The following is a 72,089-nucleotide window of genomic DNA, read 5'->3' on the forward strand; positions in this document are numbered from 1 at the left end:
TTCAGGATATGTCTGTCGTTGTAATACATACATTGAAGCCTGCAGATGTGAAATATATTTCTGAAAACTATACATTAATGCAATAACACTCAAGGACTGAAACTCTGTGAAAAGAGTTTTAGTCCTTCTTTCCTGTCCAGATCATCGAACTGCTTCTTTTTCTCCTTCAAATTAAGTGGAAACGACACGGCAGATCTTCTCAGGTTCTCTGCATATTGTGCTATTGCATGGTAAATATGGCCTTAATGACTCGGCAGCGGGGGGCTCGGCTGTTTAATGGACAGGCTCTCCTGCTCCAACACCATCAAATAAGAGCCTGATTTGATTTCCCCCCTTGACCTCTATTCCTCTCAGCAAACAACAAAGTACAAAGTATTTTTTCAACGGGTTGTGCAGGAGTAGAGAAATTAAGAGTGAGAAAAAATCGGTGACAAAGAGTCAATAATGGTTTTGAAGATTTTGGTCATGAAGCTATAAAAAGTACATTATTCTCTCCTCCAACACAGACATGCAGCATATAAGGCACGCTTTTTGTGTGCATTCATACATGCACACACAAAAAAGTGTCACGTGCAAAATGTATTCATTAAAAGGAATAGTTTGACATTGTGTGAAATACCCTTATTTGCTTTGGCTGCGAATTAGATGAGAAGATTGACAGCACGGATGTGTGTTGGTGAAATATAAAGCCACCCCCAGCAGCCAGTTAGCTTACCTTAGCTTAGCACAATGACTGGAAACATTTGTCTGAGCAAAAATGACAGTTTGGCATATAACCCTCCCAACACTGTAAATTGTTCTGTCAAACTGATGTCAGAGGCGAGAAAGACTTCTGTTTTCCAACACGAGACATGAATCCTTAAACGTCCTGCTCCCCAGTGCTGAATTACACCAACATTTCATCTGCATTGGGTCCATATTGCTTCCTGTTGTTAAGTTTTTCGGTCCATAATTTCCTCTCTACATGATTTTTTGAATGAACCACTTAACTGTCACTCTTTGTCCATCTTACCCGTCGCCAAGATATCACACTGTATACTGTGAGATTGCATGTTGTTAGTTTATCTATCTGTATAAACGTTACTTTTTTCTCTTTGGAGGGAGTAAAATACATGCCGATTTTCTGTGGAAAATCCAGTATAAGTGAGGTCAAAGCTGGTGGCATTTTTTATTCTTCTTTATAGAATCCTCTCTGAACAACATGTCAACCAGCCCCAAACATTGTATATATTGTACTTTTGTGTCACCCCTCACAATGAAATCAGTTTTAATATAATAATGTTTAAGTAAAAAAAAAGTGTCCCGAAAAGGTCAGCTAAAAGTCAAGGCTATTTTCAGCATTGGTGTTTGTCACATCCCTAGTTGCATGCACATGTACCTGGCAGTGACATGACATGATTCACAGTCTCCTACTGTTGACGCTGAGTGGTTCCCCTGGAGCTGTTGGGGGCTAAGTGCCTCAAGGGAAACTCAAGAATAGTTGTTCAGCTCATAACTCATTCAACTTCACCACTCAGATTTCATTGACTTGTTTGGGAATCAAAGCAGATCCACCTGGCCACAAACTATTTCCTTACAATATTAAGCAATGAAACATTGAGACATTGTCATCTCTGCAGAGGGTATCAAAAACATTTGCTGTTTTAAATATGGAAATCCATATTCAGGAACTCTGGTTTGTTGGGTCGTAATTGTTTATTCGTGTACAGAAATTGTCGGAAGAATGACAATGACAACAACCACCAAACTTCAAAAGGTTTCATATGCCCTATTGCACATATGCACATGTGCTAAATGCAATCTACAGCTTTACCGTAAATCTAGAGCTTTTCTTTTATTTTTCTGAAAGTGGAGAGTGATCAGCACTTTTATAATACCTGAGGGAAATGTCTTTGAAAATTCCTTTATGCTGTGCATAATTACACAGGTTTTCCTCAGCTTTAAGGTAACGTGAAGATCTTGCAGAAATTGTTGTGCAGGGCTGCAAGACGAAATGCTTTCATGACACCTGCTGGTGTATCGTTCTGCTATCCAAACTCTGTTCCTCTCCTGCCCCATCATCCATCCATCAACCCAGCAGTAGATGCACAGAGCTCGCCACTCTCAGTCTTTCAGTGCCCATCAGAAGTGGTTACATTCTCATTACATGCCTGCTGCTGAGTACTGACCCTTTTGAAGACTGAAATAAACTCTGAGGGTGTTGCAAGAAAATACCACAAAGGATAAAATGTATCCTTTCTTCTGTGCAAGATAAGGAGGCAAAGAAAATAGGGATTACATCAACACTTTTCTTTGTTTCGTGCCTCACACCCAGCGGTGTGTTGTCTTTCATGTTGTGTAACGTGTCATGTCTTTATTCCAGTGACTGGAGAACTGTGGTGAAGAGACAACGATCAAAACCAACATGCTTTGGAAGACAGAAGGACATATGAGTGAAAAGGCAGAAAAGGTGAGGACGGTAACAGGAGCGAGGCAGTGAGCGATCCAGAGATGATCATTTATTTCTTAGCCTGTTAATGAGATACTGAAGGTCAAAATATGCAAACAGGATATATTAAAAAGTGATTCGTCTCCTGTAAGGTCATTTTCTTACCGGTTTGGTCCAAACACCCACTAGTGCTTCAATGAATGGGCAGCAAGTGGTAGAGGTTGGGTGAAGTCCAGCTTTTGGGACCATAGCCATGCTTCTATGTTACAGAGCTGAACAATGCATGGTTGATTTTAATATTTCTATTTTAGTTGCTTATTCCAGCAATCAATAAATCAATGTAGGATAATATGTTATATAAAAGAATAGTCCAAATGTCACTCCAAACACTCATGTATTTTTCATCATTTATTAAATTGCATCATACTTGGACACAAAGGACACTTTCCCTAATGGAGAGCACTTGGTCATGATCATGAGTAGTACCGGAACTCTATTGACATTCTGATTACTGACTTAAATTTAAAAAAGTCTAAAGGTGAGCAGGAAAGCGTGTGTGCACATACAGTATTATGAAAGAGACAAAGCAGACAATAAAGACAAATCCTTATCCAAGGATTATATAAAAACAATTCTAACAGCGTGTGTCCCTTCCAGGGACTTGTGAATGACAATTAAAAGTTAATTGTTGTTTGAAGATGAACATAATTGGTTTTGCAAACAGTGAACACTTTTAAAAACTTGCTCTTTCCCAAAAATCTCAAACTTGCGTCATTGATTGGATGGATTTTAAACATGTTTTACAGGAGGTGGCGGATAAAGAAATTGCAGCATTACCAAGAGACAAACTAGCGAAAATGAGTAAAACACTTTTGGAGAGCTTCTTTGCAAAGGGGAAACTAAGGAGACAGAAGAAGAGCCTACAACTTCCAAGGAAACGAAAGCTTCATCTAACAATATCAGGAGTCAAATTAAATATCAGGAGTAATTCTGACGCGCCAAGCCCGCTCTGCAGAATATGTGGCAACAGGAAGATCAGCTGCTGGAGATTGTAAATGACGATGGCCTTAAATGTATGTTTGAGACAACAACTCTGCTGGTGTTTTGGATTAAAATCAAGGCTGAATATCCTGAGATCGCCACAAAAGCACTGAAAACCCTGCTTCCATTTCCAACATCCTCTCTGTGAAGCGGGATGTTCTGCAGTGACAGCAATCAAAACAAAATTACGGAGTAGACTGTGAGTTGTAGGCGTCATTGTGAGTTGTATTTATTTATGCATTTGATATTTGTTTTCATGCGATCGTATCATTTTATTTCGTCGTGTTTTTCCCCAACACCTTGAAGGCCGGTCCGTGAAAATATTGTCTTACATGAAACCGGTCCGTGGTGCAAAAAAGGTTGGGGACCACTGAAAGATGATACTTTGCCAAAGGTCATGGATTATGTCAGATAGTCATAAAAAAGTCATAGTATACCATGTTGAATAAAGTCATAACAAAGTCAGTTTAGCATGTCGAAAAAAGTCATAGTAAAATGCAAATTGGGTTTCTTCCAACCAGAGCAGTGAAACGTGCTACGCAAACAACAAACAATTAGTAGAAAGACTTATTATTTGTCTTAATAACTATTATCCACCAAATAATTCAGTTCAAAACTGTTTTAAGGTCTTAAATCCATCAACTGACTAATTCCCAAACTCAGGTGCAGGTGAGATTTGGGTGTGGACATAGTTACCATACAGTACACGGGATGCAATATACAGTATTAGCATTAAATCTTTTAGGTGTGTTTTCTAGACTTACACTGCTTATAAAAAAAATTCGGAAAATAATCCTTGTGTTGATTTTGGAAGTTTGACCACGCTTCAAGATCTGAGAGACAATCATGATTTAAGAGTCTGCTTTTGAACAGCAACCTCCTGGCTTCCGTGTAGTATAACTCAAGCTATCCACAAACATGTAATTAAACGTTGGAATGCCTCACCTCTACTGCGATGAGTTCGGTGCCATTGTGCTGGGTGGTATGGGAAGTAAGGGTTGTCTGGGCCGGTACAAAGGACGTAGAGGACAATGATGATGTTGAAGGCAAACACTGCGACAGGCAAGTCCCAGCGGTCCAACACTGTGGAGAGACCACTGAACAGAAAGGCACTGGAGATGGGGACGGGGGGTGAGAGAGCGGGGGTGCTGATAATTTTTAATGAAATAGACTTGGTTTACAAGCGTTTTGCAGACACATGTTCACATTCACACTAAATGGCTTCACTGTGGCATCCATTTCTCTCATACTGTACGTTGTAAGTGGAGGCACTCTGATGGTGTGGTGAGGGCCTTTGGGGTATTTCATTATTAGCATTCAGACAAATTCAAAGTAAAGTATGTTGAACAAAGTCATAAAAGTCATAGTATAGCATATCAAATGAAATCATAAACAAGTCATAGTAAAACAAATTCAGTTTATAAGAAGGAACACAATTGAAATGTCGGCAACTTTGTATCTGAAATGCACATTTGCACTTCCTTAATGACTTTGACCCTTATCCATTAAAATGGCACCTTTGTGCAGCATTGGAGCCGGAGACACCAACAGACTTAACAAACTGGTTAAGAAGGCCGGCTCCATCATTGGCTGCAAACAAGACAATCTGGAAGAGGTGGTGGAGAGGAGGACACTGAAGAAACAATCATCCATATTGGATAACCCGGACCACCCTCTCCACCACCTCCTGCAGGGACAGCGGAGCACTTTCTCCAACAGACTGATCCAGCTCCGCTGTCACAAGGACAGATACAGGAGAACATTCCTGCCCTCTGCAATAACACTTTACAATAAAACAGCTCTGGCCAGATCATCCTCCACATAACTACACACTGCTTCACTGTTGTTTGCTGGGGTTGACTTTTGCACGACTGTTCTTCACCTAGTCAGATAATTCAATACTATTCTATTTCATTGTATATACTGTGCATTTGAGTTGTTTTATCTTATATATTCTACATTCTGATATTTTAATTTGTCCTACACTGTTATTCTATTGTGCATTTTGTAATACTTAATATTTTTGGTTCCTCTACTACTTTGCTAATTGGGGTGTCTTGCTGCTGTAACATACAAATTTCCCCCTGGGGATAAATAAAGTACATATCTATCTATCTCTATAGCTTTGTGGTCATTTTGGTTGCCATTTGCAGGCTATAAGTTTCAACTGTGGTGTTGTGGGAAATTATACTCTCCACCAGAAAGTATATAAGTGAAATATCTTTCAGCTGATGATTTGTAAACCATAAAAAAACAGCTGATGGTCATTGTGATCAATAGTTGACACAATACATATCATTACATTGTGCCGTTATTCTCCAATTCCAATATAACTTTTACAACTTGTATGAAACAAGACTGTTCTGTTTAATGCACCACGAAGGGAGCAAAGCAGCCAGTCAACAAGCAGCCGATGAATTCAACACACATTATATCCTTTATGATTAGTCACACTCACACAACCGTTTGGCATGCTTCGTCGATTCGTTAGTGCGTTCGTGTGGTCCGTAAAGCTCGTGAGTGATGACACACTGACACACTGAGAGTTCAGTCCAAGTATGTCAAACGTGTTGCCTCCTCTCCGTTGGTCTTTGTTCTGTCTGTTGGTTCAGAGTTTTGTTCACGTAGTCTGTTTTGTAACTAGCTGTGGCCTTGGAGACGGCCACACGGCGCTCGCTCCTCTCTCGGTCATTTCTTCGGACCCCTGCTCTCTCGCCTAGTCTAACCTGCGGCACACACTGTGCAGTGCTCGGAGAGAGCGAGAGTGCACAGCGCATCCCGGTCAGTCCTCCTCCTCGCTATCTACTCACGCACAAGGATGGCTCTACTCTCCTAGCAGAGCAGAAGTCTACTTCACCAGTTGGCAAGTTGAGTTATATTTGCAGAGTGAAACGGGAGCTGAAAGAAACGTCTTCTCCTGCAGACAATATTCTCCGCGCATCAACTCCGCTGTCGGAAACCTACATGATGACACCGACCGGGCTACCATCGCGCCTGATGCTCCTGCTGTGCTTCATCTCCACCGCAGCGTGCAATATGTTTGCATTCACCGAGGAGCCCTCTCAGAGAGCCGGGAAGGCAGACGGGTATTGCAGTCGGATATTACGGGCTCAGAGCAATAGGAAGGAGGGCAACAGCGAGTTTCGCCTCCGCGTTGAGGGAGACCCGGAGAGCTACCAGCCAGGAAGCACATACAGAGGTTGGTGTCTATCCGCGAGATTTACGCACACTGCGTTGGTTGGCACGATGTGCGTAATGTGAAATAAAAATGTATCCGCGGTCAGTCGGCGATGCAAACTTAAAACAAGTTTTACAGTCTACTTTTGATGCACCCTGAAACTAGCCTAATCTATATTTATTTCGTAAAGAGATGATCTTTTCTCCCACTCAAATATGCATTTGAACTGTTAAAAACCAAAGGTGATAGAATTGACTTTGCTTTTATTTGTATTATGTTGTTTTATATGATCATTTTAACTTACGTAAAGTATCTTTGAGTACCATGTGAAGTGCTTTATTAATAAAATGCATCATTTTTATTATTATTAGTATTAATAATTAACAAACCGAATATGGACAGCAATGAGTAAAGAGTAGGTTACGCATTAAAATCTCCTTCATAATCAAATATTAAAAAGGTTTGTTTAAAGCTCAGTCCCTCTGCGAACTCTTCCGTTTTGGTATTCTCTTTCAAGCAGATTTTTTAAATGCCAGAATGTCCCTGATGTCATAGCTTTTGTCTAAAGTGGAAGTTATTGGAAGCTGTTAATGGGCATGTGCCATCTGCTCTGTGAATCTCTAAGGCTCATGCTGTTCTGGACTCATATGTTGCATTGTGGTTAGTCAGCTTTTTTGGTTTTCTAAATAGTTTTATATCATCCAAAGCCAATAGCTGAATTAGTGGAGAGTTAGTAATCACATATTTGCACTCACTTATACTAGAAATTAGTAATTTTGAAGTATAAAAATCATATCATTAAGAAGCTGATAAAGCTGTTCCCTGCAAAAAAGAAAGACAATTTTTTAAAATGTTCTGCTGGATTGCAAAATGTATGAAAACACTATCTTGAACATCTTCTGGACATACTGCCAGGCAGAGATTGGACCATTATATTGACTGTTATCTGAGTTACATCCTCAAAAACAGGTGAAACATTTGCTTGTGGATACAATCAGGCGGGTAGTTAATCAAGCCCACTTCATGGCAGTGAGGATTGTAGCTCAGCTGCTTTCTCGGTCAAGTGATGCTTGTCTCTCTTGTTTGATTACATCCAGTGACTGTGATTGCATCCATCCCCTCCTACTTCAGAGGGTTCACCCTCATTGCCCTGAGGGAGGGCGCAGAAGGAGACAGGGACGAGGACTACGCTGGCAATTTCCAGGTAAGGTTGCAGCTGAATACATGACTGCATGTAACAATCGGAAAAGAAGACCAGTATGTGTGTTATCTCTATTATCACAGTGCAGTTACATGGCAATTAATTAAACCATATTAGTCCACCACACCTGTAGGTAAACCATGCTACTTTATGTCTATCCTTCCTCTGGACTCCAGGACAAGCACTGTGCATGAACTGTGTGAAGAAAGGAAAAAAGGCAGATCTCACTGTAGATTGGGGGGATGGGGGTTTTGACAAATTTTCTTTGCACAGCCTTCCTGTCTTCACATGTCAATGTGTGATTATTCTCACCTCACCTCCTCTAATGGGCTTGATATAGCATATGAAAAGAGCATGCTCTCAGCTCCAGGGGGTGAAAGTACTGTGCACGTGTGTGGAATTTAGGAGTTGTGTGCCCACAAGCAGACATACAGTTCATGCATGTAGGAAGTGTACAATTGATGCAGTTGAAAGGCTAATATGCATTTCACATGCAGGCAGACCAAGCTGGAGCACTGTAGAAATGCAAGAGAGTTACACGCATGTGATAATGACCACATATGTGAGGCCTTTGTAATTTTAACACAGTGTGAGGAGTTGAGTCATCGAGAGAAGCAGCAGAGTGGTTGATGGGTTATATGTATGTGGGTGAGTTTGAACGAGGAAGCATAATAATCATGTAATACAACAATAAACTCAAGACATTTATTTTATTTCTTGAACGCTACAAAGCAATATACATGCTATAAATAGAGCAGCATGTAATGTGCGTAGATGCTATTGCAGCACATTCACAGTGTAGAACCACACAGCAAGTTGATGTGACATTACATTGATAACCTTTGAATTCATTCCACTTCACTGGTTCTTGTTGTTCTCTCATGCATTTAGTTCACTTTGTCATACGTCATCCAAGTCTAGGCTGCCGTTTCAAGAAATGAATAAAGTTTACAGTGCACAGGATGCCATCCATCCTGTTTTTAAAGGATTCAAAACAAAACTGAGCAACCGATTTTTTTTAGCCAAATCAAGTACCCAAAATGTTAGAGAAATACTTGAGTGTAGTTTAAAACTGTAAAACCAGTATACCATGATGCAGTGCATTTTTTTAATAAGAAAATGCAAGGCATACATAAAGTACATGAAACCAAATTCCCAGTTCTGCTGAGAACTTCAAATGATATGTCTTCTTAGGGCAGACCTTGTACAGAAGCAGCCTTTTAATGGGTTTAACTGCATGTGTGGGGTTCTCTTTTTTAAGACTTTTGTGAACCTGTCGGCTTCAGTCACTTCCCACATAAAACCCTATTATTTTATTGAACCTGTAGTAGAATACATGGGGAGGTGTGCACAGCAGCCCACAGGCTGCTCAGATCACAGCTACTGCCATGCTGTGACCTGAGCCTTGAATATGGGAGGACATACAAAACAGGAACATTCTACTTTTGTTCTGTCTTGTAAGATTTTTGTCCTTGCAATTGATTTCATGCTGTTGTCATTTAGTGCCAGCCTTGAGCGTGCTCTTCGGCAGTATGGCAGAGGGTGGCGTGGTGTGACAGGGCGCTAATCTCCAGGAGCAAAGAGGGGAAACACCACATCATTTCGTCATGTTCAGTCACTTTGCTCTCCACACATGGATGAGACTGAGTGTGGAGTGCACAGCGAATGAAAGATAGATGTGTGACCATAGTCTTTAAATGTTGGCATCTAAAGTAAAAATAATGGATACGTCTTCTAGGTTTTAAGAAGTTGAAGGTCTCTTTCACAGCTGCAGATGATCACCTGTTTTGTTCCAAGCACCATGTGACATCGCAGTAAAAATAAACTGCCGTCCAAAGAGATATCCCTCTATCATCACCTGCTCAGTTAGTCTTTCATCTTTTATGTCTTTTATGTCAAAAAACACAGACACACACACACACACACACATATCCAGACGCACACACACCATTCCTCCATTCTGAAAGGGTCCTGGGTGGGCCGGCCTCCAGGCATTGAGAGAAGAGGAAAAAAAGAAGCAGCAACAGAAGACGTCAGGCTTTATTTATCATACAGCTCATTTGAAATCTGTTGGTGTGCCCCATCTCAGCCGTCTCAGGACAGCTCCCGACTTGATGAAAAGCACTTTTATTGAGCTCTCTGGGAAGGTCAGATGCCACTGTGTGTATGTGTGTTTACTTCCCAGCAGGGTGAGATGATAGAACAAGAAATGGCAAATGTGGCTTTGCAAAGGGTGAAATCATTGCCACTTTCAGTGCAACATGACATCGTCGTTGAAGACATAACGGAGATTGTGGGTGCATCGTCTTTACGTCACATTTCCACAAAGATGATCAGATATAAGGGCAACAAAGATGTTTGACACGTAACCCTTGTGAAAATTGTTTATTTTAGATCAACGTTATTGTTTTGGTCTGACCAGCAGCTGTAGAGCTAAGCACTTATACTTTGATGCACACATTTGTGTATAAATCATGAAACACAACTCAGTTTTTTCAATGATGTGTCACATTTTTCTCTCTTCCCAACACTCAAAGTCTGTCGCTTTTGAAAATGTTCTAGAAGATACAAGTCATAGGTCATTTAGCAGAAAATTGGTTACTTCTGTTTGCAGATGGTGTTCAATGCATTCCCTACGACTTCACTGGTTTCAGAATGTGTTGTAGTCCAGTCAGGCCACCTCAGGATGCCTGTTAGAAACCATGGGAACATGGAGGGGGGGGCGGGGGGGGGGCTGTATAATCCGCCAGACTGCATACACATGCACCGCACGTGTAACCACACACACACACACACACACACACACACACACACACACACACACACACACACACACACACACACACACACACACACACACACACACACACACACACACAAAGCTCCCAGGCTCCCCTTCTGACTCCATCTCTCTTACACTCTCTAACTCACACACACACGCACGCACGCACGCACGCACGCACACTCACACACATACACACACACACACACACACAGACACACACACACACACACACACACACACACACACACACACACACACACACACACACACACAGAGGCATGCACATCCACACACAATCCACTTTAAGAGGGAACTCATTCATAACATGGTATGACAAAGGAAATTCTCTGCTGACAGCTTCATGGAGTGAGAAAGTTCCTCTTTTTTACTGCCCTGATGTCACTTCCTATCAAACAGATCCTTAGTCTCTGGGCAGTGAATATTAGCTCGCTGGCTGTGCGCCCTCATGCAACCCTCTCTACTAATTTCCTGTCCAGTTAAAATCAATGAGATGCTCAGTGTCTCAGTTGTGCACCCGAGTAGAGGGCATCATGGATTTGGACTCTTCAGTTTGACCCAAAGAGTCTGGGGACTTTTGTCATGCCTATAGTGATGGAGTCATGATTGGGCATTTGGGTGTGAACTCTCTGATTGATCGAGCACCGATGACTTCACTTCAATTTACTTTATTTCACCAGTATAATTCCCTCAGTATTAATACTTATGCCCACGAGGCTGACATACGATAGGGAAACTGAAAGAAGTGTCACACATTCACGACACTGGATTGATTACTTTGCTGTTTGGTGTCAAATGCCTTAACCAGCTTTGTGTCCTTGTCCTCAACAAACAAACGAAATGGAATGAGGAAGATCAACCGGCCTCTCTGTCTTATTCTGACAAAGTGATTTTACGTTACGATACTTTAAAAAGGACCAGTATCTATACTTCTTGTTAAACGTTATATGTTGTGTCCCGTAGCTCAAGAAAAACCCCGTAAAGATTAGAGAACAACATATATCACTTCTGTTTTATGTGGCAGAACGTTTTTGCTTCTCGCTTCTCTTGTTAATGATATCAAATATTCAACAATCAACAATCATATTGATCATGGGGCCAATAGGAGGAATCCTGAACCTCAACAAATACGCACTCGTGTTTGAACCAGTGCATGTGGGAAGATTCTGTTCATTTCAGCGTATTGCTGCTAAAGTCAGATGTGTTTGTTGTACCAACAACTCATGTTGTGTAATTTGGATTTAATCCCCTGAGGGGGTGTACACATATGAAATGAATGTCAGTTTCAGCTTCTACTTGTATTCATAGGCACTTGAGCTAACAGTAGCAGAGGAAATGAATGTGGAATTGTCCAACGCATAATGTATAAAATCACATGCAGATGTTTCAAGGGCTTTTGATGAAAGACTTGTCTGAGGACATTTTTATTCATCACTAATCTGTGTGTGTGTGTGTGTGTGTGTGTGTGTGTGTGTGCTTGCTTTACAGATAATTGACGAGGAGGAAACACAGTTTATGACCAACTGCCCCCCTGCAGTGACGGAGAGCACTCCGCGCAGACGCACCAGCATCCAGGTGTTTTGGACTGCGCCCCCCAGTGGCTCCGGCTGTGTCGCCATTAAGTACGTATACTGATGCTGAGCCTGATGAGGAGAGGCGAGTCCTCAGCTCAAATGCTTAGAGATACGCTACACACTAATGATGGAGGATTCACTTTCAGCTAAACACGTCCTTGTACTTGGTGAACGGTAATTCATTCTGTTCTATGAGGTCTGGTAATGTAGTGAGTAAGGCTGCCCCTTTCTAAGTTGAAATATCGTCGTTTTTCTCCCTGCATTAATGCTCACGGATCACTGGAGAATATGAGATGGACGTCTCAAGGATAGATTTGATTTGTGGTGCAAAGTAAATCTGTTCTATGACATGCCTTCCCCCAAGCTTAAATACTGAACATCTTGTCAAATTTTCATTTCCCTGGGCTTTATAAACTATTCATTACTTTTAATAATGATATGGCTGATTGTCACCGATCAGTTCTGCTTTTGTGTTTCCTTCGGTCTCGCTTGGAAGGTAAGTAATGTTCACCTGAATCAAGACAGATCATGGTCTAAACTAAATACAATTGTTACTCCAGTACTGTGGGGAAATAATGTGAGTACAGGAGGTGGAAAGATAGGGACTGTGACTCACAAAGCCCTGTGATCAATGCATTATTTAACTGTGTTTGTACCCAGTGGGTTGCTGCCTGGGCTACATCTCTGCTGTTCCTATGTACAAAGGTTACATTTTTTAGTAACGCATGTTTTCATGTGACTGATACAGAATGTGATGAGCTTTGCTTTTCTATGTCTCTGTGCTTTCCATTCCCCGTGTGCTTGTCTTTCTGGAGTATCTTCATGACCTGGCCTCTCAGGCTTTCCTATGTTCTCTCTCACTCCTCGCTGTCTCGTCCTCTTTAAAAAAAACCTGTTGTCCTCTTAGTTTTCATCTTCACTGTGGTGTTTTCTCACAGCAGGTTGTGTCATACGGAGCCTCTGTGCTCTTCATAGAGACCAATGGGATGATGGCAGGATTGTACTTGGATAAGCTCATGGATAGAGCGTAGAGTGACAGAGCGTACAGCCTAGAAAGGAATACTTGAAAGTGCAGAGGTGTGGATGTAGTAATACCAGGGCACAGGCTGTAGGGCAAGGGATAGAGTGAGAAGTTCACAAGAGATGCCTCTGAAAATCATGAACACAGGTTTAAAGTGGATATTTGCTACTGTTCTTCCCCCTAACTGGCACTGATAAAGATGAGAAGGATGTTGTATGCCTTTGTGCTGCAACAGAACACAAGTCTTAAATAAGTCTTATTGATTGAGGAGGTTCAACTCCTGTAACTGACTGATTTTTATATGTAAACATGTTCAAAGGGAGAGACATTCTTGTACAATACGGCTGTGTAGGCTACTATGTATCATACTGCACACAGCAGTAGAGAAACAAGGGAACATAAACAAGAACATACTGTGGAGTCAACACATATACATAGAAAGATACAACATAACGTGAAATGATTGCTCATAGATACGCGTAGAGAGGACATTTTCATTACCACCACATGGCAGAGCAAATGTTTCTTTTTCCAATTTGTATCCCAAGAGAGCTCGGTCAGTCAGCCTGCCTTTAAAATATGGTAATTTAATTAAAAAAACATCTGGCCATAAAATGAGGTGTGTGTGTGTGTGTGTGTGTTTGTGTGTGTTCCATATATGTTTCTGTTAGAAAGCTCCTGTGACTCAAATGTTGTTCCAGAACTGTTTCACCTCTCGAGTGGTTTGTTGCAGTATAATTGACAGTCAGCTGATTTGGATTTTAGATGGAAAGACTGAGCTTGGTGGTTTGGTTTGGTCTATGCTTGGTCTGTGATGATAGGGTCAGGCAAGGAAGCTCATTCAAACTCCTGAACTCAGAGCACAGACTTTGAAAATACTACCATCAAAGAATGACATTCAATCAGGCCAAGGTTTCTGTCACTGCATCCCAGCTGCTGGTCTTTTGTTTTGGTGGGCTGTGTACTCACCCCTGCACCCCTGCACCCAGTGAAAGGGTTGTTTTTCAGTGTGTTGATCCAAATCATTACCTCTGACCATTCGACTTTTTTCCAAATCAAATGTTTAGCTTCATGTCTAATTGGATTAAAAATAATTGGCTTCCATTTTGCTCATCGGGGGCACTTACCGTAATGATAACATCGAACATGACCTGTGGTTGACCGATCAGGAGCTATTCTGTCACAGGGGAATCCTTGTGGCTGAAGCCAGAGTAAGTCACATCAAAATATAGTCCATATATTGCAGACGCCCTTGAAGTTGCTGCAATCTTTTATGTTTCCCTTTGTCTGTAGGAAGCAATACATTTGTCATCCCTCTCTGGCACTGTGCAATGTGGGCGCAGTGCGATATATTCTGATGGGCTGTTTATTCTTTTTAATATTTTCCTCTTTTTCTCTTTTTATTAAGCTCTTAAACTTGCATACATCCATCCCCCCACACACATTAAATCAGTGCACTGTCGGGGTGATTAGGATCGGCGCGGTGGTGTGGATACGGCAAAGTGAGATAGAATTTAAATTGGATGTTAAATAAGCATTACTCCGCTTGATTGTCTGGCCAGCCTGGGAGAGTGGGCAAGCAGTGAGGCAGAGGGTGCTCCTCTCTCTCAGGGAGATATGTGAAATTGGGGTGAGATTGAATTAAAGCGTGAACAATTAGAGATGTGCTGGTTCAGTCACTTACCTTGAATCCTTTCATCCATGTTATTTTTTGAGGCCCTTTTCATACTTGCTTTTGCACACATTATCATAATCACATGTACACCAATATACCCTCGAGGGGAAATTTATATATATTTGTATGAGAGAGAATAATGGTGTGTATCACTGAAATTATAAAGGCAGAGAGAAATGATAAAGTGAGAGAGAATAGCAGTGTGTGTGAATTTGTATAATGTGTGTGAGACGGAGTGAGTGCACTGACGGTGTACTGAAGTATAATATAATCGTATAACTGTGTGAATGTTTCTGTGATTTTCTGTTAGAAGGAATGGCAATGCATGTGGTATGCATTGTTAGTATGTAGGAGAGAGTTACAAAGGTCATTTGACTGAAAAGGAAGGCTGTGTACAGCCTTGAAATCAATACCTGAATCCGATCAGTGGCACTGCTGATGGCGTTGAAAGACTAAATAGAGGAGCATTTACCTGAAGGAGAAGAAGAAACAGTTTACACATACACAACATTTGACTACTGCATTTGACCCATCCCTATATATAGGGAGCAGTGGGCTGCCATTGATTGGCGCCCGGGGAGCAGAGGGGTTCAGTGTGTTGCTCAGGTACACTGCGACACGTCCCAGTCGGGGATTGAACCGTTGACCTTCCGGTTCCCAGACGAACCTCTTAACCCAGGGAGCCACGGAAGATCGTGTGTTTTAAGACAAATTCAAATCCTTACGTTTTGTTAGAATGATACAAATATTTTCTGATTGTTTTTATTTTCATCTTTTGGGTGTGAAAGCCTGTCACGAGATGAAATTTGAATATTTTACCATTTTCGATCAACCATTTTGAGCTGAACTTTTGTCGGACGCTCTGTTTCTATTCTTGTTGCTTGCTTTGAAAGCCTGCAATGGACGAGGGACGGCTGATTCTTGAAGTTGAAATGAGGAGTTATCGAAATGATACCTCCTCATTTCACGACATAAACCTAAATAAGGTGGCAGCTGGCAGGAGGGAGATTGCCAGGAGATCGCCTGAAAGTTTCCTGCTTACTGGCTATATTGTCATTCATGTCATTTCAAGTTAATCTCACAAAAGAAAACATGTTTATTGTTTAAAAAGTAATACGGTGTCCCTCTCCTTGCGGCCGAGTTCTGTGGCATTGTTACAGTTGTTCCTTGTTCAGCCTAACCTTGCATTTCATTTTCAATCGATGAAAGGGACGTCATGTGACAGAAATCATGTGGTGCCTTCAATGTGCATGAGTCAGACAGCCGCTATTGTGCTGCTTTTTTTTCATCAAATCATTTTCATATTACATTTTTTTTTCTCCTATTTGTAATGTATCTTAGACTTAAGAATGTTCGTTGACAGCCTTATAGTATAGTATGACATTAAAAAAGTCAAATTATAGTATGACATTTAAGTGTCAAAAAGGTGGTATTTTACGCCAGTAAGATGAAGATGAAAAAGCTTTAAAAAGTCATATAATATGTTATTGCACTGTCATAAAACTGTCACAGTATTAAATGCCATAAAAATACCATACAAATGTCATATTATAGTATGTGATTAAAATGTACAGTATAGTGTGTCACAACAAATTCATAATAATGTCAGAGTATAGTATGTCATAAAAATGTCACAGTATAGTAGGCCAAAAAAAAAGTTCTTTGCATGCTATAATAATGTTATAAAAAGATCATACAAACAAATATTAAATGCCCAAAAGGGAGTCGGGAGAAATACACACAGTCAAACTCAATATTTATCATATAAACCTTTGTGACTGGCAGCTTGTATATTTTGAATTTTGAATTCCTACCTTGGTAATGAAGTAATATTTTTGCCCTGGGTGTCCACGTTGAAGACAACATCATACTTTATTCCACGGCGGGGACATTTGCAGTGTTACAGCAGCAAAAGGGGTTGGTGCTATCACAACAAGTATCAGTTAAAAAGGACACGATAGGTCAGTAATCAGTAATTAAACAGAATTCACATTATGCCCGTAGGAAATACTAATATTGAACAGTTGAATTTATATTGCACATGAATGAATTGTCAGTTTTGGTTTCATGGGATCTGCTGGAAGCAGTGTTAATGTTACTCTGCCGTCGCCCAATCTCAACTGGGATTGTCAACAGGGATCAGCCCCCCCCCGCGACCCCGAACAGGATAAGCTGTTAAAGATAATTGATGGATGGATGAATCCATCCATTATGCGATCTGCTGGAAGCAGTGTTGATTGTAAAGTGGGAAGGCAGGAGAATGTAAGTAGCCTGTCACTGAAGGAGCTCTTTATATAACCTGCATTACAAATGATGTTAGAATGGGCGAAATGTAAGACACGCTTCTTTGAGTCCATCTACAACGTAATGTCACCATGCCAGCCCCACTTCAGTGACTTACGCATTCGCATCATAATTACGTAACCTAGTGAAGTGAAGTAGGATTCTCTGAGCAGCGCGGTTGTCTTGTCAAAATACTATATTGTAACTTTTCATGACTTTTTTCAACATGCTATACTATGACCTTTAGCGACATACTATACTATGGCTTTTTATTGCTACTGATGTCTTTTTTCAACATATACTTTTTTTTACATATATACTATACGCTGTTGAATCTGGACCCAGACCTAAAACTGATAGATGATTGAGAATTATTAAACGTTGACAGAGCGAGTTTATTTATTTATTTTTCTAGCCTTCATGGGTTCAGCGGTCCAGGGAACACACCAACCAATTACATGCATTGTAAACCATCTCACTACTTGGCCAATCAAATATGTGTATGTCTCAAGTTCAGAGACTGTGGCGATTATTATAAGTGGTGATGTAAAGCGTTACTACGAGGTAAAGCACAAACCCTTTGAACAAACGTACCCACTCACATCCGAAATGAAGTTCATGAATGAACTACATTTAAAGCTGCAGGGCAAAGACAATTCAGTTAAATTCATTTTTCTAAAATGAAGTACTTTATTTTAAGAGTCACATTTTTTAAAAGCTTTCTGTTATGTATTTTATTAATTTAGTATTATTTGACTTGAGATGATAGAAGATTATGTATTTTTCAAAAAAAAGTATTTCAAATAAAAAACATAATCGAAAATGACATCCTATAATATGCTATTAAATATCATTAAAATATCATGGTATAGTCTGAACTAAAACAATGTCTCTGTATGGTATGCCACACAAAATGTCACAGTGTAGTAATCCATTAAAGATTCTTAAAAATGTCATATTACATCATGCCATAAAATATAATTACTTTGCCATTTAAATTGAATGATATAGCACGACAAGATAAAATGTAATAAAAATGTTCTTAGTCTCGTATAATATATCTTAAAATGACATACTCCATAAACATGTCATAGTATATAGTAGGTAAAAAAAAAAACGTCATAAAAATATATCTACTTAAAAACATTACCAAATATACTAATTTCCAAAGCAGTCCTTAACATTTCATAGTATTGTATGTAATTAAAATGTGATAGTTTAGTATGTCATCAAAATGCCATCATATTGTGTGCCATTAAAGTGTGACTGTACAGAGTTACAATAACCCTAACGCTGTAGAATACGAATGTAATAGTAGAGCATGTCATTCAAATTTCAGAGTGCAGTAAGTCCTGAAACTGTGATAAAATAATAAGCCAAAATGTAAAAGTATAGTTTGACAGTACAGTATCATTAAAATATCTTGTAAAAAACATCATAGTATAGTATGCCATCATAATGCCAAAGTATAGTATGTCATTTAAATGTGTCAATAAAACTGGGAATTAAATTATGTGAAGTGCACAGCATTTTTGGGTGACTGAATATCTATTTACCCCATGTCACTGTTTTTCTTGCTGTCAGGGACGAATCAGCTCAGCTCAATAGAACACAACACAGCTCAGTAGAGTGTGATACTAAATGGTATCCTAACAGTCCAGCTGGACTCGGCCCACCTGGACCACATCCATCCAGCACATCATTGTTGGGTTTTATCCCCATGGACACCAGGCTGGTGTTTGTGAGGAAGTTAGGTGCCTGGAGGCTCGTTTTCTCTTTCAGTCTTCTGGACTGCTGAAAAGGTTTATCTATGGCTGATTTACATGTCAAGGCCCCTCTCAGACCTGTGTTCCCTACCACCCGGTGGAACAAGCCTCTCAAGACAGCTCAATCTAGAGAAGCTCCCCTCTGCCAGGCCTCTAATTTTCGTATCTTATCGACACAGTGAGTCAGTGAGTAGCCTACTAGGAAGTGAGTAGCCTACTAGGAAGTTTGTCTTTCTTCTTCTTTCTGTGAATTGTATTTATAGTGCCGTAGAAACGCTTAATGCAGCCATTACTTTGTTAGTTGCCGTCTTTCTCTTTCAGTTTTTCTTCAGCCTTTCAATTTCTTAATGCTGATGCATGCTTTTGTGGTATTTGTGTGAGACATTGAATTCCTCCATCTGAAAGACAGCTTGATTTTGCAATTATCCTGTTGGCTCTGATACCTGCTTTTAGAAGTCTGCTGAAAAAAACAGGAAGATGATTATGAATAACTCTGCACCTGTTCCATCTGAGACCATCCTCCGTTCAGACTTTATCTCATCTTGAAAACCAAGATTTTCCACATTTCCTGCTTCCTTTTGGCTTCTCTTTAATTAATTTAAAAACTTCACTTTTCCCCGTACTTTTGCCACTTATGCTTGCACTTGGTGCTGGTCCCAACAAACTTCACTCCTCACTGCCTCCATCTCTTTTTGTTCGCTTTGTGCAGGGCAAGCATTGTGCAGAAGAGGATAATCTATTTCCAGGATGAAGGCTTACTCACCAAGCGAATGTGTGAGAAAGGTAGGCTTCTTTTATTCACATTGAATAAATCATTTACCATGCATGTCTATACCTTCAATCTCCCTGCCATTACTCTGTTTCCACCCTGCTTACAGTCTCTTTTTTGTCTGTCTTCTTTACTCTATTTTCTTTCATTCTTGATTTTGATGCAGGGACAGTCCTCTCTGCTGGTATGCTCTGCCATGTGACTGATTATAAATGAGTGTGATGCCCTGACTGTGCATACTATTGGATGTCACACTGTGCAACAAATCAAAGGAGCCATCCTATATCCTCCCCTTTTCTCATGCCCTTTCTCTCTTCCTCCCTTCTGCTCCCCATGTTCTTAAACCACCCAGCCCCTGTTATGATGAGCACCACTCTCATCTGCTCCTTATACTAACGAGCAATCTCTCTACACCTATCTCATGCTCTTCTGTATTTCTCTCTCTTGATCTTTCACTTTCCCCCTCATTACTGTACAGAATCCCTGTATGGAGACGGTACAGATAAACCTCTGAACAACTGTTGTGCCTGTGGAACAGCAAAGTACAGAGTCACCTTCTATGGGAACTGGTCAGAGAAGATTCATCCCAAAGACTATCCACGTAAGCACAAACTCATCTGCTCTGTCATGCGATCTCAGCTCCATAACACATTTAAAGTGTGCTGATATTCTATTCTTTTCCCATGAGAAGCCTTAAACCAGCAGTTAATTAATGATGCTAGTAAGTATTCCCAATGTTGCCAAAGGCTGTTATAGTGTGTTCCATAGACTGCATGCCATACACCGTTATTGTTTTGCACTATTTGCAAAATGCACTATTTGCTCCTGTGAGAGTAACTTTTGTATAGTGACGTGTGTGGTTAACTCTCTCTCTTTGGTTGAGTGTGATGTGTGTCTAACCTTGAGCCACACCATCAGGATGTGAATGGACTTAAGGATTACAATGGCTTTCTTGTCTCAGTCAGGCTCTCGCCGGGCTGATCAATGTACTGATTAGAGTGGAATAAGATAAACCCTGAGATCGAAATGAGCCTTAATTTACTGTCTTATGGTGGGAGTAGTTGGTGTGTGGCTCACTCTCCTATACTGATTCGCAAACATACCTTAAAGATAGGGCAAGCTGAGTAGTGTCTGTTTCATCCTCACTCATAACGTGTTACAGTTGGATTTCTCCTTGCACAAAGTCATATCCTAGGTAACCAGTTATTATAATACAGTGCATATTTTGTGCTGGACAATAGTATTCACTTGATACAATACTGTAATTGCATGATGATCTGTCCTCTGAGTTCTGATGATACTTTCAATTGAAAAAAATAATATCTATAAGTAAACTTGCTCTAACTTTTCCTCTCTGGTCCAAGTAGTACTCAGGCATTTTTTGCTACCTGAGATATGCTACTAATTTCCGATGTCGTCATTCTATTTTTAGCACATGCCCTTGAAGTCCAGGAGCCTTTGACCATTACGGTGACACACATTCCAGACCTAGAATTTGCTGTAAAACAGGCCACCGAGACTTTATTTTTACTGCCGACATGATAACCTTGACAGTTCTATTTTCTTTCTCCCTTTTGTCCCCATTGTAAGTCATGCAGCAATGCATGCCTATTCAACCCAAGCGCCAGCAGCTCGCTTGGACATAGGGAGTATATCGAGATGGAGAATGGCCTGGTTGTCAACAAAGATTTTTCATGGGATTAGTGGGAGATAGAGAGAGAAAAAGGGAGTGGTGGAGAGAAGAGGAGTTTAACATTCATTCATTGATTAAATAAAGTACCCTATCATAGGAAAATCCCTCTTACACAAGGGAAGCAATATATTCAAGTTCAACCTGAAGAAATATAGACCAAAACAACAGCTACCTTCTATCTCCTGTATACTTAGCCCAACACCTTCTTCTTCCCCTTGACAGAGTATAAAGTGGTTTCATATGATCGCATATGAGGCATATGATGTATTCACAAACACAAGGAGAAAGCTCTTCAACCCCAAACTTCAAAACATCCACATCGCCGTCTAATTGATCAAATTCATGTGCATGATCACCAGTGGCGGCTGGTGGAAAATGTTCTAGGTAGGGCCATCTTATCAATTTCAGCAAACATCCCAGTATGATTTAATGCAAAAAAAATGTAAGTATCAAACACGCATTATTACTTGGCAGTTAAATATTTAACATGTATTCCAACACGAAAACAATCAGTAAATAACACTTATATAATATAATATAACGTGTTGATTTATTGAGATGCCCCTATGGACCTTGTTATAGGAGGTAAAGATCAGGAGAAGTAAACATGAAGTGTAATTATGAATACTGATGTTAAATTAAGCTATGATGAGTTCTCACTGTTAATTTAACATCTCTATACATGTTGATGCCTCCATGACCAAGTTAATCAGATGAGACTGAGGACAGCTATGTAGAAGAAAAGATGTTCACTTTGCATAATATGTAGCTTGACAGAGTTCTCATGTGTGTCCTGGTGTTCTCATGTTTCCTTACCTCCTCATCCCTCACTCCTGTAACTGTCCGTGCTGGATCCGTCCCCGTTGTTTTAAAAAGCTAAATAAATGATAAGCATGACGTCATCCAGCTAGCCAAACCTGTCTGGTGTACAGCTAGTACAGAAGCTTCGCATGTACTGCTTCCCTTTCCCGCGAGTCTGCTGTCTGATTGTGAGGTCAGGCTGATCTGATATCAGCTCTTTGGCTGCAGAATCTCCGCCAAAGGTCTCCTCTCAAACGGGGGTTGGAGGAGGAGTGCTCGCGCTGGCTCGGGCGCCTGTAGAGACTTCTCCTGACGAGAACACGGAGCGAGGGGCCTGATCGTTCTGGCCCCAAGCTGAATCTATTTGAGGGCGCTGATTGACTAAATTGTATGTCACTCATTTATATATTGAATCAGCAATTGGCTAAACTGCTTCATAGACCCGCCTCTTTTGGGCCAAAACGATCAGGCCCCCCAAGCTGCGCGTTCTCAGAGTGTCATGCACACAGACAGAGAGCACGAGCAGAGAGCACACAGGCGGAGAGGACGAGCAGGAAAAGCATATATTTTGCTCAGATATCATATTTTACACACATTACTGGGCAAAACACAAATATTGACAATTTGTATAATTTATGATTATAATTATTATTATTTTTTGTTTGTTGTGTGGCTCATGGTGGGGCCGTGCCCCATGGCCCTCTATTGACCAGCCGCCACTGATGATCACCTATAAATAAACAACATAACAACACAATAAGCAGCGATGTATTTTCTAGCATTACTACAACTTTGCATCTTCTGTGTAGGACAGCATGTCCAAAGTCTGTCAGTTTACAGACATCTGGCAATGCACAGAACGTTAGTTGATTGGCAACAGGTATGTCCAGTGTAATCCTTCATTACGTGGACAACATTGAAGTCAAATGTCTGATGCTGGAAAGCACAGTTTACCTCTGTCTGCACAAAACTCGTGTTGACCTTTTCCCAGGTGCATCACTATATAATTCAGTGGCGGGCCGTGTATTTTATACCTGGGCCTTCAGTGGCCCACCGCTGATATCATCAGGGGTCTGTTGAATGTCTCTTTCTGTTTGGTCTGCCAGTATTGTTCTTAGGTCCAGCAATGAACCATGTATCAGAGAGTCCTATTAACATGTAGAGACGGGTCAAAGGGCTCAGTTATAGCCTTATGAGGCTCCATATTCTCAACACAGGACTTTCAAATTGTGGCAGGTTTTTAAAGACACTTTGCAGCTCAGCACATCATGACACTGCTCTATTTCTCTGCCTTGTGTCTGACGAAAAACATTTCCACAAATTGAAGATGGTCACCAGCTTCAGTACTGGCACTACTGCCTACTAAAACTGTATTAAAAAGGATAAATGACACCCACCTTTGAAGTAAACTAATACTGCCTCAACCTAAGGCAAAATAACCCGATGATGGATATAGAACCGCGAACCAAAGCCATTACGTTAAAGCTATTTGGTTATTGGTGATGACTCCCTGCATGCCAGGGTCAGACATTTATGAAAGCTTGGGGGACAAATAGCCTTACAATTTCATAAAGAACCTTCAACAATTAGATAAAACAACTAATGCAATTAAATTATCTTTACAGTCAAGACAAATATGGATGATTGGAAAAAAAACTGCATTTGTAATCCACTATTTTATAACATTGCTTCCATACTTACAAAGACTAAGAGGCCTTTAAAGATCAAATGAAGGACAAAGAAATGCCCTAAAATATTACATTTTTGTCCTGTAGCAACATGCAAGGCACCAACCATCTCCAGTTTTGCAAACTGTAACAGAGTATAAACAGTCACCACTAAACTCCCTTCAGCTGACCACTTTTCAGGTTGGAGCTCTCAAGGTGTTTCCACAAACAATAACAACATTAGCAGCAATAAGAAAAGGGCACCTTTCCCTGTTAAAAACACATCCAGATCAGACACTAAAAGATGCTACTGACTTTGCTTGTCCTGGTTCCTCAGGCAGGTCATTTCAAGCCATGGTCATCATTAGTCCTTCACCGGGACACCAGAAGAGATTGAAGACTCTGTGCAAGCTTTGCTTTTTCATTTAGTAGTTAATATAGCTTAAAGTTGTGTAGAGTCCAATTAAATCAACCAAGTCAGTATTCAAATGCCACTCATTACTGGTCAACACTGCACCAGTTACTCAACATTAATGTTGAGCATACTACTGATACTTGGCAATGGACCTTTGGAATTAACACTATTAGATTTAAAATATGTTAGTGTAAGCATCCCACCACCTATGTGCAATAATCACTCCAACAAATACTGCAATCAAAAAATATATATTTATTTGGAACTGGAACAGTGGCTGGAACTTTATATACTGTTCTTCACACTTCTTGTGCAGAATGGTCCCGTTACGCAAGCTTCCTGGTTATGGCATACATTATCAAGTTTTACTGAACATTCATCAAATACAGGTGCATCTTTGAATAGCTTGCCATGTTATGTGTGTGACTTTTACGAGACAGGGGTCCCAACATTCTACCCATCGCTAACTATGTGATGTTAAGCCCACATATTGTATTTTCTCTCTTGAGACCTGCAAAATGTGTTGGTCAGGGTCTACTAATCTGGACACTAGTCGTGTGACAGCTGATGCTATCATTCTCCTGGGATACAATCATAAACCAATTATCCACATCTCAGTAAAATACAATTTTGCAGAAGTAAAAAGCCATAAAAAATAAATGTCTTATTTGAAAGGTCCCACAATAACATCAGCAATGCCTGCAACGCCCTATAAAAAACTGTTTATGTTTTCATAATTTGCCATTACAGGGATACTGCAAACACAGAGATTTGATTATTACAGTGATTATTCTTGTTTAGACTTAGACTAGGAATCAGCCGAAGGCAGTAAGGGTGACTTACAGAACAGCAGAGTAAGGGATGTATTAAGTGCATAAAGATGAGAGGTAGACCTATGACCTATCAGAGTGAACATCACCGTGACTGAATAAGTGTTCATTCAAATGGTGAAGTTGGTCATGTAAAGACAACAACAATAATCATTCAGTTTAGTGAGTAGTTGTCAAAAGCAACTGAAGTTTATGTCTTCAAAACTATGGATGGAGGACAAAAGGACAAAAACAAATATTTATGTTGATCCGGACATCATCATTTCCTCTAAGGGTGATGTAGGTGGATGTAATTTCAGGCCATGTATATCACATGTGTCAAACTCACCTTGGGGATACTTTTATTTTCAAGTCTAACTTTTAATTATTTTTCCAAAAATAAAATTGAAAAATTGAAAAAAAAAAAAAAAGAATTTGCTGCCGAATTCACGGGCCACATAAAATGACGTGGCGGGCCGGATTCGTAATCCGGCCCGCCACGTCATTTTATGTGGCCCGTGAATTCGGCAGCAAATTCTTTTTTTTTTTTTTTCAATTTTTCAATTTTATTTTTGGAAAAATAATTAAAAGTTAGACTTGAAAATAAAAGTATCCCCAAGGTCGAAATTATGAGATAGAAAGTTGAAATTATGAGATAGCATGTTGTCTGTGTACCGACATTAAAACTATCACAACAGGTGGACAGGAGAGGCAACAGCCCGAAAAGCAGTTTTCCAACGATTGAAAAAGATCGACAAATAATCCCAAAATGTCCACGAAGAGAAAAATTGATGCAGAGGGAAGAAAATGTAATGAAAGATGGGAAAGTGAATACATGTTTGTGCTTCAAGGAGAACAACGGGTCTGTCTTCTGTGTTATGAGGCGTGTCGGTGATGAAGGATAAAATTCACGACGTCTGCATTTTGACACCAAACACGGAGCTAAATTTAGCCTCCAAGAAAAATACCAAATTGTCCAAGAATTAAAAGGCAGACTGCAATCACAGCAGAATATATTTACACAGCTACAGCCCAGTGCATGCTGAAGGTATGTGAGCAGAGCTCCGACCAGATACAGACTTTTACAAATGTCAGTTTGTGAAGAAACACCATCGCAGACCGAGTTCATGAACTAGCAGCAATCTAACAACACAGCAGCTAAGAGACGAGCAGGTACTTGTGTTTTTAATGAACTGTTGATGAAAGCACAGACAACACGGATACATCATCTATCCATGTTTATCAGACCTGACTCTCAGTGAGGAGCTCTTGGATGTAGCTGCCATGCACAGGACGACGACAGGGAGGAACATTAGTGATGCAGAGAGGTGACACAAACAGCTTTGATATTTGTCTTTGTTATTTTCTTTAATAGTTTGATCTTTGATAGAGTCATGTGGGTTTCTTAACCCTCAATTAAAATGATTTATGTTATAATAACAGAAATGTGTTTAAATATCATTTTTCATTTATATAACTGCATGTACAATATTTGTACACTTGAATAAACAATAATCAAATGCAGAGAGAGTTATTTAACAATATGTTAGGAGAAGTTAGTTGTACAGACTTACAGTTACAACCGGCCCTTTGAGGGCGACCGTGATGCTGATGTGGCCCAGAGTGGAAATGAGTTTGACACCCCTGATGTATATAATAACATACTAGGAAGTACTTGTATGACAGTAAGAGGGTAATGATGGATTATGAGACAACCAGTTTCTGTGCTGTAGAGGTAGACGTATCAGACCACTGATGGCCCACAGTGAAATAGTAAGGATACCCCAAAATGACCAGTAAACCTCAACACTAGATGAAAAGCTGTATTCAATGCCTTACTATGCCTTACACAACAATAGTGGAGGTTACGGCAGGGCTTTAGCTTCCTCCATCTTCAATTGTATACGGCTCAAGTGGCTTTAGCCTGTGATGTCACCTCTGATGGATCATCATATATACTACCACTGCTGCATTTTCTCTATGCTTAAAGATATAGGGCAGAAAAAAAAGTTCCACTTTTCCTTTTTCCCATGTTACTTGGGCCCATACACCTTTGCCCTGAGTGAGAGAGAAAGATGCAAGGGAAGGATTATGAGCTAGCATAAAACTCAAGTAATACATTGTAGGTGGTTTGCAGGAAACAAGGATTCAGTTTTAGACTGAAACAAATCCATTTGTCAATATATATGATGTGCCAAACAAGATGTTTGGCCTGTCAATCAACAGTCCAATGTACCAATCAACTGATGGGTCATTATTGTCATTTCTAGAGCTGTGCCTCTACAAGTGACAAAACTGATCTGCTAATTGAATGATTAAGATATACCTTTTGGAAACAGGCTGGGATGTCCAACTGATGAGATGCTTTTTTGTCTTGTTCCACCAGGTCGTGCCAATCACTGGTCAGCCATTATTGGGGCCTCCCACTCTGATAACTATGTGGTGTGGGAATATGGTGGCTTTTCTAGCGATGGAGTTAAACAGGTAGCCGAGCTGGGTTCCCCTGTCAAAATGGAGGAGGAGATCAGACAGAAGGTAAGATTCTCTGATGATGAATGATGCGCCGTAGATGTTGTGTATGAAGAACAATGGAAAAAGAGCCACAAAAAACAATGATGCACACTCTCCATTTTTGCAAGATATACAGTCAAGGTATTTAACAAAAGGATGAGTTCATTCTTTTGTTCTTTCTGGGAATATGTTGCTTTTTCCAAAACGAGTAAGAGGTCAGTTTCACAACACTGCAGGGCCGTCAGAGAATGTTCTCGGGTGTGCACACCTGACTTCAGCATAGAATGAATTGCTTTGACATTGTTGTCCAGATTGATTCGTGCTTTCAAGCATCTACGCTATTCTTAGCCTGACTCTACCGCTACTATGTACTGTGTACACAACCAATACACAGGATCTGGGGGAAGGGTACTGCTGTCGGACCTAGTTTGGATGTTGAAAGATGAAGTTAGAAAGAAATATCACTTCCTGGTGTGTCATGAAATGAGGCCAATAATACATTCCTACAAAAGGCTCAGCATTCAATTCTTCATATATCAGTTCATCTTTGATCAGACTGTGGGGCTTGACATGACCCTCATAATGCTCACAGGTTGGTGCTTTGGAGACAGCATCCACAGGAAGTAGCTTATAGTTACGTCATTAACTCAGTGTTAATTAGTAATCCATTTCAACATCTCCCCTGTTGTGCGCAAGGGAAATCTTTCTCTACTTTCACTTTCGAACAGTCTTTCACAGCTTTTACATATTAAGTTGTAATTCTTATATATTTCTTGGACTCCACTCCTAGGTTCTGTCTCCCTCCTAGGCCTTTCTTCTTGTTATTATTTCCACAAACAGCATGGTATATCTTTATTCTTTCCTTCATCTCCATGGCTTTCTCTCTCACTCTTGGAATAACCGTGCTGGCAGAGCAGATGGTCCTGCAGAGTGCATATTGCTGGCTAACAATGAAGACCTGGTGTCACAGCAGATAATGAGTGCATACTGTGAGCAATGGTGTGTCTGTGTCATTGCTGCCTTCCCATGGCTAATACAACACACTTTTTTTGTATTATTCTCATCTGTCAGTCTGGATCATGAGAAGCATTTCCTCTAAGCTTAGAGGGGAGAGTGAAGCGGCACTAGATTTGATTGACCAGTTCAATAAGTGTAATGAAAAGAATACATTCTATTAGTTATTTGTGACTGAATGTTGTTGGGTTTGCTGTTAATTGCGATTATTTCTGGAGCACATGAAGAATGAGAATATACCCACACAATCAATCATACATGCCCACCCAGTGATCAGTGACATAAATCAAGTAGGGACAAGCCTCAGCTTTCTATAGGTGCGTCGAGGGTTATGTACAGTACATACAACAGTTTGATTGTACAGTATGACAGCAGATATAGTGAAGTGATTAACCAGAACAAAATGAGGCATTTTCCTCACCACCAGCGACAATATCATCTCCAGGTGTTGCATGGCTCAAGCTGTGGTTGTCCAAAATAATTGCTAAAATTGTGACTGGCTGACATATGAATGGAGGGTGATGATTATGTCGGCGATCAATAAAACCCTTGATTAGGCTGATACTAGCAAGCTGCATGCTATTCTTCACTTCCTGAAAAAAACTATTTGAAATCAGCCTTTTTCAGTACATGGCTTAAGTAGTGCCATTCATGTGTGTTTGTTAGTGGACATATGGTCTTACTGTAAATCGGTGATTGCACTGAGCTTTTATCATGTGTTTTTGTCTCACATGACATTTGGGTTCTCGTGATTGATGTTCACACCTGCTTTGATACTTGGAAGCTAAAACATCTTTTGGTTCCCTTGACAACTGCTGCACACGTTCATTGTATTCACCAATACAACTTACACATAGTCTGGCATTGCCCTTGAGGTGAGGAGGCTGGTTGAAGGAGGCTCACTCTTTTGAGCCATGCAGTGTTGTGTAAACGCTGACACAAACACAAAGCTGATTGTCTTTTGTGTCAGGTGGGGCGTCAGGGGGAACATCAAGCTCTGAATGCAACATTGATATTCATAGCCAGGCTCCACTCCAGCCAAGGGGTGCACTGATCAGAATCTTCATACAAAGTTTCATTTGCAGAGCCGATCAGGCATGCAGACCGTGCAACCATATATACATACGCACATACACAGAGCCATTTTTTTTATCTTGCTCATGTCAATTCAGTGTGATGACTTTATTTTCTTTCTGAGTTCGTCACCCTTTCAGAGTTTGGACAAGAGTGTGCTGCACCATCTGTCTTGCTGTTACTGCTCATCAGATGGGTTGTGCTTATTCCTGTCATCTGGGAATAGATGCATCTTTAGAATTAGAGCTTTATTAAACTGCTAAACTACATTTGGAAGTGATCGTACTTTGTTCTAAGAATTTCCATTTCAAAAGATAGTTTGTATATTTAAAGGATGTGAAATACACATTTAATTTGTCCATCCCATACAGGCATGCTGCTTTGCCCGGTCATCTCAGTCCTCACTATGTGAATGGTAATAAACCTGATCAAGCCTGATCAAAAACAGCCTCCACCCACACAGTCTCAGCCCCTCTGCATTGCACATAAGCAATCATGACAGCATGCCACTCATCCGATTGAAAATGCCTGAGATTATAAGTGAGACCATTACTGCCCTTTTAAGACTATATATATTGAAATGAACAGCCTAAATTTACAATGCAGTGGACTAGAAGGCGTTTTGTTTTGATTCATGATACCTTTCCACCAGAGATGGTAGGGGACATGTTACAGTTGGTAAGTTACAGAATGTAATGGGGGATGGTGAATGGTATACGGACTTGCATTTATACTTCTTTCTAGTCTTCCGACCACTCAAAGCCCTTGACACTACAGTTCAACATTCACACACACATTCATACACTGATGGCACAGCCTTAAGGAGCAATTTGGGGCCTCGGAATCTTACCCAAGAACACTTCAACATGCGATCTGAAGGAGCTGGTGATCGAACTGCAGATCCTGACGCGCTATAGCTCCTGAGCCTCAATAACTCCCAGATCTTTTCAAACAGATGTGTAATACTGTTCCATTTGCCAAGTACAAATGCTCTTATCAGAGCACTTGGCAGCACAGGGACGCAGTCTGGGTCTGTTGTTGTCCCTCCTTTCATGTCTGAGGTGATTTGTATATGCATTCAGTCATTACAGAAGCTCAGTGTGTCACTAATGAGAAGTTTAATGAGACTCTCTCCATGGTCCAACGACCAGGGCAGAGCCTCAGACGGATTATGAAATCCCCTATTTCCTCTCGCAGCATGGGGCGTTTTTCATTATTGCACAGTACGGATGCTAACGGAATCCTCTATTATCCTGAGCTCCACAGCTGCACCACAGAGCAGCGACAAAGCAAATCAGGCAAAAAGAGACATTACAGATTAATGACAGGAAATACAGATCTGTGTCACTTGATACAGCCGTGGTCCTTATTATATTGTCTGGCATCCTTTATTTCTTTTCTATAGATCATTGAAGTGACTCCTGGAATGCCACTTGATTCGTTTTTGAATCTAAGAAGTCAATAAAGGATATTTCTGCACAGAATTCATATAAAGTTTTTATAATGGTAACTCCATTGGCTACGTACCACGGTCAAATTGGCAGGTTGATGAAAAATATTTAACAGTCTGCAAGGAGCTTTATGACTTTATGACATTTAGTTTACATGATGAGCAAAATAACAAAAGGTATTATGCAAGAAAATATCAGCTATTTGTTCATCTTTGTCACTCTGCTCCTCTTTCTGTGCACTTTACAAGGGTTCAAATGATAATCTCACAGTTCAGTTGTGTGAGAACAGTAAGGTCTGCCATCTGTAAGTGGAAGGCCTGCAGTCGGGTGCGTGGGTAGAGAATAATAGATGTACAGGTTCTTTGGGGTCCATGACTCTCACTGAATAAGCAGGTGTGTTTCTCTTTGTGTACAGAGAATTACTTCACAACAGTGTTTCAAAGCACACAAATCTGCATTCCCCATGTGTCTTCTTTTGGCACACAATTTAATGACCTCTTGTATTCGGGTTCACCGGTCATACATCTTATCAGAGTTTTTGATGTCGGGAGAAATTATGAAAGTATTTAGTAGATGCTCAGGGAGAAGAGCTGTACGGTCTACTCTTTGATCTTTATTTCATCTAATCAATCTACTGTTACTGTCTGCTCATTCCTTTTTCTGTTATTTCTGTCAGAGGAATGTATCCCAGATAACTTTCAGATCATTTTATATTAACTGGGTTTCATTTCAGTCATTGTTTAACAAAACATCTTGGAAAGAAAGCTGTTATGTTATTGCTTTAAAGTGTATTCATGTGGTGCACAAACAAATTTCACTCAATTCATTGAAATCATTCCAAAATTGAGAAAAACTCTCTACTGACTAAATAACAATGACAGTGAAATATATTCTGTACACACTAAAAGTGAATGCTAAGACAAAAGCATCAAAATAAATCGGCAACCTACACCGACATGAAATCACTTATAGACGAATTGAACATCAATCAGCCTAAGGCTCAGCACTACAAGTAGACCTCAGGTGAGCTCACCTCTTTAGTGCGATCTTTGCAAACACGGAGGCAGTGAGAGCGAGAGGAAGAGGACGTGAGAGGGGAGGATGAGGACGAGAACAAGGAAGGGGACCAGGGATTACCTTGGGATTACCTTGTTTATGTGGCTTATGATGTGGCTAACCTTACAGAATGCTGGATCCAAAACCATCCACCTTCCCATACAATACTATTTTTTGGTTTACCATTGCATTGTGTGTTACAGTAACAAAGTGTTTTGATTACTGTACTGTAATTGTACTTTTCTTTGTGCTTTTGTTGTTGTCGTAAAAACCTGCAATGCCAAAGAAAATCTGCTTTATACACATTTTTACAGAAACCTGTATTATACAATTAAAAAGAGAATTAAGGTGCTCAAGACAGCAGTGTTTTGTATGAAGTATATATCGAGTAATGATCAAATGGTGCATGTTTGTATTATTTTGTTGCAGAAATGCCATTTTGAAAGAGTAATGTTTGGTGTTGATTGCAAAGTTTCATTATGACATAGAAGTGAGATGTTCATCTCCAAGTGTTGTGTCTTATTCAACTTTTGTGGAGAGTTTTGACACAGTGAGTCAAATTCTGCAACTTGCTGCTTGTAAGCAATTGTGTCTAAGCAAACGGTAAAAAAAAAAATATAAGAGCTGACATTTTGATAATGAGCCACTGAGAATTCTTTCTTCTTTCTGCACATGCCTCCTGTGGCACGGAGACCTGCATAAGGCAAACAGATTAGAGAAGCCTGGATGATTTAGGTTCAGTTATTTTCTCGCATCATTAAGTTTTGTAACGTCTTTTTGTCTCTCACCAAACAAAAGGAGATGAAACAGCTCTTTACCGTGATGTCATTCAGAATTGGTCTTTCAACCCCCACATTTCATTCATTTCCTGGCCTACTAACGATCTTGTGCCTGGGTTTACTGTATAAGAGAATGTGTGGGGGTCCATGCATGTATGATACATCAATGAATGTTTTTCTTTTATCTTCCATGAAAGGGTCTAGTTCATGATTACTCATTCAGAAAATATTGGTATGACAGTTGTATTTGAGATGACTATGACACTTGAACACAGCAACTGTGCTGTGTTCAAGTGTGCTTCATACAAGGGGTTTGTTGAAAGGTGTCAAGCTGTGTCGGGGGTTTAAATGCTTTTTGAATTCACAGTAGTTCAGATTATTTCCTCTCTAGTGCCTCTGCGCTAAATCCTCTCTCAGCCATGCTATGATAAAATGGAGAAGGTAAACCTGTGTACTTAATCTTTGCCAGAGGTGAAATTATCTTTCAATTTCAATGTGGATTAAGTGATGTAAAACATGCAAAATTGCTAACATATATTAGATACTTCACGAACAGTAAGTGAATACTGTATGTTGATTTTTGAAATGTTTTTGCTGAGTTATATTTTCTCTTTCAAAATTTAAAAATTCTGATGATATATGTCTTTAAATATTTCGATGATTGTGTGAAATGGATGCAAAATGCTAGCCCTCTGGACAAAGCAGAGAGGAAGAAGATTTGAACATGATAAGTCACACATAAGCTACAGGCTCTTTTTCTACCTTCCTTTGTTTCTGTTATTGCCATACCCTCGTATTCCTTCTGTATCTCACTTTGCGTATGCTGCGGCACAATGTCAGGTTTGCCACAGTTTGATACCAATTACCTATAAAGGGGCCTCCCAGAGGGTGAAGTCTTGACCCCACCTCTTTGTCCAACCTTGCCAAGCTACGGTACACCATGCCAAACCACAGTGGGTGGAAGAGCATGCAGAAATTCCCTAGCTCTTCGCTATCAACCTCCCATGGTCACTTCGCCCTATCGCTACACCACTCCTCTGTTTGCTTCACATTTGTTTTCTGGGTGTCCTCTTAGATGTCTTTAAAAATGAAGCAACTACCCACATTTAGTAGAGACCCATTTTTTAATTTCAGCTGGCAGTTTTCCCTTGGCCTGTCAGGTCAGCTTTATCAGCCAGGCAGATATGTTTGGGAAAATAAAGCTCTCAAAAACCCTAATGCCTGCCTTGGTTCCCAGGACTGTTGTTATGATTGCCGAAATTGAGCAGTACAGCCGGAGACAAGCGCATTTTGAAAGGCAGTGGTGTAGTGTTGGACAATAGCTTTGTGTATGTGCATGTGTGTGTCTCAGTGTGCATATGCACATAGTTTGGTTATATACATATGGTCTTTAGTTTTCCCACAATGAAGAAGTCAAAGTAACGTGTTACTGTATCATAAGGTTATAATAGTTTTCCTATACAGGTATTAAATGTAAGTATACGTTTGAGGTGTGGGTATAGCCCTTAATGTCGACTTGACTGGTCCTTAGTGCAGCTGGGCTACATACACAGGGATAGAAGCTGGATTAGTCTGTAATGTTAGACATCTTAGCCGGAGGCAGCTTTGACAAAGCTCCCCTTGTGTCCAGAGAACTAAGAGGAATACGAGAGTAGTAACAAGCAAAGGAGATTGGACAGGACATTGCTCCAGACACTCCTTAGTGCATCATCATTCAAGGATTAAACGTCTGCCTTGTTTATCTTATTTGGCTGTCCCAGGAGTTTTCTCTCAATAGTTGTCAGTTCCTGGGAGTGTGAGATGACACAGTTAATTCAGGGAAATTCTAATTTAAATTCATGCTAAACATTGGGCTGTTTTGAGTTGGCTTTGTGTTTTTTGTCTATAATTCCATCTTTTATCAGTCATTAATCAAGTCTATTAATGCACCTCTTGTGGTGTTTCACGTGTTAATCCTTTTTGTTTTGTTTTATTTATTTGTAAATTGAACTGCGATGTCATACTTGATGTGTGACTGCCTGTTTGTGTGTATGTGATGTTGGTGCCCAAACTGCTACAGTTTGCGAACACACAAAAGTAAGTGAAGAAGTTGTGAACAGGGGTTTGAAAAGGGTTCTAGTGGAGCAGATGTGAAACTACCTGAGCGGTTCACACGGTGTTAAAGAGACATACCGGTATATGTATGACAATGCTGTATGACACATGTATGGTTCTCATATGCATAGTCAAATGTAAAAAAATAGGTTGTGTGAGATGAAAGAATTTCCATCCCATCTGTTGCATTAACGTTTGTTATCATTTGGTTTTTCCATCATACAGAATAACACAAATCCTCCTAAAGGTTACATATTTAGAGGTCACAACAGAACCTGAGAGCTGAATTGCTGATTCTCCTGAATTAGGTTTTGGGATAGAGAATAGAGGCTTCCGGTTTCTTTTTTTAAGATCTTCATAACATCAAGGCCAGCTAAATACAATAAACCCTCATTATAAATCTTTTATTCATGAAGTGGCCTCGACAAATCTGCTTCCAGTAACGGCTCTAGCTGTTATGTTGTCCCGATGTAAATGAGACCATGGCTCTGAGGCCCCTCATTCACTGCAATCTCCATACCATTTGGTAGGTTGGGGACCTGCAATCTGTCTTCCCCGGCGTGGGTCAAACAGATGAAGGAAACAGAATTGGATAGCAGTAAAGGACATAAGAGCATCCAGACAGGTCCACATGCATAATTCTGACAAACAAAATCGAATCAATATTATAGTTAAATATATATATATTTATATATATGAAGTAAGCACAATCTAACCAACATTTTGATTGTCTACTGAAAAGAGTATTATCATCTGTTACTATCCCTAATATTAGTCTACACTAGCGTTTCATCAGACAGGAAGAAGGCACAGATTTATTATCTAGAAACACTGTTTTGTACCATTACAGCTTTGGTTAATTCCAGGTTATTGCTTATTCCATTACTTAAAGTACGGCATCTTTCATTTCTAACATTGTATTAATTTGCCTCAAATGCATTAAAAAGCTCATTACTCTCTCTCTCTCTCTCTGCACCCACGGTAATAATAGTTACTCTGTGGTTATGATTGTTCTCTGCGTGCAGAGAGAACAAATAATAACATGTTTATGTTGTCAGCTTAGGTTGGCTTCATATTGGACGATGGACCTCAGGGCAGTGAAGTTGGCCAGTCGTTGTAGCAGTGTATTGAAAAGTTGAGTTGTCAATCATAAATACTGCGTTGTGGTTTCCATTTGATTTATCAGGGCCGACTACAGCATATATTGTCTGTTTGGACAAACATTCTGTAAAGAGATATAGCTCCGACAGTCTCTTTAGTTTTCATACTGTTTATCAATGCGAAGTAACAATTTCCCTTTAGCATGTTTCTGTTTTGTTTTTCCCACTTTTTCCCAATTTGGAGTTAATGCCTCTTGTGAGTTTTGGACTGATTCTAGTGCATAGCTGTTTGTGTAATAGTGCTTCAATGAGGATGTAAAAGACATCTCTGATGTTGTATATATGATAAATGGACGGAGTATATGTGGCTTTAATTTGATCACGTATTAGCCTGAGTTGGTAGAATTGTGTTTTCCTACCAGCAGTGTGCAGTTTTAGGATTGTTATACATTCTGCAGTGCAGTACATATGGCGTCAATGGCCACTGACCTCCTTACAGCGCAAGGATTCTGGAAGTAAGAATGAAAATAAGCAAACGGAAGGAAAGCTTAGAGAGCGACAGACAGGCTGAACTGGGTCATCAAAGGCAGTTACCTCGATTCATCTCTACTAACATCCCTGAGCCCTGGGCCCAGGTCTGCTGGAGTTGCCTGTATAATGGCTCAGGCTGCTTGATGAATGAGTGTGCCGGGCAGCACTACAGGCTTCCAGACTACTCTGCAAGGCTCAGAGATTGCCACCGAGGACAACCACAGTCAGCAAATCAATTCACAGCTCTCTAGAGAAGTAGTCAGCGCTTACAAACTCATCTGCCTTAAGCACGGGCAATTCTCTTGTCACCACGTTTCATCATCACCCTGCGGAACACGTTCTCCCATTCTGTTTTGAGCAAGATCGGTGTGACTGAAGTAAATTCACCTATGCAGTATCCTATCTGCCGCTTCTTCTGCAGGGCAGGATATGGGTATGTCAGAGGAGATTTAATTAACACCTGAAGGCTGTGTAAGCCTTTACGCTGTGTGCTGATAACAGCCAGCTTGCATCCCATTTCGAATTTGGAAGCAATTTTTTGCGTGTATTCATAGTTTGGAGTATGTGCTGCAGACAGATCAGATATACCTGGGTAGAACTTTGATAACAACATCAGAGGAGCTTCTCTCTCACCCAGGGAAAAGGCTCCCTAAGTTTAGACCAAGCGGGGCTTTGGCTCCCAGCTCTTAAATTTTCCGTAATGGTGCTCTCCTAGGGAATAATTTGACCATTTTCAATGCAGAATGAAGTATTCTACCATCTTTAGCCTGAGTAGAATCTATCTGACACATAACTACAGTAAATATTTACAAAGTTAAGCAACAATATAATCAAGAAAAGCGTATTTAGTAGAATTAAGTTGCTTATTATTTGTGTTCAGAAAATGTGAACTTTTCAGCATCTCAAATTGCAGCAAGACATAAAGTAGAAATCATGCAGTGGTCATTCTCCAACTATATTTGATTTGATTCTCCATGGCACAATTGTCAGGTTACGTTGATATATTATACTGATGACAAAGTATATGAATGGCTTATCAGCATGGTTCTGCACTCAGAGGAAATTCATATTTCCAATGTTAATTTGGTGGAAAAATGAATAGAGGTATTTGCATGGTAATTAGAATTAATGATCTTTTTAGCATGGTGATTATACAAGGATGCTGATATTCCAATGGGATATGAAAAAATCAGAAGTTCCATCTGTTACTGCTTCATGTAGATGTCTTCCTGCTATTGCGTAAAGGGGAAAGGGATGCTATCTCCCTCATTGTGTTTACACAGCCACCAGGAGCTGGGAATAACCATTAGTATAACCAGGTTATGTAGTGATTCACAGTGGTCTGTAGGCTTTATCTTTTTGTCTGCTTCTTTCGGATCCCAAAAAAAGACAATATTTAATCAGGGAGTTCAGTTAGGGACAGAGTGGACTCTATGGTAAGGCAAGGCAAGGCAAGTTTATTTGTATAGCACATTTCAACAACAAGGTAATTCAAAGTGCTTCACATAAAACCATTAAAAGTATCAAAACATAAGGCAAAAGAAAAGGAGATTTAAAAACAATTAAAGAAACAGTCTAAGAAATAAAATTCAGTAGTAAAAATCAGAAATGCAGGAAATTGATTAATATATTAATTGAATATGGTTCAATTAAAGGCAGCAGCAAACAGAAAGGTCTTCAATCTTGATTTAAATGAGCTGAGGGTCTCAGCAGACCTGCAGCTTTCTGGGACTTTGTTCCAAATATGTGGAGCAGAAAAACTGAACGCTGCTTCTCCATGTTTAGTTCTGACTCTGGGAACAGAAAGTAGACCGGTCCCAGACGACCTGAGGGGTCGGGATGGTTCATAAGGTAGCAGCAGATCAGAGATGTATTTTGGCCCTAAACCATTCAGTGCTTTGTAAACCAACATCAGGATTTTAAAGTCAATTCTTTGTTGGACAGGAAGCCAGTGCAAAGACATCAGAACTGGCGTGATATGATCCACCCTCCTGGTCTTAGTGAGGACTCGAGCTGCAGCGTTCTGAATCAGCTGCAGCTTTCTGACAGACTTTTTACAGAGACCTGTAAACACACCGTTACAGTAGTCCAGTCTGCTGAAGATAAATGCGTGGACAAGTTTTTCCAAATCCTGTTGGGACATAAGTCCTCTAATCCTTGATATATTCTTCAGGTGATAATAGGCTGATTTTGTAATTGTCTTGATATAGCTGTTCAGGTTGAGGTCTGAATCCATAACTACACCTCGATTTCTGGCTTGGTTTGTGGGTTTTAACATCAGTGACTGAAGCTGAGCGGTGATTTTCAATTGTTCGTCCTTGGTACCAAAAACAATTACTTCTGTTTTATCTTTGTTTAATTGAAGAAAATTCTGGCACATCCAGTTGTTGATTTGTTCAATGCAGTTACCCAGCCCTTGTATGGGATTATAGTCCCCTGGTGACATAGTTATGTAGATTTGTGTGTCGTCTGCATAATTATGATAACACACTTTGTTGTTTTCCATAATCTGAGCTAGTGGAAGCATGTAGATGTTGAACAGAAGAGGCCCCAGTATTGAACCTTGCGGAACACCACATGTCATTTTAGTCAGCTCTGATGTGTAATCAGCTACAGACACAAAGTATTCTCGGCCCTTCAAGTAGGATTCAAACCAGTTAAGTGCTGTGCCAGAGAGTCCCACCCAGATTTTTAGTCTTTCTAGGAGTATGGCATGGTCGACCGTGTCGAATGCAGCACTGAGATCTAGTAACACTAAGACTGAACTTCTGCCATTGTCTGTGTTTAAGTGTTGTTTTACTTTTCTTAGCTGTCCCTGGCTTTGTCCATCTGGGTGCAGGGGTTGAGGAGGAGTTCTGCCTGTGTGCTAGTGCAGGCCAGCCAGTCGCATCACAAATCCCAGGGCGCTGGGCTCTGCCTGTTAGTCGTCCTCCCACATATTTTCTCTTCGGCTTTGCACCGAGAGAGTTCCAGGGAGGACTACCATTTGAAGATTCATTATCTGCTCTCTCCTCCTGTTTCTTGGTAGGCCTGGTTGTGCTAGTTAGTTGTGTCTTAGCTAGCGTTTGTCCAGTGTTTTGAGTCCATGGTAGAGTGGTATCATTCCCACACAGTCCATTTACCTCCACGTTTACTTCTAGTCGGTGGATTTTTGTTTCCAAGACTGCAATCTTCTGCAGGAGTTTGTAGGAGTCATCCGTGGAGAAGGGAGGCATCTTGCTGCTACTTAGCTTTAACTTAGCTGCTAGTTAGCATTAGCCAACAATCCAAATAGCTCGACGACTTTCCGACGGATTTGTCTTCACTCAAACGTTGAAGACTGATATATGTGATATATCTGGCAAGATATATGTGATATATCTGGCAAATTGAAGCAAGAAAATGCAAGAAAATGCAAGCAGAGGTGCAGAGGCAAGAGCAAGCAGCAAAGCGACTGCACTCTCTATGACAGCTTGACGGAGTAGTAGTGTTATTGCAGTCTTGTATCTGCATTAATGTTCTTGAGAAGTTTCACAAAAAAGTCTTTGTTGGGCTAAAATCTGAAAAATATTTTCAAACCAGAGCAAGTAGTAGATTGCAGAACTGCTTTTATCGATGTTTTAATTTCTTAATTTTGTTGCTGCTTAAATGTATCATCAAGGTTACTCTCTTACATCCAAATCCATACTCATGACTTTAGATCCAGTCTTAATACAGATGTTTGTGTATTTAATCATCAGGTATTCTTTGACATCATCTGTGTAGTGTTTTTACAAACAAATAAATATCGCTATCATAACATGAATGCTGTATTAAACTGCTTTTTGAAGCAGAGTTAAGGTAGTAGATTGAGTGTAGCAGTTTGCGATTGATTATTCAGCATTGAGAAAGCTTTTCTTGCCCATTTTCACATTAAACCAAATGTCAGTGGAGCAAGCAGGCAATATTAAACCATATGAACACAGTGCCTCTGTTAACCATTTCTTATTTGCAATGAACAGTTTAAATGCCGTTCCTTGCCTAACAGGGAATTACAAATGCTAAATCAAGCATTACAAATGAAGGTTCACTGCGCTTGTCAGGACTAGATGGAAATTATTCATGCAATATGAATCTTTTCCATCCAAGATAAGAGAGTATGTCATCCGTACTGCGTGATGTGTCTTCTCTAATTGATACAAGCAGTTCTCTGTTCTAGAAAGGACTCCACGGAGCTTTTAACAATGATCTTTTTTCACAACATAAGCTGGTTTGTTTGAATAAGCAAACGTATTAAAAAGAAAAATGTTCAAGCTAGTATACAGAGGAGCTAACAGAAGTAGACTGAACCCACTGACTTCCAGGACTCACAGGTGGGAAAACAATTGTCCACACCTTTGGTTTCTAGTAAGTATAAAAATGTAATTATATGTACAAATAAAAATTAACAATAATGGGGCAATACTCTGGGATCAGGGACCAACAACCAAACTGTGGATTAAGTCTCAAAAAGTACTATTCCACATTCAGAGGGAACAGTGAAGGGTTGAATCCAAGCAGTGACTTTACCAACCAGCTATTATCACCACACATTACCCAAAATAATCACAGAAAACTGCTCCTAAGATATAATGAGTTTATTTACCGAACAATACTGATCAGAAATCAATAATATACACAAACAAACATCTATTATACAATTACAAGCATAATACCTTCAAGCAACAAACGATCACATGGTGAGGGGAGTGTGTGTGTCTGTGTGTGTAGGAGGTTAAGGAGAAAGAAAGAGAGCGAGCAAGATGGCGGGTATATTCACGTAGTGATTTACGTCACGCGAGACTTAACAATGGCGGCGCGGCAGCAATTGTTTAATGGGGCAATAAGACACAAAATGGAGTCCGCCACGTGTGTATGCAATAAGCGTATATGTGTATGCAATAAGCGTGTATGTGTGTGTGAGTGTGTGTACGTGTGTGTGGATCCGTTTGAAAAGAAGAAGAAAATGAAAACACTCAAAACAAGGCAGATCCTCACCGCAGCAGCACAATAAAGCACATATTACCTATTACGCCCCTACACAGTTGTCCTGGTAATAGGAGAAAAGAAAAAGACGTGAGTGTTGCTAAGGTATTCTCTGCCAATGAGAGTGCCATGCACGAATTGAGTATTACCTCACAGAGGCAATATTTAAAGACTACAACCTCAGCCCGCCTTGGGTTAGGGTCTCCTCAGTGTGAGGGACTACGACAGGGCAATCCCATCCCAGCAGGACAGACCTCATGGGTTCAGAGGCTTCTGACAGTGGGCTCACTTCCAGCACACAATGTCTCTATTTAACAGGTCAAGAGCAAAATCACATACAAATGAAGGCCTCATTTTGCATTAATGCACTTGTAAACAATGTAAATATTCATTACTGTCCTGGTAAGTTGTCTTTGATCTTGAGAACCTATATAATTACTGAGCTACAGTCTCTACGGTTAAATCAAAAGAAAAAAAAGAGTAAATCGTCAAAGTATAACAACTTGAAGTTGGGATGAAAACAAAAATCTTTTGGTGGCACCATAGAGTCTCAATCATGAACATTAACCTGTTAAACACTGTTGACTCACATGCTCACTGTACAGAACGTTGCTTGTCTAACTTTGCAAATTGCATCAGTAATATAGCTTGTATAACAACTTGGTAATAATTCATGCCGGTATAGTTCTCTGCCACATGATGTGAAATGTGATTAATCAATTGTTAAATGAGTTTCCACACAACACCCAGTGTTTCTTTGGATCAAAAATAAAACATAATGAGTGATTCATTGCCAGACATTGATAAATGTGCCCTAGCTTTGCTGGAATATTGTGGAGTCATTGAATTGGAGCAGATGTTGTGTTATTGTAAGGAACATTTGAATAAGTCACACTTTGTACTCTGTGATGTGAGCTGTGGTGTTTGTCCAGTTGGGCAGATGTGTCCAGCTGCTGTGAACTGACAGTGATTAATGACACACAGGGATTGTGATGCACAACATAATGCATCAATGCAATATGATGATTAAAAGAACAGATTTGTATTCCTTTTAGATATGTTGGCGCACAATTGTAAAAGTGATGGTGATTCTCAGTGGATTGATGGAAAATAATGTCATAGGTAACAACATGACTGCTCAGAACAGGACAAAAGAGAAGATCAACTGTAATGCATCAGTATTCATTTATTCAGTGAAAGCAATGTGTTTCCTACATGCATCTATTCAAGACAGCAATAAATCTGCATTATTTCTGGATTGACTGACAATATATTTTGAAGCAGCACAGGTTTTGAATGAGCTCTCAAGGCCATACAACTTAGTCAGCATGAACAATATTATAAATTGGGAATTCGATTAAAAATGAGAAAGCTGAAATGGGAACCTTGAAATGGGGAAGCACTGAGAATCACTATGTGGGTTTATTATTATCTAATGCATGGCCGTAGTAAAGCATATAACCTGAAAATACACTTCTTGAGCCAATTCTGAAGAGTTGCTAAGAGGTTGTCCCTTAGCCACCACCCTGCAGGATGCAACAGAATGACAGATTTGCTTTTGCTTAATATTAAATTAGTAGAAGGAAATGACAGGCAAGAAGCAGGGGACAAGTTACATTGCTGATAGGGTTCATCTTTAGACATCCCTGTCATTAGTGGGAATGATACACCATTCGAGCAGCAGACGCTCGACTTACACAAAGCCTAATCTTTGAAATGATATTCCTCTCTGCCTGCCATTGACTCTCTGCCTGCCATTGAGCTCTGACCTGAGGATGTTCTTCGATAAAATGTCAGGGTACCAGAGTCGTTAGGAATCATGGGGAACATGAGTGTCTTTACCAATTTCATGGCAATCGGTTGAGTTGTTAACATCCTGTGTCTTTCCACAGACACAAAGTGCCTGTAGCCTTCAAGGAGAGCTGCAGGATTTGGCCCTGCTTGAATTATGTAAACAGAGAAATTAAATGAATTTGTGTGAATAGGTATACATTATATTTGTTATGTAAAACAGGAATGGAAAAATGCATCTACGTCAATTGTCTCCATTTTATTATGTTTTATGTCGATAAAACAAGTATACTGTAATTGTTTTCAAATGGAGGAAACAACACAACATCAAATATGTTTTCTGCTCGAACAATGCCAAGAAAGATTAAGGAATGTCTGAGGATTTGTAACAACTCATATCACTGTCAAAAGCAGTCCAATAAGGGTCCCTGGCTTGGTAGATGAATGTTCTTGCTGAAGTTTGCAAGTTGTACTTTTGGTGATTAAGGAGGCTCCTTGCTTGTGTAAAGCTCTTGATTTGCATGAATCTTTTAGTGACTAAGATGAAAAATACGAGTGTTCAGCTCAAGCAACATAAGTGCAAAACATGTAAAAGTAAATTCTAATACAAAATTGCCCTTGCCACACAAGAAACTGAACCCAATGTATCAGAAGTTATCTTTTGTGTGTATTTATAACTGTGAGACTGTAACAGACAGTACAGGACAAGTACATTTCAGCATCAAATACAATATAAACATAATACATTTTGATGCGACAAATACATCTTCACCAAAAGAGAAGGTCAGTGATGATGAAAATTATAGTACTGTCCCGAGGGGCAGATGGTCCTCTGGCTACAGCCTGCGGACACTATACTGACTGCAATTAATTATAAAACGTATCCATTCCATCAAAATGTCTAGGGAATCACTAAGTGGTGGGTCTCTGGTAATTAGTAAGTAATTCTGGGAAATATTGGATTACATCCTCTATATTGATCCTACAGAGACTTTTTACATTTGACTGAAGACTCAATTCGGGCTGAAGGGAATGAGAGCCAACAGTGAGATTCTGTACCCTGTTTTATACACATGCTGGGGAAAGTTTAGCTCAATGGTATGTTGCGTTGGGGAGTATAAATATTATGAAAAAGTTTCAATAAGATTTAAGTCTGGTGGGCATGTTGGGGAGGTCCTGGCAGTGGTGGGTGTGTATGTGAATACACATTTTGTTTAGGCTAAATGCTTTACAGGCTTTCATGATGGATATCCTCTCTTATGATACAATTTAGTGCAGAGGAAATAGTTAAATTAGTACGTTTTTTCTTACTAAAATCATAGAAAAGGTTCATCTTGATTTTAATGTCCATGTCCTGCCACCACAAACAAGCTGGTCAGTTTGCTTAATTGCATTTTCTGTGTATAATTAGCTGATTTCCCTAATTTTGTCCCATCTTGTTTGGGAGTGTGTATGTAAATAAATAAATAAATCTTGCAACAAGTTTGCTCACCGACACTTTGGGGGAAGGAGCTGAGTCCAGCTTGTCCTATCCTAAGAAGAAACAAATTATTTTCAGAGTTGCACCCCTTTAAAATCCACACACTAGTCTCCACGTTGATATTTCACTGTCACTTCATGGTGGAAAAAAGCATTTTTCAACCTTTTCCCACCTTTTAAAGCATAACTTTTTCAGAATTCTAGGAGGCTAAGCTGATTAAAAATCCTATTGTTTGGCCATTCAGGTATGGTTATTGTGGGATGTTCAAGAGCAAAGAAGAGAGAGAAAGAGAGAGACTGAGCAAACTGATGTTTCTGGGGTTGAAGTTGCAAAACATGAAATTTGTAATTTTCAGCAGTTATGAGTCGCATCTTGACGGTTTAATCGATTCTGCCAATGGCTGCCAACAGACTAAATGGTGGGCGAAGGTCTTTTTTTTGAGCTTGCTCACAATCCTTGTCACTGTCTTGGATATTGCTGGTAGTGAGTTATCTGTTTCTCTACAGGTCTTACAGCAATATTCACTCGCTCTAGTCCTCAAAAGACCAGCTCCTTTGTTTTCACCTGAAAACCCAAACCAGAAGTAGCACCGTGGCTTTTCGCACTTGTCAGCAGCTATTCTTCTGCAAGTATCTCACTGACTATGTTTACTAGAAGCTTCCCAAATAATGTAACACTGTGTCGCGTTGTGAATCCTTTGCAGAAGCACATCCTATCGGTAACATCCTTGGATCTGACATGGGATTAGTCAGTTGTGTTTATTATCAGCCTTTTCAGATTTTCTATAATGAAATTCAATAACACAAAGAGAGAGATGGGGCGGGGGGGGGGGGCAGAAAGTAACCCTTTCTGACCACAGAAAGGGTTACTCACATTATTGCAACAACTTAGCAGATTGTGAATATACTTACACACCTTTTTTGAATAATGAAAGCAATAATGTGCATGGAAAGTAAACACTAAATCTGTCTGCCATTGTCTGAATGGAACATCTGTGCCCGTGCCCTCTGCCCCTCTGTGGGCATTTGACTGGAAGGTTGCAAGTTTGATCGACCCTCACACTGGCAGAATTCATTTTCACCATGATAGATTCTCATCCTCAGTACCTGAGGGTAAATACAGTACTGGCTAATGTTCCACTTTTAACACAAACCGAGCTCAAAAGAAAGAGTATTTTTGGGTTTCATAGTATGGTTTCCATAGTATGCATATAAACATATAAAATGCATCCAACAGGGGTTCGCCACAATAACGCAAACACTATACAAAACAATTAAATCATATACAATGGCTCTGCAATAACCACATTTGTTATGGTTATAATGTCCATGTTCAGTTGGTATTTTATTAGATTTCATGATACAAGTTCAGTGCCCATATCTGGAGTGGCCATTCAGAACGGGCTGATTGCTTGGAACCTGGTATTGCTGCATGCAGCGTTGCCAGGACACGTGCCCGTTTGGAGCAGGCTGATTGTTGGTACCCAGAAGTCCAGGGAAGTGAAGGAGAGTTTGGTTGTAGCGTTAGTACATCCAGCAGCAAAAGTGAACTGCAAAGTGTATTATTGTTGAATGTGTCGCGTGTACAGATTGCACCAACTTCGATAATGCGCGTCGTTAGGTCCACAGCAACACACCGGCGCAGTGTGAAGGAGATTGGGACAGAGATTTCTTGCTGTGGATTGTACTCCTTTTAAATGGACCTTGCTTCTGCTCTTTTGACCACACAGACCATGTATATCCACTGACCATAATGACTTTATAGATTAAAAAAAATCCACTTATCCTTTAAGCGTTTTGGTTCAAGAGTCAATAGTCAACTGTTTCAATGTACCGAGATTGAACCGTTGTGTCTTTTTGTCCGTCCCTCCTCATTAGGGTGATGACGTACTGACAGTCATCAAGATGAAAGCACAGTGGCCAGCCTGGCAGCCACATAGTGTGTAAGTAATATGTCCTGATCATCATATTCTCACCACACATCTGCTTCTGATTTTGCTGCTGGTTCTGCAAGTTTAATCAAACATTTTATACAAATTGCAAATCATCTACTTTTCACAATTATGCAAACTTTACACGCATCCAGTGGTTTTCAAAAATGTGAATTTAAATTACAGTATTACGTAGTCTTCATCTGTTCTCGATCTTATTAAAGCTATCATAGGGGTCTTCTGTATATCAATATGCTGTCCATGATATTCAAGACGATAGAGAACAGAAGATATTTGCTGGCTTTTATCCCACTGTTCTTGTCATCCTCTTGTTCTTATGTCTTGTATTGTCTTAATATTGTCTCGTGTCTTTCAATAAAAAATGTATAAAAAAAAAAAAAAGAGAACAGAAGACCCACTATATCCTACTATAGATGATTATTACTGTATCATTTAAATGTAGTATCTTGGATGTGAGAGGCTTAAATTAGGTAAAAACAAATGTATTACTTTGGACAGGAGGACAAAAAACAGGATTACCTTTAAGTAGTTTGTAAGACGTTGTTGATTGACAGCTGACCTTCAACAAACAGCGTAATTACTAGTTTCAACGTTGCTCTAGTACTTGTCTCACCCCAGCTGTGAATTTGTAATATACTTTAATCACTCTTGAGCAACTCTGCAGCGTCTGGGTTGTGGCGGCTCCTTTATTTAAATTGGACAATATTGTTTAACGTGTTTAGAAGTTAAGGTCGTAGTAAATCAGTCACTTATCTGCCAGATGCACTCATTAAAATGTAGGGCACAGAACATGTTCAGCATGCTCCTCATGAGATATGTCCTCTGTGATGGATTGTCCTGAGCAGTTTTCAAGTCAAACCACGTTAACATTACTGCAATGTAAGACATCGATCTAAAAACTTAATGGCATGCTTTTGAAGACAATCAACACTTACCTTATGAAGCATTCACACTTTGTAGTTAATGGGCCAAAACATTCGAACCACTTAATAGAAATGATTCCCAAACACGATAGCGTAGGTCCTAAGGTTTTAGGTGGCAGAACTTACAGTCAGAAGTTAGAATCCAAAGTTGGACCCAGAGCTTGCTGATCAGTAAAAACCCGGCTCAAAAACTGCCAGCCACAACATGCTTACAGTGTGCATGCTCATTTACTCCTAAATTCATAAGAGCCATTTAATCTCTTATTCATGAGAAAAACAAGAAGCTTGTTGGCTCAGCTGGCTCAGAAGAACTTCAGTGGCAAAGGCCTGTGCAGTGTTGTTTCCTCAACCACAGGGCCTCAGCGAGGGCCATGGGTTTAGTCTCCAAAATAAAGACTACAGGAATAGAAGCAATGATATCCACTAATTAGCTTACTTTATGTCGTACAGGCAACCAATTAATTATTGTTTCACACAGTGATTGTGGACAGCACATCAGATCCATTATGTTGGTTTGGAGCGAGATGGTTTTGTATCGATCACTACATGATGGAGGTAGGCTAAAGAAAATCTTTGTTTTAACTGGAAAACATACCCTGTTAAGTCTTAAAAGGGTCCTCAGAGAGTTCATTAGCTTTACGTATAATGCGCTGCATGAAAAGTACATCGATGCATATTTCTGTGAAAACAGGTTTGTGCTTTTTCGGTTATATGCATGTCTGTATACAGAGGGAATTTTGCTGTCATTTAACACAAAGCTTTTCTCTCAATTAGAGTTAATAACCGTCAATTAAAGCTTTCAATAGTCCTTGCTTTGACAAGAGAGACAGGAAGAGAAAAATACAGAAAGAGAAAAGAGCAACCATACAGAATAAGGAAGTGATTAAATAATGCTTTGGTTAAGACTGGGGTTTAATTACTTTGTTCGTGCTTCATTTTAGGTTCGTGCCTCTTCTTTAACCAAGCTTGCAATTTCATTTGGTTATAAGGACGAAAGTGATTGCGGGACCAAAGGGCAAAGCAGCAGAGATGTAGACGGAGAGTATATTTAGGGAGATGAAAAAGGGATGGAGCCATTATCACACATATTACAGCAGTATGCCTACTACAGTGGCTCTCCTCAGACTCAATAGACACAATAGAAAGAAAGAAATAAACTTGTGTACGGTAAGAAAAATATCTCCCACAAAATAAGGTATACTAGTCAGATCCTTGTGACAAATAGGAGATTACTTAATCACCTGTCCATACATTCCAGCGTTAGAAAATAAATCAAACCCAATAGAATTAACAAGCACATCCACAGAGGTCAGTCAGTAATTTAATAAATTAAGATAAAACAATATGCTTAATAGGTTACTGTGGTGATCTATATAGCCCATTAAAGTTACAATTGCTTTGGCACCACACTGCATATTGACGGAAAGTAATTTTGTTGCTAATGGAGCCTGTCCCACTTCATAGTCCTTTCACTGCCACAGAATGTTTGACTCTGAAGGGAATGAACACATTTTTTAAAATTTAAAATCTGATCCTATGCCTTTGTTAATCAGTAATATTTTCCATCTGATCTCAGTCAACCCATGCAAATGACTCAGTCGGTAGTCCTAAAACGCAGTGATAATAAAATAGGTCACCAACCAATAAATGTCACAAATCATCACGGCTTCCTGACCGTATAGGGGTCTGAGTCAGTTATTGTTCTTGCCTATCCTCAAACTAACTTATAATAGCGCTGTTTACTGATATAATTCATATGCTTCTTCAAAGATACACGTTCATTTCCGCAAACCTCAAGTGTCACTTTGTCTCTTGTCAGCTGCCTTTCTAATCACCAGAGAACTGCTTTGGTGTTCTGTGGGTTACGTTTCAATAGCAGCTAAAAAAGGAGCTGGTTGTCAAATAAGAAGCTTTTAACAACAAGAATATAGCCGTTAATGAGCTAACTTCTTAATTTGTATCACTATCAGCACTACTATTTGGGGCAATATATATTGTTTATGTGTGCGTGCAGTGTGGTATAGAAGTGTATGTTTGCATAGTAGAAAGACATGAAAAATAAGGTTGTCTAAATTTTTAAAAATGTTTTCTATATTTTTTACTTGTTGACCATTTAAAAAAAACTTGCAGTTTAAATAAATGTCAGTCTATTAAATGATTGCCCACAAACTGTTAAAAGGTGTACTGCAGTTGCACTGGCATTGTTAGCTCGTAAGGCAACATGAATAGCCAATCAATCGAATTGCCAGATATCCATGTGGCAACCTGAGACTTGCAATATAGACTGAGCAGAGGTCCCAGAGAGTCAAGTCAAGTCGTGTGTTCTTAGAGGTTAATGGCTTTTTCCTCAGAGGCCATAATTAGTAGAGTGTGTAGTGCAGGACTGAGTTAGCTGCAGTGAAATTGAGCATGATGACAGGTGAAAAGAAAATCACTAGCGAATTGTCTGTGTTACAACAAGAATCTTCCCACTCCTAATTAATCTTGCATTGGCTGGGAAAATCCTTAATGAGTTTAGCTGTCAATCATTGGTCCAGACAGACAGTCAGAGGTGTGTCTCCTCTCCTGGAAGAAGGCAAATGTGCAGTGGAGATAGATGTGGTCTTGCTTTGTCAGTCACTATTTTTAGGCACTGTAAGTATCTTTCAGTTTTCTCTCTCTCTAAAGGAGAGTCAAAGTTTCCCACATCCACGTGAGCTTGCAACGGTGCGAGTGACCGAGTTCTAACACCCTGAAATAGATGAGTTATCTCTGACGCTAACAAATGTGTTTCAGGAATAACAAGAGTCACGTTCTAACTGTTAAACTTTCATTCAAATCATATCAATAACTATTAACAAACTCAGTATAGACTACACTTGTGATCGGATGCAGATACATATACAGATACAGATACATATTCAGTCAACATTGTGTATCATTTGCTGCTGTGTATTATTTAAAGTAGATATATTGGCATCTTGGGCAAAAACATGTCAACAAATGGGTTCTTCCTTCTCATTTTCAGGTTGTAGCAGATTGGCATTGGTATTAGCACATATCCAATAATAATGGACTCAGGGACAAAAACCTTCCCACTGGCTGACTATTACATTCACATCTTTACAGCCTCCTATTCAGAGTCTGGTTTAGAATTTTTAGCATCCTGGTTTTGTTGTTGTTTACTGTTAACCGTGCATCAGAAACTTTTCCTCGCACACTCTATTGGCCGTTTGAGGTCAACCTGCTGGTGACTCAATTGGAAATGTCTGACTTCAAAGTTCAAAGTTCACGAGGGGCAACCAAATGCGTCATCATGCTTGCTTTTGTTCAGGCTGGACATCTCACGTAAGATGGAAGAGGTGCAGCCGAGCCTCAGGTCTTTTGAAGGACACACCTTTGTGGGCCAGTTGGGATACAGCTAACATCTCTCTCTCTCTCTCCCTTACTCATACTTACATACAGCTTTGAATCACACAGACCTCATTCTCACTCTCTTACTCAGGCGGTCCGCCCCCTCAGCTGAATTCTCAGTGGACCGGAGTCGTCACCTCATGTCCTTCCTGACCATGTTGGGGCCCAGTCCAGACTGGAATGTGGGTATGTCTGCTGAGGACTTGTGTACTAAGGAGTGTGGTTGGGTCCAGAAGGTTGTCCAGGACCTGATCCCCTGGGACGCAGGCACTGACAGCGGGGTGACGTATGAGGTCAGTCAGAACAATGACACATTTTGATATCATCATGCTTTATTGAAAAGCATGATGTCACTTCAGTAAATTGCTTCTAAATGTTGAATGTGTGACTCAACTCAGGTTACAACCCCACAATCCCACAGCAATCACAGCCTTCTGCAAGGTGCTACTCTGTCCTCCCTGGATCACCTTCCTCCTCCCTCTCATCACTAGCTGAGTCTTCCCTTCACACTTGCGTTTTGACCTTGTCCTTACGCCAACCTTTTCCTCTTCATCTGCCTGTCTGCTCACATTCACAATCACTCCCTTCCTCACCTCCTCACATACTGCCAGTTAGCAACAATTCAAGTGTCATCACCCAATTCAATTATCCTTTAACAGCCTTTAACACAGGGGTGTCAAACTCATCTTCACTCTGGGCCACATCAGCATCACGGTCACCCTCAAAGGGCCGGTTGTAACTGTAAGACTGTATAACTAACTTCTCCCTAACATATTGTTAAATAACTCTCTCTGCATTTGATTATTGTTTATTCAAGTGTAAACATATTGTACATGCAGTTATATAAATGAAAAATGATATTTAAACACATTTCTGTTATTATAACATAAATCATTTTAATTGAGGGTTAAGAAACCCACATGACTCTATCAAAGATCAAACTATTAAAGAAAATAACAAAGACAAATATCAAACACAAGTTATTACATTAACTTTGTTCAAAGCTGTTTGTGTCACCTCTCTGCATCACTAATGTTCCTCCCTGTCGTCGTCCTGTGCATGGCAGCTACATCCAAGAGCTGCTCACTGAGAGTCAGGTCTGATGAACATGGATAGATGCTCTGTATCCGTGTTGTCTGTGCTTTCATCAACAGATAATTAAAAACACAAGTACCTGCTCGTCTCTTAGCTAGCTGTGTTGTTAGATTGCTGCTAGTTCATGAACTCGGTCTGCGATGGTGTTTCTTCACAAACTGACGTTTGTAAAAGTCTGTATCTGGTCGGAGCTCTGCTCACATACCTTCAGCATGCACTGGGCTGTAGCTGTGTAAATATATTCTGCTGTGATTGCAGTCTGCCTTTTAATTCTTGGACAATTTGGTGTTTTTCTTGGAGGCTAAATTTAGCTCCGTGTTTGGTGTTAAAATGCCGACGTCGTGAATTGTATCCTTCATCACCGACACGCCTCCTAACACAGAAGACAGACCCGTTTCTCTCCTTGAAGCACAAACATGTATTCGCTTTCCCATCTTTCATTACATTTTCTTCCCTCTGCATCAATTTTTCTCTTCGTGGACATTTTGGGATTATTTGTCAATCTTTTTCAACTCAATCAATTGTTGGAAAACCGCTTTTCGGGCTGTTGCCTCTCCTGTCCACCTGTTGTGATCGTTTTAATATATATATATATATATATATATATTTTATTTTTGCTGGCGAATTCACGGGCCACATAAAATGACGTGGCGGGCCGGATTCGGCCCGCGGGCCTTGAGTTTGACACGTGATATACATGGCCTGAAATGACATCCACCTACATCACCCTTAGAGGAAATGATGATGTCCGAATCAACATAAATATTTGTTTTTGTCCTTTTGTCCTCCATCCATAGTTTTGAAGACATAAACTTCAGTTGCTTTTGACAACTACTCACTAAACTGAATGATTATTGTTGTTGTCTTTACATGACCAACTTCACCATTTGAATGAACACTTATTCAGTCACGGTGAGGTTCACTCTGATAGGTCATAGGTCTACCTCTCATCTTTATGCACTTAATACATCCCTTACTCTGCTGTTCTGTAAATCACCCTTACTGCCTTCGTAAGGCAGTAACTTCTTTACATTCTAATATAATGTAAAGAAGTTACATTGTATTAGAATGTAACTTCTTTACATTGTATTAGAATGTAAAGAAGTTACATTGTATGAGAATGTAACTTCTTTACATTCTAATATTCTATACAATGTAGCTTCTTTACATTATATTAGAATGTAAAGAAGTTACATTCTCATAAAATGTAACTTCTTTACATTCTAATAGAATTGTCTTTTGAAGATGAACAGGACATGTTTCAGTTTCAAGTAATGACTGGGTTGTTACTTTCGGTGCTGCTTTAGCATTGATCATGTTTTGATATTTGAGTCATGTTGTGGATGATCAGATGGAGTTATGATGTAGCAGTCGCCCAATTGCAGATTCAGCTTGAGCAAAACCTTTGTCTGTTGTGTTCAAATCAGGCCCATAGGAGTTTACAAGGCCTTTCTCAAAACACTGACCTGATGCATCAAGTGGATATTTTTTGCTGAACATAATATTATGCATTGACCTCTACATCCTCTCGTCAGAATGAGCATACTTATAAACACACTGTTACAACTCCTTCATAGTGTCATATTGCTTTTCGGAGAATTATGATGATAAGTTCATAGTAGATGCAAAAGTATACTTATGTACAATATATTATGTTGAACATTGTTGCTCCTGAATGGATCACAGCCAACCCAATTATGTTCAACACAGCTCATGTCCTTGGTCATGGTGCCACAGCACTTAAAAGAATAAACTTCATAATTCTTACTTTTACTCAAGTATGGCTTTTGAGTACTTTATACACCACTGGTAAGGGACAAGAACAGGAAGTTAGTTATTGTAGTATGACCAGTTGATTTGGTCATTTCATCAACACAGTCAGCAGATGGAGCTGCAGCAGCAGCCATGACACATAACTCACGAAAGCAATTTTGGTACTTTTAAATCACACTTTCTTCATATCTCAATCAAAGATGAACACATTACATCTTTAATCTACGATATTATCCCCGATATTATCCATCAAGGCAAATAAATGATCATAAATCCACAAAAAGAGAATCATCAGACTTTTATGTTTTCTTCAGGATCAAAGTAATCCAGATAGTCTGTAGCACCTGGTATAGAGTAAACTGAATCTCAGGTATCCACTCTAATGCTCTTTCTGTCCTCATACACAATTCTTTATAACATAAAGATGTAATGGCATGTAACATCTACAAAGATGTACGTATTGGATGCCAATTAAACAAATATTACCATATCTTTTTTTTTAAAGATTAATGATGAAATAAACCCTCTTTCCAAACATTTTGCAGCAGAGGACAGTGGAACAAAGGTTATTCTTGAAGTGAGATGGGAATTTGGCTCTCCGTTACAAAATTGTTAAAGGCACAGGCCCATAGCAGAGTAATGAGATCCATTCTCTGTGCCATTACTTTTTCTGTATCTTTTAATTAGTGACCTCTCATTACCCTTCTCCCTATCTACCTCTCTCCCACAAACACAAACAGAACTGCTGTTTTTTTCTTTCGGTTTGGTCTCAGAGGGGGTTGAAGGATGAGCTGGTCTTCTGCCGCCAGACAGCCTCTGGTGGTGGTGCTTCTATCAACCCCATGCTGGCAGACCTTTGCTGTTGACTAATAACAGCATCTTCCGTGTACAATACAGCGCTCCTTCCAACTTTGTGACTAGTCCTTTATGTGACTTCTGCTTTGAGTAACTTTGAATGACTTTGTGGTCATTGTAATGGATTTAAAAAAAATAAAATCCTGACACTGTTATTTTTGAAATCCCAAAGATCCACAGCTTTGTGTGTGTTTTTTTCTCTTCTTCTGTCTTTCTGTCTGCTTCTTTTAGTCTCCCAACAAGCCCATTGAGCACCAGGACAAGATCCGTCCGCTGACCAGTCTGGATCATCCACAAAGCCCTTTCTACGACCCTGAAGGGGGCGCCATCACTCCAGTGGCCAGGGTGATGGTGGAACGCATTGCCAGAAAGGTTCGTCTGTTTTACCCGTCAGCTTTTGATGCAAACATATATACTCTGTTTCTTTTGTAGGATAATGATCATAATTGCAAGCAATTGCATCATTGTAGCATAAAGGTAATCATACAGTATTGCGATTGCTAACAATAATGAAATACTAACAATACTTGAATTGTGTTGTACATAGCTGGAGAAGGCAGTATAGTGACCCAGTCATAAGCCCCTTTGTTTCACAGCACATTTAAAAAAACGGATCGCTTTATTGCTGTATTTGGAGGTGATCTGCACCTCCTCTTCACATACTTTGCCTGCTTAGTTCACTCTTAACACATGTGATTCCATGCTACATTGATTAATCAACCAAATTAGAATACAATAAAAATATAACTGGCATCTTTTACTATCTGCCGTTGTTTTGAAGTATTTGAAGTTTATAGACGTATATTATTTAAAAACCTCTAAAGCAGAGACAGAGAGGAGGGGAGAGACACCATTCCATTGTCTGTGTCACTGTTCAGCAGGTACAACGGTGAGTTCAATGCTGTCCATCAATACAGCAATTGATCAATGCTTGATGTAACTCCCTGTATTTGTGGTGTGGGAGTAGTGTTTCACAAGGTGAAAAGAAAATCATTGGGACACCTGTCGACACGTTTGTTTGCTGCTTTCCCAATTAAAGAAAAAAGAGATTTAAGCTCGCTGAAAAGTCATTTATGTTATCAATTGTATGTGTTTTAGTAGTTGTAGACAGGAGTAGGTAATGTGCAGGTGATATTTCAATTTATTTTGACGATTAACTGTTGGGTATTTTATGACTTTATTTGATGGTTGAAAGAGAGTGGTGTCACGACATACAGAAAAGTGCCGCCCTGATGTGTAATATCTTGACCAGTCATCACCAGTGTCAATTCTTCTGAAGCAAATACAAATGACACAAAGCTGAAAAAAGATAATTAAAACATGTATGAAACTGAACTGAAACATTCCCATGGAACTCTGGCTTCAAACCAGAGAGGGATAAAAGGTTAGCAGTCCTTCAGTGGCATCTAGAGGCAGCTGTGGGGAGTTAATTCCATGATCCCATTCGTCATCATTTACTTACACACATGCACACATACTCAGTTTACACTTGCAGAATAACAGAATGCATGGACTTCATTCTTATACAGTACTTTCCCTGTTTGTTTGATACCACAATTAAGATCATTATGCCGACCATCTCATTTGCAGGCTGTCAATCTTTCATATAGCTATTAGGAACAAACAGAAGGATTTAGACAGAGCAAACAGAAAACCAAAACAACAGAGAACCTACAGACTGCTGGTGTCTGTCCCAACATCACTGTGTTTCTGTGTGTCCACAGGGCGAACAGTGCAACGTTGTGCCGGACAATGTGGATGACATTGTAGCAGACATTGCCCAGGAGGAGAAAGACGAAGGTCTAGATCCTGCTCCCATTTCTCTCTCTCTCCCTACCTCTCTCCGTCTGTCTGTGTCTCTGTCTGTCTCTCTGTGTCTCTCATACAAGATTAAAAGCATAGTGTAGGGTTATTATAGTGTCTTTATCCCCTTTGCCATCTTGCAGATGATACCCCTGAGACGTGTATTTACTCCAACTGGTCTCCGTGGTCGGCCTGCAGTTCGGCCACTTGTGAAAAGGGCAAGCGGATGAGACAGAGGATGCTAAAGGCCCAATTGGACCTTAGTGTGCCCTGCCCCCACACCCAGGATTTTGAGCCTTGCATGGGGCCTGGATGCAGTGATGAGGGTGAGTAATTATCTCAAGACTGTGAGTAACTGCGTCCATGTGGTAGCTGATGATTTCTAGAGATTTAACGTCCACCGAGCACCTTAATGAGCATTTTTAATCTTTGAGATTTGTATTGAAATGTTATGGTTATTGCCTCTGTTAAGAGAACCAGAGTGATGAGCCAATAGCAAGACAACACACATAATTAACAACTATTAAACTACAAATTCACTGTTTTGAGTTTCCTGTGCCTTGAAATCCTCAGTTAAAGCTTGCTGACATCTTCCTCTTTGTCATTTGACTCTCAGATGCTTCAACCTGTATGTTGTCAGAGTGGATCACCTGGTCTCCCTGTAGTTTGTCCTGCGGGATGGGCACACGTTCCCGGGAGCGTTATGCGAAGCAGTTCCCTGATGATGGCTCAGTCTGCACCCTGCCCACAGATGAGACAGAAAACTGTGTGGTCAACGAGGAATGCTGTGAGTTTTCCCTTTCCCCCTGCCAAGTGTATCACTTCATACCATAATGTAGCATTGTAGGTTTACTGTGCCTCGTCTTTCCCTCTTGGCCGTAGCTCCCAGCAGTTGTCTGGTTACAGAGTGGGGCGAATGGGATATCTGCAGTGCCACTTGCGGTCTGGGCATGAAGAGGAGAGAGCGCATGGTGAAGATGCCTCCTGCAGATGGCTCCATTTGTGGGGCAGAGGTGTTAGAAGTGGAGAAGTGCATGATGCCAGAATGCCGTGAGTAGCAACATTTTCAGGACCACAACTAACCTGACACCTCCTTCACTTTTGCCTCATTAAGCAACCAGGCACAAGGGGCCAGTAGCTGTAGATCCTTGTGGAGCACTGGTGAGACAGTCTTACATTTAGTATTCCTTTAGCAACTCTTTGAACTTTAATCATACAAGATTTTCATTCAGATTTAACTCTTAAACAATGAACTCAGAACAATACAACTTTTGAATCAGCTTTAGTCCCCTTGTCCTTCATGGTTAAAATGCCAGGTGCTGTTTTGCTGCTACTATTCATGATGCGCTTTTTCTTTTAAAAGAAATGAGTTGATTCATTTGCGTTACTGTGACTCCTGTTGTGTGCAGACACAATCCCCTGCATGCTGACTCCGTGGTCTGACTGGAGCGACTGCAGTGTGACTTGCGGAAAGGGTTCGAGGACACGACAGCGTATGCTTAAGTCCCCCGTGGAGCTGGGAGAGTGTACAGAGGAGTTAGAACAGGTGGAGAAGTGTATGCTACCAGAGTGTCGTAAGTATTTATCTGCACACCCACATACTGTACATTTATAATTCATGGTCATTTAAGATCATTCATCTTTGATATGCAACCTGGTCCTTTTATGCGGATACATACACTGCTGATGCAGGTTGAGTAAATGTGCTGTATTCATATTCAAGCTTTAATTCAAACTTCAATGCATGAAAGGATTTGCAGGAGTGCACTGAATATGACATACAAGTTTTACATCAGAAATCTAACGTTTATGAAATATTTACAAAGAAAATGTGATGAAGATAAGCAAAGATTTTGAGGTTAGTCAGAGCTGTAAGACCTCAGTAAAATGAATTGAAAGGCGTTTGAGATAGTTTGGAAACAATGTCTCTTTGTGTGTAAATCCATGTGGTTTTAGGACTCACAGTTGTTCATATATAATGTATGTATTTATTTTTGCTTATAGGTTTACAGCAGTGATGATGACGCTACATCAGAGCCATGTGAAATCAAATCCCAGCCCCTGGCAAACGAACATTTGTCTCTGTTGTATCACTGTATAATTTAAGATTAAATGCACTGTATTACCTCGACATGGATTCATATATAATCCATGACAATACAGTACACTGAACACTGAATCTATCTATCTATCTCCTCAGAAGTTGCTGTACTCTCATGTCTGTTTTCTACTCTGTCACATCTTCGTCTAAAACCACTTTGTTTTTCTTGAAATTTGTCTCCTCAGCCATAGACTGTGTCATGTCAGAGTGGACTGAGTGGTCCGAGTGCAATAAGTCCTGTGGGAAGGGTCATACGATCCGGACACGCATCGTAAAGCTTGAGTCTCAGTTTGGAGGAGACACGTGTCCCGAGACCATCCAGAGGAAGAAGTGTAAGATCAGGAAGTGCAACCGAGGACAAGCCAACAGTGACGAGAAGAAGCGACGCAAGGAGCAGCGTGAGAAGAGGAGGAGCAAACAGGGCAGAGCTGAGGTCACCTCAGAGCATCCAGGTTGGTATTCCCCCCTTAAATTAAGAACTATAATGCCACACAGATAATTATAAATATGTTGAGAGAAGCATTATTGTGATGATCTCCCTGTTTTCCTTTTCCTTGGTTTCAATCTTTAGGGTGTAAAATGAGGCCATGGTCGAGTTGGACTGATTGTACCAAGCTGTGTGGTGGAGGTATTCAAGAACGACTCATGACAGTTAAGCAGAGGTTTAAGACTGCCCAGCTGTCCAGCTGCAAGGACAGGAAGGAGATCAGGGCTTGTAATGTGCAACCCTGCTAGGAAGGAGTAAGGGAAGGGGGGAGATGTTGAAGGGAGGGAGGGATGACTATGGGGATGGGAACAGGACAGGGCACAGCACACTGTCGCACAATGATCCAATGCACTCTGTTCAGGGCTGAAACGGCACATGCTTGAAGCTGTCTTGGTTAAATCCAGAGCTCAGGTCGGGATCAAATTAAAACTGGAAACTCGCTGGAGAACTCTGGATTTACACGAGGCTGATTCTTCTGTGCTTTTAAACTAGTTCTTTCGCAAGATTACTGTAAACGTGTTGTGGTATAATATATCTTGAAAACTATGATTATGAAATATAAATTGATTTAATAATAAGATAAAGAACTGTTATATCTTGTGGTTTCCTTCAGTAGTACAGTATATTCCAGACTTTAAAGCACAGCCATTCCAGTGTTTTATACGCCTTTAAATTGCTCAGTTGTTTCTAGGACACAAATCCCCAGTTGGCTTTTCACCCAGCTATATTGTCGTACATGTAGATGCACATTGAGCTCTATATGATTTGGAGCATTGTTAAAAAATGTTGTTATTTTTTGCTGTGGAATGTTTTGATAAGAATGTGTCCCAAGATTCTTACCAAAGTCTTGTGTAGATGTTTTCTATATGTCTTCTCCTCCTTTTCTTTATCTCTGTTCCTCTAATATATTCATATTTTGGAATAATATCACCTTTACAATAAAAGTAATTGTGACAACTTGTCACCTGGATGTGTGTTTTTATTTTAGAGGATAAAGACATAAGGTAGGGTTTACATTTCTGCTGCCACTAGATGGCGACACCTAGCTTAAAACCTCTGCCGTTCATAGGGAAACTGTTCATTCCCGAGGTTGCTTGTTCCAATGCCATGCTGCACCAGCTGACTATCTCCCTTACCGATCTCCATAGATATGCTAGCCACAAGGGGGCAGTGTGATGAATGGAAGACAAATTCAAAATTACAAAGGTATTTTATTCATTTATGTATTATAATTTGACTTCTATTTAAAATTCTGTCAGCCACGCCAGAAAGTAGGGGCTTGGTTTCGCTGTCTCACTTATCCACTTCTTCTAACTTTTGTGCTCCTTGTCTTTTCCACTTTTAAAAAACAAAATTCCATCCACGTAGCACAGAACCATAATTGTGTTGAGAGAGGGAGATCACAACTAAACCAGAACATACACGTTTTTTTTGACTTTGCAGATATACTTTAACACACTCTGCTCTCTCTGTTCCATCACAACACATTCCCTCCCTGGAGGTAAACTACATTCAGGCCACAGATTAAGTATCTCAGAGTCAAGATGAAGACCCCGACAATCCAGTATTAACTGTTCTTTTGGCCTCTCCTGATTTGTGTGACAGATGGGGAAAAAGCATGGCTTCTAGCAGATTATATCACTGTTAATGTGGTTGGTAGAAAAAAGGCATCACACACCTAGAGACTGTGCTCAGTTGGTGTGATCAGGAGAAACAAAGACAAATGATCTGAGAATCAATGAGAAGATCTCATTGGAGGAATTACCTGTTTATACAAGCTCAGGGCTCCCAGTGCAGCCCATTGAGCAGGTAATGGTTCCTACTAATGTTTTCTCACATCATTCAAACTCACTCTGTCTTACTATCTCTCTCACTCTCTCTCTCTCCATGACTCTCTCTCAACAAGGAATTCTTTATTGAAGGCAATACAACTCATATCCTGTATATTTCTCCTGAATTGGCTCGTGTTATTCCCTTTAACCAAAAGGCTTTAAGCTATTTTCCTTCGATGACTTGGTTATTACTTGACATTGACGCTTGCATGGGATGTGGAAAGCGTGTATAGGTGTTTGGTTATGTCATATGCAGAATAAGCAGACTCAAAAAAAAGAAACTGGGCGGTATATATTATAAATGTATCATATGCACTTTTCCTGAAAAATAATGTAAAGACTGATACTAAAATAATTCCTCTCTTAAGGCTCACTAGAAGTGTGTGGCGGTGTCTGTATGCCTGCTGCCTGTACTTTCTCTTTTCTTCCTGTTTAGCTGTGTTGGGGATTCTTCTTGGCGTCAGCAAAGAGCATTAGGACCCCACGTGCGGGTGTAACCCCCCCAGCCAATAAGCAGGGTGTGCAGCTCTTTCTCATTTCCAGGCAGTAAGGAGGCTCACAGACGTCTCAGGCCTGACACAGACAGGCAAAGAGAGAGCAGACAGGCTGGATCGTGACTTGGGCTGCATTCATTGAAAAGCCGAAACCTTCATGCAGGTTTGTCAGGGGTGTGTGGATGTGTTTATTTGTGCTTAAGAATGTAGCAGCCATAAAACAATGAGAAAATAATGCCTTATTTCTCTGATTCATAGCTTCGTTCTCATTCACGCCTGCCCCTCTCTTCGTTCACTCTCTAGCTGTCTCGGAGCCTGAGATGAAGAACAAATTGTTGATGTTGCGTTTACAAAGAGCAACCAATAATGTGATTCATATTGTACCTTTTCAGAAGAGTTATCAGCAAATAAGTCTGTAAATGTATTTATTATACACCTACATTATGCTCCATATACTCCCAATATTCAATAAAGTGGAAGAGTGCATGAAATGTCAATAGAGCAATTAATGCAAGTCAATGCTTCACTGATGGCCATAGCGTTTCTATTAAATTATACTTACGTGCACATGAATGTTTGGATACTTCTGAGAACCAAAAAAAAGCATGTTAATCTATATTTATCAATATATGGTAGCCTTTATTCATTTTTTCTTCAAATTGTGTGTGTTGTGGAAGTACGTCATGATGATGAGTATGTGTAAATGAAGCATGAAGAGAATATAATGGAATCTCAGACCATGGTTTCAGATCCAGATGGTTTTGATCGAGTGAATTATTCAGACACAGCGCATCTTCTGACTGGAAGCATGCATCTCAATTCAAACAAGAGATTCTTCAATATTATGATACATCTTTTGTTGCTGCTGTAAAGATGTCTTTCCAAGTGTAAACAACACAAGCAGCAAGTGGTCTCTGAATATCACCACTACAATAGAAATGCATCCATAAAATGCATGAATTAGCATTCCTCCATAGATTTCAGCCACTACAGTGAAATATTTATGAAATAGAGACTTTAACTGATATTATATGATAAGAGAATGTTATTAACATGGTCCATTACTGTTCGTATGGCGCTACATGTCAAAATCATGTGTTATCACAGTTTTTCTATTTGCATCTTAACAGGTTTAACCATCCGTGTGACCAACACTGTTATTTTATGAGTACATTGTGCTTCACAGCCATACCCCAAACACACAGTTTTCCAATTAGCTTACTTCTGTGTCGCTAAGCAATCTCAACTGTGCCAGCAGATGCAACACCCAGAAAATGATCATTCTTAATTGATAAATCCACCACAGTTAACAAAAGTCTTGGCTACTGAAGATCAGCTTTTCCACAAGATTACCTGGTTAATCATGGTGACACATGGAGGCTGAAAAAACACTTATTCTCTTCTTGGAAATTTACATGTAAAAATGCATTGCAACATTCAGGCTAAAACGGGAAAAATAATCCATAATTTTGCAGTAATAACAGTCCCAAAGAGACTGGCCAGCTGGGAGTCCATGTGCCCCACTTCCGTGTGGATGGAACAGATTTCACCCTGAAGAAATCTGTGTTTTCATCATGTTTTTCCTGTCACATGCTTTGTCCAGTAAGAAACAGGTCGTCGGTCAGTTCAGGCAATTCCCAGCTGTTCTGCACCAGTGCCACCCTGACACTTGGTGAGCAGAATAGTGATTAATCCCTTCACCTAAGGATGGAAACAGACAGCCATAACCGGGGACATAAGAGCTTCAGAGGTACTTGCCGCACTGTTACCACGGCAACAGGCTGTGTGGGGGGGGCATCATCATCGGCCTTCTGAGATTGGCTGTTGGCGGTTCGATGCAATGGTTAAGCTTAGTTGGTTGTTCTGCCACAGAAAGAGCAACAGAAAGTGGTTCACTGGTTTCCAATCTACCTTGACCTGGTGGCTGCAGATGTATTGTGGTAGGATGGGGAAGACTGGATCTGAGATATTCACATGTATGATTTACACATGTTACTTGAAAAGTAACATGTATGATTCAATTACATAAAAGCCATACCAGAAGCATCCTATTCATTTTGTGTTCCAGAAATCTCTGCCTGTGGTCTATTCTCACTACACGTATTGAAAGGTAAGGGTCAACAACTGTTTGGCTTTTTACTTTCATGATGTGATAGTGATGGCAAATCAAGGTATGAAGATGATCAAATTAGATTGTTATATGTATCTGCATGTAGTTTTATGCTCCCTAATGGCACCACTTTTTATATCTGGAGCATTCAGTTGTGTAGCCCTCACCATTCTGAACCCAAGGGACACATGTGCAATATACACAACCAGCCTCACAGATTCTATTCGTAAAATGATTACTGACACGATAACGTAGTGAACATGAGATAGGTTACTGTCCCATCGGTGCATACTGTATGTTCAATATAATATGAGCCCAGGAAACATGCTGTACTGACAGATTTAGCTGGCTCAGCCCATTTCAGCTGTATGGAGTGTTGGGTCAGGACACAGAGACTTACTTTCGGTCATCTACGCACACAACAGGTCAGGTTTACTTGGATAAAGTCCTTTCCTGGGAGATTTCTGGAGTCTATGTGGGCTGGCATTACTATGGTGATTCATTGGCTGGTGAATGTGTGGATTGCCAGAGCCTTTTCTACACATACATTCAGTACATGTCAGTACACACACAAGCAAACACACAACTGGAACCAGCCCTGCCCTGCTCCCATGAGTCTATTTTGAGAGCTCTCTCACAAAGATGCTATGAACCTGCTGATGCTCTGGGAATGTGTCAGGCTAACTCACAGGATAGTTACTACATTGGTCACAGTGGTTACCACCCCCAGGACATGGATATCCCTTAAAAGATAATCAATCAAAGGACACTGAACACAAAAAATTTCAACATCATTTTGTGTTCGCAACTGTCAAAGCACACCAATAAGAAGGTGCAACCATCCTACTACTGAACACCTTCATTTGCTCACAGTATTTCGTACTTAGTCATTTAATACTTCTTTGTTTCATTAGATAGTACCAAGACTAGTGCAGTGCCATCTTGGGGCGTGGCCGTTAGGAGCACATACCTGTTCAGAACGGGTCAATGTCTTGGATCCTTGCTTTGCTGCTTGCAGTGTTCTCGGAGGCCGTGCCTGTTTGTAGTGCGTGGTCCTTCGAGATGTGTGCCTGTTCATAGCAGGCTGATTGCTTGTCCACCGGAAGTGCTGCCTGCAGTGTTGTTGTGAACCGATCATCGTTAATTGACTTCAGGGGAGTGAGGAAGTGTTAAGTTGTACCATTAGTATATCCAGCATCTAGCAGCTAAATTGTACTGCAAGTCAATGAGCCGCGGCCTGAAAAGTCCCACTGCAGACGAAGTGGCCACAATGTCTTGTAAGAAATTTGAGCAAAGAACTGTGTTTAGCAGATATAATAAAAGTGTATAATTAATTAAGAATAATTAAGAATTCATAATTAGTCATAATCATAAGTGTATTGGGCATGCATAATTAAGATAAACATAAAGTGATGTAGGATTAGTAGCTAATAAGACATGAAGCTTCTGCCAAAGTTGCAGAAGTTTAACAGCTATACTGAAGGATTATCATAGAAGGGAGTAAGCAATAACTGACAGTCATTGAATGTGTTAGGAACTCAGGGAAAGAGAGTCATGGAGACAGGCGTTTACAGCAGTGCATAGAGAAGCCAATAGAAATTGAGATAGACGAAAGGGGAGGAGTTGCGAACGGATATGTGGGCGGGATATCGAAAGAGTTTTTCTCTTCTGTTAGATAGGATCCTGGGGAAGACGTGTCTCCTGGATCAGGGAAGAGTTTTTTCCAAAGTGGGTTAATCGTGTAATATTTCATGAGATTAATGTACACCATGCTGAAACTGTAATTGCATCAGCAGGATTAAAATCCTTTTTGACGGTAAACCAGTTTCGGTAACGTTTTTTTAGCGCCGTGTGACTGTAAAGCTAACAGTCCACGTGTGCTGGCCTGCTCCACTCTCTTCGTGAGGAGATTTTCCCTCCACAGTCTAGATAGTAAGCTCTATTTTACACAAAGGCATGCTAAGATCAATACATCAGCTCAATCAATCAGTACAGTCGTACAGTCTCTTCAATGTTGACGTCATCTTTATATTTTGTAGACTTTGCAAAAGCCCTGATGATTGAGGGTTGAGTGCTCTCAGTGGTGGGAGGAGTTTTGGTGCAGCTGCTATTTGTGAATGTAGTGGATGACAGATGCATTCTGTTGGAAGATGAGTTTTAAGACGGGAGTGGAGATTTGTGGTTTTTCCATTTCAGTCCGACTTATTTATCGCATAGCTTACGGTGAAGCGGTGAAGAATAGAGGAAGCAAGAGAAAAAGGAGAAATAGACTGAATATAGTGCAAAACTCACAAAAGGCTTTGCATAATTGAATATCGTTCTGTCATCGTGTACATGTTCGGACCATTATCATGGCCAACCAATATCGCGTTGAACGATAATCTCGTCATTTCGCCCAAGCCTAACGTATCGCGTACCAACACACAGACAGACATCCCTTTCTCTACAGTTACATGAAATGACAACTGCCAACATAAAATATATTTTTTCTCCAAGAAATAAATAATGTTAAGGGAGCTTTTAATCCCTCCTCAATTATTTCATCAAACTCTAACAAATTGAATCTACTCTAGTAATGTCAGCTCAATTATTTCCTCATGTTTATGGAAATTATCTTCCTGCTAAAAGCAAATATGAAAGATCTGTTAGTGTGCTGCATACCATGTGACTACTTGCAATTTTGTGTTTTCTAAGTGATTCAAATTGCATTAACGATTAGCAAAGCAAAATCATTCCCCAATGCCTTGTGGCCAAATGAAACAGAGAGCCACTAAGCACTAAGCACTGCAAAATGGTCCGATCCTGTAAATGTAAATTCAATTTATTGTCTACAAATACAATTCTTATATTTCACAGCTTTGGGGCTGTGTATAGCACCAGCAATATAAACAATACAGCGTTAATATAGGAGGAAAATAATTTAGACATTTGATGTAATTATGCTATTTATATTGTACAATCAACGGGTGTTTGAGGTTAATAATTTACACTTGGTATACAGCGGTTGTAGTGCAGGTAATCACAGAGATATATTGTAGACTTGCCCCAGAGATCTATTGAAAGAGCAAGTTGCCTGGCATCAATTTCAGACTTATTTCTCTATTCTGAGGCTTACTCACCTGTGCATGAGGTGGTAAGTCAAATACACTCAATAACATCAACATCCGACAGTTAAAACAGATACACTGAGAGCTCAACAATTGTTGAATGTGTCTTGATTTCATCCGAATGATTATTTAATTTATCTTTGCCCAGTACAGCAGACATGTCAGCTGGAGCTGGAAGCGATGTGCGTGTTTATATTCCTCCGTCTCAACTAAATCCTTTTTATAGGAGCGTCCTCCCACGAGTCTCAGCAGGTTTAGCAGGTGTTAACCTCTCTCTGGGAGGCTCCCTCCTGAGGCAACATAGAGTCTAGCAGAGCAACACTTTCCTATCATTGTTCCCTAAGCAGCTTGCAGTCTGCCAATCATACAGGTGGAGATGATGGAGACGAGTCTCCCTCAGCCCTCAAGTAACATAATAAAACCCACACTGCCTTTCCAGCAGGTTCATGGGGCGGTTCGACAACAACTTTTTCATGAGATCACTTTCTATCCGCTTTGTTTTCTCTTTCTTGTGTAGTCATCCATCTGCATTGAATAACTTTGCACGCCCTTCAGTAACATATTTGCTTTTCCTACTGGATGGAAGGGGTTCAACTGCAGATGCATTGTGGTTTCAGACAGGTGTTAGATCCTGATGACTTTACATTTGTTATGTAATACATGCTTGCTTTAAAATGATTATTAGATTTCATTTTTTAACTCTTAATTTTACGCTTTGTGTCCCTTTAGCCTAATTTACTGGCCGACCATATATTCCTCATTTAAGGCAGCTCTCCTGGGATCTCAACTCTTTTTGACACAGGGTACTGTGTATTTTGGCCTTGGCTGTGACTGTGTCAACTTCTTCGTCTTGTTATTGTCTGACAACTGCAATACTGATGGTTGATAATTGTGTTGGGACATTCTCACCACTAGCAACTGTCTTGGGAGTCTTGGAAAGTGTGTCTCAATTTTTAGAAAGTGCTTGCTGCACAGAAAGTAAGACAAATCAGTGCAGTTCTCATATTTAATGAGCTAATCTTATGTCATCATACAGGGACATGCAATAAAACTATAGCACCACAATGCAGTAGAGATTCTGTAAGGTCTGTAATCATAATAATATTAGATGAGAACTATTATACATGTTCCTTTGCTTTTCTTTCTGTGTGACTTGTGTCTTGATATAATCAGATATTTCTTAGACCTTTGTGCTTCATGCAGCAGAAGCATGTGCTGTGAACGTAGCCAGCTTCTATGTTCTCACAGTAAAAGAAACATAAAGTAAATGTTGTCCACATAGACTACAAGGCACAAGCACCTCATTTTTATGAAATGTATTGATATTTCACCATCTTATTGAGTTGAAATATATGAACTTACATGTTGTGAAGTTATCACAGCAAACCTGATTATGATCAACCTACAGTAAGTCCAAATTGAATAAAAAAAAAACATCTAGCAGTGCATAGATTATGTGCATCACTAGCAATCAATGGAATTCAAACAGCAAGCTGGAGAGAGATTACTATTTTATCTAATCCAATTCTCTTACATAGAATAGCAAGTGCCTTTGTGGTTATTTTTTAGCATCATTCACATATTATTCTGTATTCTGGCTTGCAGAGAGGTTTGTAAATTCAAATTGATGCTTTCATGGCTGAAATGAACTGCCTACTTTTTAATTAGCAAACCTCACCCTCCATCCCCACTTATCTTTAAATCAGATTACTTGGGAATATGCAGTTGGATCATTGTACACATAATTGCACAGAGCTGTGACATTTGTGGAATATTTTTTAATGGTGTGGTAGGTGCTGCTCAGACAACTCTTGGCTTGTTTGACAACTCGGCATTTTCCATGTACCATTAGTGCACTATTGGCTGTACTGCTACTGTCGTATAGCAGCAGGTGTCACAGTATACTGCTGCATCATTACTGTACATCCAGTCTTGTGGGATAAACAGTTTGTAAATATGCCACAGACCAGTATCCCTGCAGTGACTCTGTGAAACATTTGCAGATAGTTATATGATAAATATGATCATTTTCAAGGTCACCATAATTATATATTGTTAATGGAAACACCTCAGAGGGATTGGATAAATGCAATAATGGTCACTGTGCATGACATCCATTCACTGAAGTCTTTAATGCGACAACACTGAGTTAAAGTCAGAATTCTGAAATCAGAGAGGCCTAAATGCAAAAGGGCCATTTATCTAATTTTTTCTTCTTTACTTTTCATTAGAAATGAAAGGATGACCAAAAGAAACTACTGAAAGACACTTCATAACCCAGCTCACTGCTGCCAAATGTCTAGCGGTACAGTGGTTCTGAATCATGTTGTCTCTCTGCAGGCGTAGCAAAACCAAGGGAGAAATAGAGACTTTTTCTTAACTCAGCAGCACAGTCAGTAGATAGTATAAGTAGATACCTGGGGGTACAATCATATCAGATAATAGCGGTTGGCTCTTCTGTTAAGGATACAGATCTTATCATTGTCACTGTCTAGTTTTACCTCATTTAAAAGGTTAGCCATTGTACATTAAACATATTGGCCTCAATCAAGTTGAAAAGGGAGTAATTATAAAGTGTATTAACTCCACAAGAGTTGGAGTGAAAACACTGGGGATGCTGATAACGTCTATCAGTATAATTAAAGTTGTTGAAATTCAACATTACTATACACTGACATTCCATTTATGGCATTGTTTATGGATTTAACAGGCCAGTTAGTCAGCCTTAATGTGTATGAATATGTGATTGGCTGTACCTCACCTGCCCACGAGGCCCCTTTGTAAAGCTTAGTGCTCCTACACACCTGCTGCTCATCAACCCCTGTGGCCCACTCAGCCTGCTCAGCTGTCCCTAAATGGCTCATTATGTTACCTGTAACTACATACAGGTGTCTGTTCCACATCATCTAAGCTACCTTAGAGTTCGAGCCATGTTTATTACCGTGCATGTTATCTGCTTATGCGATTACATGTTATTTCTGTTCTACTTTCCTGCTGATTCAACTGATCTATCTTAAAGTTTTCTTCCGGTTTAAGGACCAAATTCGTAAAGGAACTCGACCGCGAAACGGCAAAACATTGTCGTTTTTTTACACTTAAATTAACTAGCATGAACATGTAAGAGCTGTACCTCAAATCACATACTTTTTTACTGTTTGATTTCTGGAATATTTATGATAAAGTTAATAACCTTATCTCATTTCACGTTTTCTGTCACACTCGTGAACTGTAAATTTACCAAAACTGTACATAGCCTCATGGGTGTATCCAAATTTAACATCAAGTTATTAGAGCATTGCTGTCATCCATAGATGATACATGTATGGTCACACAAATCCCAGTCTGAGAAACCCTATCGGCTTTATGGTGAATATGTCTTTGTATTGCCTGAGTGTGTTCACTTCCCTCCTATCCCCTCCCCCCACACACGGACACCCTACAGTATTCTGTTCTTCATGTACCCAGCACCATCTCTCACTCGCTCTCACACACTGTCTCTCACACACATACCAAAATATCTTGAATTGGCTCTGCCTTTGTGCCTTTTTTGTTTTGAGACCCGTTGCTCAAACCCTCAAGGTCTTTCTTGTAGCCAAAGGAAAAAATAGCGGCACAGAAAGAGCAATTGAGATGAGAGAAAATTCCTTGCCATCCTCCTCCTCTTCTCTGCACAGCTTCTCTTTGAACCACACTTTGCATGATTCAAAGAATGCTGAGAGGCTTGGGCAGCAGATGTGAGATTTCAGGGAAAATAACGAGTAATGAATCCCTTGAACACTCATCTAGTCACATATATGCTGTTCTCTCCTGCCTGTGGCTGATGGATCCATTTGTCAAAAGAGGTGCTTCCTATTCTTCCTCTCATGTCTGCACTTCAAACACACGTTCAGAAAACTCCGTCGATACTCACTTTTGTGAGTCAGTGTTCTTCACATTTAAATGACTTTGTATCCTAAAATTAATTATATTCATACGTTGAAGACTGATAAGCCGGTAATACAATGCAACTGGGAGTTTCTTTTGGTTTTTGCCTAATGATGATCCTCTGTTGAACATTTTGAAAACCAAAGGAAGCATTTTTGATATCTCCATCCACTCAATGTGAAACACGTGTTTAGGGGATAATGACCACTAAAGCCCTGAAACAAATTAATTAAATGCTACAGCAGCAGCAGGGGAAAGCCACAGTTGTATTGAGATTATCTTCTCAGCATTGCAAAGCCAGAGGAAGACACTCCCACCACGTCTGTGACCAAAGGAAACATGGAAGCAAAGAGGGATAAAACAACAATACAATACCAATAAATATGTCTCAAGGTCCTCATCCCAACTAAATCAATCAGAATGTATACATATATGTAACCTATATGTTATATTTAACTAAACCAAATGTTAATGGTTTTGCAAACTTGTGGAGAATGCATTGTTTCGTGCATCATATGCATGTGTGTCTTGAGTCTTAAGCTTGAAAATCCAAACACAAATGTTCACTAAAACAGATTCTTCACTCTCCCAGAACAGCTGGCCCGTTCTCTGTTCTGATACTGACTGATATCACTGCTGCCTTTGACAAACACAACAATCAATGTTTCTCTCTGTGCTAGCATAAATAGTTATTAGCATGGCAATTAATTCAATCCTTCATCATCAGTTGTTTCTGTCAAGTGATGCAGAAATATATACACTGTGCTGCCTCACACACTGGTGTCCCATGAGGTTCAGTGGTGGGACCCTTCCATTTGTCACTGTACACAGAATCTCTTGGTTGTGTAATCATGACATATGAATTTCCATCCATATGTTGATGACAGTCCACAGCTGATTGATTGGCTGATTCAAATTACGCATGAAATAGATTAGGAATAACCTATTTTAAGCCTGTGTACAACATTAATGGTTGATTAAATGTCTGATGGAAATTTTTTCTGATTTTCCTTCACCTCATTTGGATCACCATCCTCATGCCACTTAATAAGGACCAGATGCAGTCCACTCTGAGCTGGGAGAGCTTATGGGAATGCGGTATATGCAGTGTGTGTAAGCATTCTTCATATTGGCCTTTTATCACTCTGAGAACACTGCTTCAGTGATGTTGATCTGTTGAGCCACCGGCTGGTACGACAGCCAGGACAGACGAGGAAAATGATTATAGAATAAAAATGATGGTGTGGAGGAGG

The 72,089-nt window shown here is 40.1% G+C and overlaps 1 protein-coding gene across 1 annotated transcript; it reads left to right on the forward strand.

The window, feature by feature from the left end:
* The first annotated feature begins 6,304 nt into the window (after positions 1 to 6,304).
* spon1a (spondin 1a) lies at positions 6,305 to 59,618 on the forward strand. Its single transcript, XM_079295161.1, has 16 exons — positions 6,305 to 6,668; positions 7,745 to 7,851; positions 12,140 to 12,273; positions 19,680 to 19,753; positions 20,218 to 20,340; positions 27,511 to 27,659; positions 46,866 to 46,930; positions 51,347 to 51,548; positions 55,210 to 55,350; positions 56,703 to 56,778; positions 56,925 to 57,107; positions 57,398 to 57,568; positions 57,664 to 57,831; positions 58,191 to 58,355; positions 59,068 to 59,334; positions 59,454 to 59,618. Exons 1-16 carry the CDS (start codon positions 6,434 to 6,436, stop codon positions 59,615 to 59,617), a joined length of 2,424 nt encoding a protein of 807 aa, XP_079151287.1. The 5' UTR covers positions 6,305 to 6,433; the 3' UTR covers position 59,618.
* The last annotated feature ends 12,471 nt before the right edge of the window (positions 59,619 to 72,089 follow it).

Source organism: Melanostigma gelatinosum (assembly GCF_949748355.1).
Source record: "Melanostigma gelatinosum genome assembly, chromosome: 2".
NCBI classification, from domain to species: Eukaryota; Metazoa; Chordata; class Actinopteri; order Perciformes; family Zoarcidae; genus Melanostigma; species Melanostigma gelatinosum.

What these genes read in the sequence shown, in the direction of transcription:
- spon1a (XM_079295161.1), top strand. Translation starts at nt 6,434, where the DNA reads ATGATGACACCGACCGGGCTACCATCGCGCCTGATGCTCCTGCTGTGC. An exon ending in ACAGCGGGGTGACGTATGAG is followed by an intron (nt 51,549 to 55,209) that starts GTCAGTCAGAAC and finishes TGCTTCTTTTAG; the next exon opens with TCTCCCAACAAGCCCATTGA. An exon ending in GGTCACCTCAGAGCATCCAG is followed by an intron (nt 59,335 to 59,453) that starts GTTGGTATTCCC and finishes TTCAATCTTTAG; the next exon opens with GGTGTAAAATGAGGCCATGG.